Source organism: Garra rufa, chromosome 4 (assembly GCF_049309525.1).
Source record: "Garra rufa chromosome 4, GarRuf1.0, whole genome shotgun sequence".
Classification (NCBI taxonomy): domain Eukaryota; kingdom Metazoa; phylum Chordata; class Actinopteri; order Cypriniformes; family Cyprinidae; genus Garra; species Garra rufa.
Genome location: NC_133364.1, coordinates 41,227,481 through 41,299,569, shown reverse-complemented (window position 1 = coordinate 41,299,569; position 72,089 = coordinate 41,227,481). Strand labels below are relative to the sequence as shown.

The following is a 72,089-nucleotide window of genomic DNA, read 5'->3' as shown; positions in this document are numbered from 1 at the left end:
GTCTTCAATACTGAACCTTTTCACAATATTCTAATTTTCTGAGATACTGAATTGGGGTTTACATTAGTTGTCAGTTATAATCATCAAAATTGAGAAAATAAACACTTGAAATATATCAGTCTGTGTGGAATGAATCTATACATTATACAAGTTTTACTTCTTGAATGGAATTAGTGAAATAAATCAACTTTTTAAAGATATTCTAATTATATGACCAGCACCTGTATTTGTAATAAGCTTTTGTCTGACTATCTTGACAGACAAGCCTGTATATTGACACTCATTTGAGGGGTTGTTCTGGGACATTGTGCTGTATCATTCTCAGTCTCTGTAAACATAAGAGAGTCCTCCGAGTGGGGGCATTCTCTTGAGTTCCATCCTGAAGTCTCTGTGGACCATCTTTAGGGCTCTAACATCAGTTTTTACATCAGTCTCAGAGGGGTCCGACATCTGTCACCAACCACAGTCTATATTTATCATCATACAGAAATGGTACAATATGTTTACATATGATGAATTATGCAGATGCTGTTTAATTTGAGTGTTTACCGTTTAATTTAAGTAAATACATTAGATCTATGCCTAGTTCAGGATACATTCTTAGAAAATAAGGCTTAATATAGCATGTGGTTTTGCTTGTCAAGACATTTTCTTGTTTGAAGAAAGTTTTGATTGTTTGCAGTATAAGGTCACTTTAAATATCTGCCTATGTTCACGTCAGAATCCATCCAGCATACCGCAGTATGTGCTCATAATATAGTTGACTGCATGTGCAATGAGGACATCTCTGCAAATCCCAGTAGATTGAAAAGCAATGATCAGACAGTGTTATCTGCAGAAAACACACACTCTTTCACATGTTTAGGAAGAGAAAGACAGGAAAGGACATCAGTGTGCAGGAATGCTCTGGCTATGATTTCCTCCTGTCGCTCCTCTTAATTCCTAATCTGAGGGGAAAGCTGTCTATCTAGGGGATTTGTACAGCTGTCAATTAAAATCCCTTGACACAACCCTCCCCCCTCCCTCTCGCTTTCTCTTTTATTCACTGTTTTTCTCTCTTTCGGTTTCTTCTCGTCACTGGGGGTTGTGCAGTCTTTAATGGTAACGTTAAATGGTGTTCGCAATCCATGCTACTTTTGTAAGGTGACTAGTTTCTGAAGAAACAAGATATTCAGTGAGGGAAAAACATAGGGTGGCGTGTTTTATCTATGAATCATTTTTTATCTAATACAGTGCCTTGCAAAATTATTCATACCCCTTCATTTTTTTCACATTTTGTTATGTTAGTGCCTTATGTTAAACTACTTTAAATTACTTTTTTCCCCACATCAATCTACACTCCATACTCCATAATGGCAAAGCAAAAAATAGGTTTTTGACATTTTTGCAAATTTATTAAAAATAAAAAACTGAAAAGACCCCGTTGCATAAGTATTCATACCCTTTTCTGGGACACTCCAAATTTAGCTCAGGAGCATTCATATTGCTTCTAGATGTTACTACACTTCAAGTGGAGTTAAACTGTGGCAAATTAATTTGAATGATCATGATTTAGAAAGGCACACACCTCTCAGACAGACTTGTGTTAAGGCAATGATCTTTGGAAGAGTTCAGAAAAAAATAATGGAAGACGACTGGAACAACTAGGACTCTAGAAAATGTGTTCCAGCCCCCATCCAAGCTGACAGAGCTTGAGAGGTGAAAAGGTGAGGCAAAGAATGGCAGATAATTGCCAAATGCAGATGTGCAAAGCTTGTCACATCATACCCAAAAAGACTTGAGGCTGTAAAGGTGCTTCAACTATGTGAATACTTATGCAATGTACTTATTTCAGTGTTTTATTTTTAATAAATTTGTAAAATTTGCAAATCTGGTTTTTGCTTTGTCATCATTATGGTGTATGGAGTGTAAATTGATGTGGGGAAAAACTAATTTAAAGCGGTTTAACATAATGCTGCAACAAAACAAAATGTGAAAAAAATGAAGGGGTATGAATACTTTTGCAAGGCACTGTAACTTGTACAATCTAAACTGTAAATGCTGGAAAATATGCAAAACATTTTAATTCTTCATAACATGCATTGACGAATCATTCATAAAAAAAACAGGAATTCTACAATAATTTTCCAATCAGTGTTCTTCTGTACAGTAAAGAAACTACTTGTTTTTTAATCCAGTTTCAAGTACTATCAACTATTGAGAAGTTAACAATTTAACAACAAATTCCACAAATATCTATGTTAATGAATCTTATTTAAGTGGTGTAAAAGTTTTCACTTAATTACAAAGCCTATTGACTTTTCATGCAAAAAATAAAATGAAATACTGATTTAAAAAAAACTCACTGTCCATAAAATGTAAGTGTCAGGGGTGCGTGCAGGAGTAGACGAGACGATAGACAATATTTACAAAGTACAATATATTTAATATAAATCTCCGAGTGGAACAAGGCAGGAACATTCACACACAGCTATTTTGCAAAAGGACCGACAGGGAACTGAAATCAAAGACAGACTTTTAAAGACAGACTAATTAACAAACACAGGTGACACAGATGACTAATAATTACAAGGACAGGTGCAGGGAATCACAATAACGAAGGGCTAAACCAAATGACAGATCAATGGGGGGGAAGACAAATGGGAAAAACCAAAGACAAGACAGACAGAACTGTGACAGTAAGACAGTCAATATTGGAAATATCCGATTTGTTTATTTCAAAATCAATCACAATCTGCGATTTTATTGGGTTGTAAATGTCATACTTGGTTTCTATTGGTTCACTTTCCCCCCCTCCCACTCAGTCCTCATATCATATCATCAGAAAAGGAATGTCTTTTTTCAGAGGTGGAGCATTTTCATAAAAGATTGAAATAACTTGCACTAATGAATACCTTTTGATCATTAATGTGTGTTTATTTGTTTATTTGTTTCATGTTGGATGTAAAGGGCATTTCAGCAGGTAGACACCTGCAGAGACATGCTGTGCATGAGTGGCCACTTTATTTACTGCTACAAGAGGTGCTGCAGACAGTCTTGTTTTGAGCAAGATAAAGACATTTCCCTTCCCCTGACATGATGAAGGGATGACTCAAACGTCTGTGATGCACAGAAGGGTTTAACCCGTTCATGAGTGGCAGGAACAGGCAGGATGCCCAGTGATGACAGCAGCTGCCGTCTGACTCTTCAAAAGAACTCCTATTATTGATGCTTTATGTAATGCTCACATGAGACATAGCATAAACCCCCTTGCCATCAAACCGGAATAGATGAAAACATAGCATAAATCAACATATTATATTTACAATATATTAAAAATGAATGGTAATAATCCTTATATATTAGAGTGTAAAAACATGTCTTCTCAAGGTTTGTTTTACATTTTTAGGCAGCATTACTGGGCGTTCTATATTAGATTTTGGCAAAAAGTGTGTGAACAGTTAAGAATTTTTTTTAAGGTGATACTATAGAGATACTTTATAATTAGAAATGATTTTTGAACAAATTTTTGCATTGTGAATATTAAAAATGATGCTGTGTTTTGTTGGTATATGCCCTTACATCAAATCGGATCTGCTGTCAGGACGCTTTACCTTCACAGCAGTGCACTCAAACCAGCCTTCACCGGCCAGCTCTCTCTCTCTCTCAGTGCACAGATGCCACAGGCTCTCGCTGTTTGCTCTGCTCTGAGTGCATGATGGTCAGTGTTAGTCATCCGCTGTTCTGTTCCCTGCAGGTACTTCAAGATTTTTTTTCCAACTTCTGTCTTGACTCATTGCACTGAAAGGGCTTCAGATTATAGTGTTTCAAAGGATTCATGCCATGAGGAAACTCATTTCCGTTGGACTTTTGAGATAAAAGACTTTGTACTAATAATACATAATGTAACTTTCAGAGGTCAATCAATTTAATGAATCAAAATTGACTAAATGCGCATATTCAGCATACACGATATTGAGTCATTTTGATTCCTAAGCAATGCATGAATTGATGAAATCACACCTTTAATACAATGTAAGTTTCTTTGGAAAAAAACAGTCTTCCAAGACCGCATTAAACATAACTGTCCACAACTGCAGTGCATCTGAAAAGTATTCACAGTGCTTCACTTTTGAAGCATAATGGATTAAATTCATTATCTTCCTCAAAATTCTACAAACAATACCCCATAACGATGTAAAAGAAGAATGTTTGAAATCTTTGCAAATTTATGAATAACTAAATAAATAAATCACATGTATATAAGTAGTCACCGCCTTTGCTCAATACTTTGTTGAAGCACCTTTGGCACCAATTACAGCCTCAAGTCTTTTTGAGTATAATGCTACAAGCTTGGCACACCTATTTTTTGGCAGTTTCTTCCATTCTTCTTTGCAGTACCTCTCAAGCTCCATCAGGCTGGATGGGTATGGGGTTATTTTTGTGTCTTTATTATTTAAACAAACATACTGTGTTTGAGAGTAAAACTAATTATTTTGTAATTAAAAAATAAAATTTTGCAAAAAAAAAGTCTTCTTAAATCTCAAAAATAAAGAAACTGATAACAAAATTATTTGCAGTGCGTGTAAATTTTTATTACAATCTTTATTTTTCTTTGTGCACTTCAAACGCTTTTCATCGCGAAACCACAAAAGTTGCCCTCTTTTCTGCTGTCTTTTTTTGCGGGTCTAAATTTTTTGTTTGCGAGTTGAAAAGTTTTGCTTGCGAGTAAAGATGAATCTCAGTGGGCGGTCTCTACCTACCAGGATGAAAGGCCTTTTTCTATTGGTCACTCTCGATTGAAGTGACCACGCCCACTACGTTTCCCCGCTGCTGCCGCAGTCAGTCTGACTGAGGAACGAGTGAGTGAGGTTCTATCAGCCATGGCGAACAAAAGGGTGTTTACTGAGGAAGATAACTAATTTAACGTCTTAAACTGAGTGACAAGTGAATTTATGTAGTCTCTCTTCTCATGCTCACCCATTTAAATACGTGACATTAGCTAAGCTCGCCTGTAGTTCGGTGATACCGTTGAATAGGTTTAATTAGCCAGTGTAGCTAACGTTAGCTGCCAGAGCCCCCAATAGTAAAGCATCAGGCCATTATTTTAATATTTTTAGATTAGTTTAGATTAGCGAGCAAGGTCCTGGCAAATCGCTAGGTTGGGTCCTCACAGATGAAAAAAGAAAAGGGTGTTTTGGAGCGTCTGATGCCCATATGTACATAAACACCACTGATCCTGACAAACTTATTCAAAACACGTGAGCATTCATTATAAAACACTCACTGAATATAACTTCGTGAATATACTGAACTGTGTTCAAGCAGAAATATGATGTATTGTGAGTAGTGCATATACAGTGCGTTTGCTTATCAGTAATAACGGACACTTGTACGGCGTGCGTTACTTCATGTTACGACTCAGAGCCAGTATTAACATTAAGTGACATGGCATCTGACGCACTGGAGCCTCAGTGCCAGTGACACTTGTGACATGTGCCGATGGACTGTGTCACGGTCACTGCTGCCGCAGCTTCCGTGCGTCAGATGCCATGTCACTTAATGTTGATACCGCTACTGTACGACTCCTGCTGGTGGTCATGGTGGTCTTTACCTTGATTACAATCATCATCTATCAAAACTCTACTAACGTGACTCATATTTTAGTTTAAGTTACCCCCCCAGAAAATAATGGCCTGATGCTTTACTATTGGGGACTCTGGCAGCTAACGTTAGCTACACTGGCTAATAATCCTATTCAACGGTATCACCGAACTACAGACGAGTTTAGCTAATGTTACGTATTTAAATGGGTGAGCATGAGAAGAGAGACTACATAAATTCACTTGTCACTCAGTTTAAGACGTTAAATTAGTTATCTTCCTCTGTAAACACCCTTTTGTTCGCCATGGCTGATAGAACCTCACTCACTCGTTCCTCAGTCAGACCAAAGACTATAGAATACATTTCACTCGTGTAGTTTTGAATGGGGAAAAATGCAACGCTCATTATGGCCGCGAAGCCCTGCCTTCTTAGTGAAAGAGCCTATCACTGCAGCTGCCGTTAGAAGTCCCGGTTGCTATAGAAACAATTGGCACTCTAGACGTGCGCTCAGTACTGCGCATGCGCACTGGTGTCACGGTTCACGCATCTGCCGTGTTCTCAGGTCTTGTGATCATGTGTCTGTCAGTGTTGTTTATTATGCCATGTGCTCTGTCTCGTGATCATGTGTCTGTCTGTGTTGTTCGTCATGCTCATTCAGTGCAGCTGCTAATCAGTCCGGCACCAGGTGTTCTTCATTACAGACTGCTATATATACTCACGCCATTCTCTTCTCCCCTGTCCGATAGTTTGTCTGGATGTCTCTTTGTCTTGGTTCGTGTCTTGTTGGATTGTGTATTCGTCGTTGGATCGTCACCGCACTTCACGGGAGTTTCACGACACGTTTGCACTCTGCCATCCAGTCCTTGTGTCATCAGCCGGGAGATCTCACCACCACTAAAGCACCGGTTCACCACGTCTGGATTATCTGTTCTACCCATCATTGCATCTTTCTCAATAAACTACCATAACCTGCACTTGCTTCCCTTTGTTTATTGCTACACGTTACAGAACTATCGGACCAATCATGGAAGCAGCAGGAGGCACCCCAAACACGGCGGAGGAAGCACTGGTGAGTTGTATCTCCCGGCTGAACGCTCAGGAGAAGAGCGTGGGCGCTTTGGTGGCGCAAGTGTCTGACCTGACCCAGCGGTTACATCAGGTGACACTGTCCCCTGCGCCACCCACACCGCCCGCTCCTATCGCTCCGGCCGCCCATTTTGAACCAGCTGGAGCGGCACACCAACCGGAGCCCCGCCTTCCCCCACCCGAGCTGTACAGCGGTGAGCCGAGCTTCTGCCGAGCTTTCCTCACTAGGTGCTCCATGCATTTCGCGCTGCAACCGCGCACGTTTCCTAGTGAGGAGAGCAAGGTGGCGTTCGCGCTCACCCTGTTAACGGGGAGGGCGGCCTTGTGGGGCACGGCGGTGTGGGAGAACCAGGATCCATGTTGTGCCTCGTTCTCGACACTGTCCGCTGAAATGAGGAGGGTGTTTGACCGCGCGGCCACCGGAAGAGAGGCCGCGCGGCAATTGACGGATCTCCGACAGGGGGGGAGATCCGTTTCTGATTACTCTATTGCTTTTCGCACCCCAGCGGCTGAGTGTCAGTGGAACGAGGCGGCGCAGGCGGATATGTTCCTGCATGGGCTGGCTGACCGCATTCAACAGGAGATCTACGCCCTGGAACTACCCGCAGATCTCAACGGCATCATTGATCTGGCACTGCGGGTAGATTCTCGACTCTCCCGAGCCGAGCGGCGGTGGATGCCCGCTCGGCTTCCCCCTGGGGAGGGACTTCCATCTCGAGCCAGCGGCAATAACGCGGTCGCCCCCTTCAACGATCCCGAGCCCATGCAGGTGGGTCGGGCCAGACTTAGCTGGGAGGAGAAGGAGAGGCGGAGATCTCATGGCCTTTGCCTTTACTGCGGGGCGGCTGGCCACTACGCCTTTAGCTGCCCGGTAAAAGGGCCAGCCCGGCAGTAAGTATGAGGCTACTGTCGGGTGGGATCTCCGCTGCAAAGTCCTCATCCACCTCCACCTCAACGCTCCTCCCAGTTAGACTAGGATGGCAGCATCACGACCTGCACTGCACCGCACTGCTGGATTCGGGAGCTGAGGGTAATTTTATGGATTCTTCTTTCGCACTTCTACATCACATACCTGTCCGATCCCTCACCGAGACCATCGCCGTCCACGCACTCAATGGCCAGACCCTCCCTCCCATCACCTCCATCACGGAACCCATCACTCTCACGGTGTCTGGCAACCACCGTGAGAGCACCCCCTTTTACATCCTGGACTCCCCTCATGCACCCATTGTTTTAGGACACCCCTGGCTCACCAAACATAACCCCCGGATTGATTGGCAGCTCAAGTCTGTGTCTGAGTGGAGCATTAAGTGTTATGAGTCTTGTCTTGTGTCTGCTTGTTCATCTGTTTCTAGATCTGTGTTTCAGGAGAAGACGGCGGATCTGTGTAACGTGCCCGCGGAGTACCTCGACCTGAAGGAAGTGTTCAGTAAGTCTAGGGCTGCTTCTCTTCCTCCTCATCGTCCCTATGACTGTGCTATAGACTTACTGCCAGGTACGTCTCCGCCTAAGGGCAAACTTTATTCACTCTCAGTTCCTGAGAGAGAGGCTATGGAGAAATACATTTCTGATTCTCTAGCAGCGGGGTTCATACGACCTTCCTCTTCTCCAGCGGGGGCGGGATTCTTTTTTGTGGGGAAGAAGGACGGATCTCTGCGACCTTGCATTGATTACCGAGGGCTGAATAATATTACGGTAAAGAATACTTATCCTTTGCCGCTAATATCTTCAGCCTTCGAGAGGTTGCAGGGAGCGTCCATCTTCACGAAATTGGATTTAAGAAACGCTTATCATTTGGTCCGCATCAGGGGGGGAGATGAATGGAAGACTGCCTTCAACACCCCCAGGGGGCACTTTGAATACTTGGTCATGCCCTTCGGCTTGTCCAACTCCCCAGGGGTCTTTCAGGCACTCGTCAATGACGTGCTGAGAGACATGGTCGATCAGTTTCTATATGTCTACCTGGACGACATATTGATTTTTTCTTCGTCTCTCCAGGAACATGTTCAGCACGTCAGACGAGTGCTCCAGCGGCTGCTAGAGAATGGGCTTTTTGTCAAGGCGGAGAAATGCGATTTTCATGCACAGTCTGTTCCTTTCCTAGGGTACATCGTGTCGGCCGAGGGTATGCGCATGGATCCCGAGAAGGTGAGGGCTGTGGTGGATTGGCCAAGTCCAGATTCCCGTAAGGCCCTACAGAGGTTTCTGGGTTTCGCCAATTTTTACCGACGTTTTATTCGTAATTACAGCCAACTAGCCGCACCTCTGACAGCCTTGACCTCCCCCCGAATGGCGTTCAGGTGGTCAAACGCTGCGGAAGCAGCGTTTGCTAAACTCAAAAGCCGCTTTGTTTCGGCACCTATTCTCATTACCCCTGAACCATCACGTCAGTTCGTGGTGGAGGTCGACGCATCAGAGGTGGGGGTAGGTGCGGTGCTTTCCCAGCGCTCATCCTCGGACGACAAGATGCATCCCTGCGCGTTTTATTCTCATCGTATGTCGCAAGCTGAGTCAAATTATGATATTGGTAACAGAGAGCTGTTGGCGGTCAAACTGGCATTGGAAGAATGGCGTCACTGGTTGGAAGGGTCAGGGGTACCTTTCATAGTTTGGACCGATCATAAGAATCTGGAATATATCAGAACAGCTAAAAGACTGAACTCTAGGCAGGCTAGGTGGGCACTTTTTTTCGGACGTTTTGACTTCACTATTTCGTACCGCCCGGGTTCCAAAAACGTTAAACCCGATTCTTTGTCACGTATTTTTGACCGTTCCGATCGCCCGTCCACTCCCGAGGGTATTTTTCCCGAGACACTTATTGTCTCTGCCCTCAATTGGGAGGTCGAATCGAAGGTTAAGACAGCCTTACTTGGGGTAACGCCTCCGGCCGGTTGCCCACCTAACCGTTTGTTTGTGCCAGAAGGTCTACGGTCCGAAGTTATCCAGTGGGGACATGGTTCCAATGTGGCGTGTCATCCAGGGGTAAGTCGAACCTTACATTTGGTAAAACAAAGATTTTGGTGGCCACTTATGGCTCGTGATGTTCGCAGTTTTGTTTTGGCTTGTTCAGTTTGTGCCATTGGTAAGACTTCTAACAGACCTCCTGATGGGCTCCTACAACCGCTGCCAATCCCTTCGAGACCCTGGTCCCACATCGCTCTAGATTTTGTTACCGCCCTCCCACCCTCCCAGGGTAACACGGTAGTTTTGACCGTGGTGGACCGATTCTCGAAGGCGGTTCATTTCATTCCCTTGCCCAAATTACCTTCAGCCAAGGAGACAGCGTTGGCAGTCGTGGACCACGTCTTCCGGTTACATGGCCTCCCGACAGACGTGGTCTCCGACAGAGGACCCCAGTTTGTGTCCAAATTTTGGCGAGAGTTTTGTAAATTACTGGGGGCCACTGTTAGTCTCTCTTCGGGGTTCCATCCTCAAAGCAATGGGCAAACTGAGAGAGCCAACCAAGACTTGGAGAGAGCGTTACGATGTATGGTCACTAGAAATCCTTCCTCCTGGAGCCAACAGCTGTCGATGGTGGAGTACGCCCACAATTCGTTACCAGTATCATCCACGGGCCTATCCCCATTTGAATGTAGTATAGGTTACCAGCCACCAATTTTTCCCAGTCTGGAATCCGAAGTCGCGGTCTCCTCCGCTCACGCCTTCGTCCAGAGGTGCCGTCGCACCTGGACTAGAGCCCGTGAGACTCTAGTCCGGGTGGGAGCGCGCACCAAGGCCAAAGCCGATCGCCACCGGTCTAAGCCTCCCGTATACGTCGTCGGTTCCAAAGTGTGGCTTTCTACTAAGGACATTCCTCTCCGATCCGTTTCGAATAAACTTGCTCCCAAATTTATTGGCCCGTTTTCTGTCACCAAGATCATTAGTCCGGTGACAGTCCGCCTCAACCTCCCTCCAGTGTACAGGAGGATTCATCCCGTGTTCCATGTTTCCAAAATTAAACCCGTTTTTTTTGCACGTATTAATCCGCCAGTCCCGGTTCCCCCACCGCCGCGACTCGTAGATGGGGAACCTACCTATTCGGTCAATCGCATTCTGGACTCTAGGCGGAGGGGACGCGGATTTCAGTACTTGGTGGACTGGGAAGGTTACGGTCCGGAGGAGAGAAGTTGGGTACCTGCCAGGGACATACTGGATCACTCCCTTATTGATGATTTCAATCAACAGGTACAGGAGTCTGGGAACGTCAGGGGACGTTCCTAGGGGAGGGGGTACTGTCACGGTTCACGCATCTGCCGTGTTCTCAGGTCTTGTGATCATGTGTCTGTCAGTGTTGTTTATTATGCCATGTGCTCTGTCTCGTGATCATGTGTCTGTCTGTGTTGTTCGTCATGCTCATTCAGTGCAGCTGCTAATCAGTCCGGCACCAGGTGTTCTTCATTACAGACTGCTACAGTATATATACTCACGCCATTCTCTTCTCCCCTGTCCGATAGTTTGTCTGGATGTCTCTTTGTCTTGGTTCGTGTCTTGTTGGATTGTGTATTCGTCGTTGGATCGTCACCGCACTTCACGGGAGTTTCACGACACGTTTGCACTCTGCCATCCAGTCCTTGTGTCATCAGCCGGGAGATCTCACCACCACTAAAGCACCGGTTCACCACGTCTGGATTATCTGTTCTACCCATCATTGCATCTTTCTCAATAAACTACCATAACCTGCACTTGCTTCCCTTTGTTTATTGCTACACGTTACAACTGGCTCATCTAGCCGGAAAAATAAGCGTTTTTTCACGCTATTGGAGCACAAGGAACCATATTTATGAGGCAGTTCTTGTTGGAATTCTTTGAAGATTTAAAATATGAAATTTAATCGTAAGCTTGGTGAACAGTTTTGGAGAATTTGATGTTTCCCCATTCAAACAGATAGGAGCTGCACTTGTATGCCCGAGAGGCGTTTCAAAGATGGCCGCCGAGTGACATGACTTGCCTTAAAAGGGACTTTGGTCAGACTGACTGCGGCAGCAGCGGGGAAACGTAGTGGGCGTGGTCACTTCAATCGAGAGTGACCAATAGAAAAAGGCCTTTCATCCTGGTAGGTAGAGACCGCCCACTGAGATTCATCTTTACTCGCAAGCAAAACTTTTCAACTCGCAAACAAAAAATTTAGACCCGCAAAAAAAAAAGACAGCAGAAAAGAGAGCAACTTTTGTGGTTTCGCGGTGAAAAGCGTTTGAAGTGCACAAAGAAAAATAAAGATTGTAAAAAAAATTACACGCACTGCAAGTAATTTTGTTATCAATTTCTTTATTTTTGAGATTTAAGAAGACTTTTTTTTGCAAACTTTTATTTTTTAATTACAAAATAATTCGTTTTACTCTCAAACACAGTATGTCTGTTTGAATAATAAAGACACAAAAATAACCCCATAGATGGAAGCCTCAGTGCACAGCCATTTTCAGATCTCTCCAGTGATGTTCAATCGGATTCAAGTCTGGGCTCTGGCTGGACCAGTTGTCTCGGCTGTGTGCTTAAGGTCATTGAACCGTCGCCCAAGTCTGAGGTCCAGAGCACTCTGGAGCAGGTTTTCATCAAGGATGTCTCTGTACATTGCTGCATTTATCTTTCCCTTGTTCCTGACTGGTCTCCCAGTTCCTGCCACTGAAAAACATCCCCACAGCATGATGCTGCGACCACCATACTTAACTGTAGGGACAATATTTGCCAGGTGATGAGTGGTGCCTGGTTTCCTCCAGACATGACGCTTGGCATTCAGGCCAAAGTGTTCAATATTTGTTTCATCACACCAGAGAATTTTGTTTCTAATGGACTGAGAGTCCTTTATCCTTTAGTGGCTGCCCACTGCTCCGGTGTGTGTTCACAGTGTGTGTGTGTGTGTGTGTGTGTGTGTGTGTGTGTGTGTGTGTGTGTGTGTGTGTGTGTGTGTGTGTGTGTGTGCGTGTGCGTGTGTGTTCACTTCTCACTGCTGTGTTTGTGCACTTGGATGGGTTAAATGCAGAGGACCAATTTCGAGTATGGGTCACCATACTTGGCAATACGTCACTACGACTTTCTTTACACTATAATAATGACAAAGCAAATACCAAATTTGCAAATTTTACAAATTTATTAAAAATAAAACACTGAAATAAGTACATTGCATAAGCATTCATACCCTTAATTTAATACATAGTTGAATGATGCACCTAGGTCTTTTTGGGTGTGATGTGACAAGCTTTGCACATCTGCATTTGGCAATAATCTGCCATCACCTTTGCACCATTCAAGCTCTGTCAGCTTGGATGGGGGCTGACAGACATTTTCTAGAGTCCTAGTTGTTCCAATCGTCTTCCATTATGGATAATGGAGGCTACATGCTTCTGTGAACCTTCAATGCAGCAGATTTTTTTCTGAACTCTTCCCTAGATCATTGCCTTAACACAAGTCTGTCTGAGAGGTGTGTGCCTTTCTAAATCATACTCATTCAAATGAATTTGCCACAGTTTAACTCCACTCGAAGTGTAGTAAGATCTAGAAGCAATATGAATGCTCCTGAGCTAAATTTCGAGTGTCCCAGACGAGGATCTTATCAGTTTTTTATTTTTAATAAATTTGCACAAATGTTAAAAACCTATTTTTTGCTTTGCCATTATGGAGTAGGGAGTGTAGATTGATGTGGGAAAAAAAGTAATTTAAAGTAGTTTAACATAAGGCAGCAACATAACAAAATGTGAAAAAAATGAAGGGGTACAAATACTTTGGCAAGGCACTGTACTTTTACAGATCTTCTCAAACTTATAAATAGTTAAACGTTGTCTTTCAATAAGATTTAAAGTATAATTTATTCTATATGAAGTAAATCCACACTGTTTCAAATCAGCTTTATAGAAGCTCATGTTGTTAATGGTTAACATCTTGATGCCTGGGTGATAATATAATTCACATTTATGCAGATTACAATTGTTTACGATATAAGCAAGGAAGCAGTTAAGACAGGTTATATAGTAGTTCATATATCGCCCTACCCAAGTATAATGAATGTATGTGGATAAAAGTTGGACATAATTTATAAAGAGCTGGACTGTAGTTACATTTTGGAGAAAACAAAATCGGTCACTTGAGATGTGCTATACTTAGGTAGAGATCATATCAGAGTCAAGTTGTTATTTATTAACAAACTAATGGCAAGTAAAATTGTAGGACATGTTTGGTCTCATGTCACATGAATAGGAAGGGAGCTGTGCTCTTGCTCTCATGGATATCACCATCTCTAGCCTGCTGATCTGAACAACTGAATTCTTCCACTGCAATTAGAGGTGCTCACCAGGGTGCTCAACATGATGAACGCTGGTTGTTAGTGGTTACCTGTTGTTATGGTTACCATTTCCCTTGTTCCTCGCAACAAAATCTCCCAAGAGCTCTGTGTAAGCACCAAGACGCTGCATACTGTATGAACGTGGCATTTGTCCCTGTGCTATAAAGCAAACACAAACATGCAGCCTCACTCACTCACTCACTCACTCACTCTGTTTAACAATAAATGCTATATGTTTAATAAAAAATACTTTTAATGTAATATTAATTTATATTTTAGGATTTTCTTGTACATGTAGTTTTATTTTGTAAATTCTTGTAGTTTTGCACCATGATTACATGCACTGTCTTTTTAAGTATAGTAATACTGTTTTAATAATGTAGTTATGATGTTTGGGGTTGGTGAATAAGATGCATCCGGTAAGAAAATGTTGTATCTAGTGCATGAAATTGTAATGCGGCTAGAGGCCAATTATGCTGCCACATTAGCTGCTGTTGTATGCTTTTATATTAGCACAGGCCTGCGGAAAAAACCTTCATATGAGTCAAGAACATGCAGATTCTCATATGATTAAGCTGGATAAACATACATACAACCATCACTGTCATCAAATGCACTCAAAACTTTTAAATAGGACGCACATAAATAGAAAGCAGCCATCATTCAAGATGTAGTCATCGCTCCATCATATTCAGAGCTTGCGTCTTTTTGCATTTGACTGAAGACTGGCATTATGGCTCTGGGCGCACTCTCATGACAGTTAACGCAAAGACGAGAAGAGCTGTGTCACGTGTGCAGATTAGAGTCTCTCACAAAAGCCATGCATTCAGACTTCAGCCCTCGGCATCTGCTGCACTCTCAGTTCCTGCTGAAACAAGAAAAAGAGCTTCTTTAAACCTCTGTTGACTCGCCACTCGTTCAGAATGCCTAAAGGAAGCTAAAGCAACAGAAGACTAAAGCTCTTTGCTGTGTAAATATTTATTGGACTGGCAGTGCCTCCTCAAACAAAAATCAATAGTACAAAAATAAAGCAAGAAAAATATTAGGAAATAAAAGATCAAACAGGGTGTGAATCACTAATATTTCTGTAGTATATTTGCAAACACTTTCTTTTCCATTAACATTAGTGTGCATGGTTTCTGTTCTGTTCTGTTATTTTTCGGAAACCAATTCCTAGCATTCTAGGAATGTTCTTTTCAGGTTCTATCATCTGTAACTATCCACCTTTTTTCCTGAACGCAGAAGACTAGAACGATACTTTACATTTGCAGACTCTGGTCAACTTAACATATTTTCCGAGCCGATAATATAACGTTAAACCTATGAAAATGGTGCCGTAACACAAGTTTACTGAGTAAGGAGATGACATGAAGCAACCCCGGTTACACTCTTAAAAATAAAGGTGCTTCAAAAGGTTCTTCAAGCGATGCCATAGAAGAACCATTTTTGGTTCCACAAAGAACCATTCAGTCAAAGGTTCTTTAAAGAACCATTACTTGCTTACCTTATTATAATCTGAAGAACCTTAAATGCCACAAAGAATCTTTTGTGAAACAGAAAGGTTCTTCAGATGTTAAAGGTTCTTTATGGAACAATTTAGACAAAAATGTTCTTATATGGCATCACGAAGCACCTTTATTTTTAAGAGTGTAGCTGTATTGAAAACAAGTGGGCACATATCCCACATACAGCTCTCGATCGGGGTGAAGGTCAGGGATTTTGTCCACAAAGTGATAAGAGCACACATTATTTTAACTTTTAAAATAGTATTTTAACTTAAGCCTGCAAGCCATGCTCGTTTTCTTTTGTCATTGTTTCCGCAAGGCATACAGTGTCAGACACGGAGAGATTTTCTGGTACACAAAACAAGTACTTTACAGTAATTCCTTAAATTAATTTTATGTTTACCTCATACTGACATGGATTTCTATGGAGACCAGAAGGCGAGAGCACCCAAAGGGAAGTTAGAATCCATCATGGTTCTGATAATTTGCAGTTTACACTTGGACCACAAAACCAGTGATAAGGGTCCATTTTTAGAATTAAGATTTATACATAAGATAAAATCTGAATAAATAAGTTTTCCATTGATGTATTGTTTGTTAGGACAATATTTGGACGAAATACAACTATTTAAAAATCTGAAATCTGAATATTGAGAAAATCGCCTTTAAAGTTGTCTAAATGAAGTAGCAATGCATATTACTAATCAAAAATTAAGTTTTGATATATTTATGGACATTTTCCAGATACCTTCATGGAACATGATCTTTACTTCATATCCTAATGATTTTTGGCATCAAAGAAAAATAATATAAAATAATTTTGACCAATACAATGTATTTTTTGGTTTTTGCTACAAATATACCCGTGCTACTTAAGACTGGTTTGGTGGTCCAGGGTCACATATTTTTATGTAATAATGTGTGAGAAGTTCTGTTATAGTGAATATAATCACGTCTAAACACAGATCACAGTGACTTAATTCACAATATAACAACGCCTCAAGTGTCTTATTGGTATTTACACACTCTTTACGTACTAAAAACATTAAGTGAAAACATTAAGGGTCACAATACTTAAAGGTCTGTTTTAATAAGTGATGGGAGAAACAGTGAATAAGGTGCCTTCAGTTTTATTTTTAAACTGTTTTATATAGCTCCAGAGATTATCTTAGAGCGTGAATAAAGATTGAGGTCATCTGAGTCATGTTTTATCACACAATGCAGCGATTGCCAGGAGCTGTAGGAGATCAAGCAGCACAATAAGAGAAGCAACAGTAGGTCTTCAACCACCTTATTCAGTGTTAATACTCCACCAGAATCAGTTCTCCGTCACCTGTTACCTGCTTGACCCATTCAACACTTAATCTCTCTCCTTATATCTTGCTCATTCTTAAGCATTTATAATTTCAGCAGCAGTCTTTGTGTTTTATTTCTGCACAGGCAGATTGTTCAGCATATGGAGAGGGCGAATGAGGCAGTGTTCGAGGGATAAAGCACTTCGTTAAGACATCACAGCTTCCCAGCTCAAAAAAATCTCACGATAACAGGGACGTGTCTCACCCAGCGTGACTGAGAGATTGTATACTCTGAATATTCTGGTTTTAAAGTGACATCTCAGTAACGTTGTACCTAAGATGATCAAATCATCCAAACGAAGGTACTTTGTAGACAGGATGCTATAGTAAAAGTATAAATAGAGCTGTATAAACCCATGAAGACATGTCAAGACATGCAGGGCATTTGTAAAACAGTTTTGGTGTACAGCCTACATGGTGAATTCAGGTAAATTGGGCCTATTAATAAATAAATTAATACACACACAGATAAATAAATAAATATCATACGGGCAATGAACCTCTTCTGATTTAAAAAAAACAAATAAATAAATAAAAAAATCTAAGTGGTGTAACTGTCCCACTGTCCCAAAAATAACATTTTTTATTTATAAAATATCACATGTATTGAGTATTGTGTAAGATCTAAATATGATTATTGAAGATTACTTTTTCATGTTTTGTGTCCAAATATTATTTACTTGATGAAGAAAGTCTCTGGGACACGAATCATCCATGTAATTCAGCTGTGCTCAGTTAGCTGAATGTGCACTGTCTCTTAAAATGACATCAGAAAATCACATATTCAAAAACGTAGGCTTGCTGTGGTGATGCAACTTAGTCCGAGGCAAAATGTTGTCAACTCATGTGTGAATGCATGCTAATTTAGCACAGATGTCAGAAATAAATTAAATGAATAGAGACAATTTTAAAGAAAACAATATTAACACCCTCTGCAAGTGATAAATGTTTTTAACAGCATACTTGTCTATAAAAATGTATTTTATACATTCAAATGTGTAAATAAAAAGCTTATTGAGCATGATAAAAGATTCTGCAACGTCTTTTATTATTAATGCTTTCATTATTGTGATCTTTTGTGGAGCTTGCTAAAGGTTTTACATGTCGATTTCAGTGAACTCTTAAACCAAAATCTTACAAATATGAATATTGCATGTTCGCATTTAGGCTAGATAAATAAATAACCACACTGAACAGAGAAACATGACTCTTTCTCTCCACACACAATTCATTTCAGCGAAATGGTTCGCTTAAATGATTCAGTTCATTTGTGTGAGCACTCTAGTCTTGTTTCTAGTTTCTAGTTCATTCAAAAGAGTCTGTTCAGCAGAACCGAGTCGCCTGGGAATCACTCTAGTACTTACGCTCAGAGCGCACACATGTATTTACCAGAGTGACTGGAGGATGTTTGGATTATAGTACACATCTTTATCCGCAGCAGAACAACGAGTGAGGATATAAGAGGGGCTTTTTTGTTTTGAATTCTACATGTCTTTTATTAATGAATATTTAATGGCTTGGAAATGGAGATAGCTTTGGTGAGCTTTGACAAGCGGGGTGATGGAGGCAGTGATGGAGAACCCTACCAAAACCAAAACTCCCTGGATCATCCACGCTTGGTCCACAACAAAGAACTATACTCGAGAAGTCCACAACAGAGCTCATGGAAAATGAACGACATGAATAACACAATGATGGGCTCCACTGAGAATACGGTGGATTATTACAGTCCCCATTTGTTTGATGAGGACATTCTGGACATGGATATGGACCACGAAAACAACGAACGAGTTCTTATTAATATCGCCGGATTGAGGTTCGAGACACAGTTGGGCACTCTGAACCAGTTTCCCGACACTTTGCTTGGAGATCCGGATAAGAGAATAAAGTATTTTGACCCCCTTAGGAACGAGTATTTCTTTGATCGCAACAGACCGAGTTTTGACGGAATTCTTTATTTTTATCAATCCGGAGGGAAAATCCGACGACCTGTTAACGTGTCGATAGATGTGTTTGCCGACGAAATCCGCTTTTATCAGCTGGGAGAAGAAGCAATGGACCGTTTCCGCGAGGATGAGGGCTTTATCAAAGAAGAAGAGAAACCGTTGCCACAGAATGAGTTTCAGAAACAGGTATGGCTCATCTTTGAGTACCCTGAAAGCTCTAGTCCTGCACGAGGCATAGCCATTGTCTCCGTCATCGTCATAACCATATCCATCATAACTTTCTGTTTGGAAACTTTACCAGAGTTTCGCGACGAGCGAGAGCTTCCAGTGACTAGTCGCGCAGTCAATGGTACTCAAGAGCGTCCCTCGCTCACCTTTAGCGACCCGTTCTTCATCATTGAAACCACCTGCGTGATTTGGTTTACCTTTGAGCTCTTTGTGCGCTTCTTTGCCTGCCCTAGTAAGTCTGAGTTCTCCAAAACCATCATGAACATCATTGATATCATGTCCATCATGCCTTACTTCATCACCTTGGGCACAGAGCTGGTGGAGCAGCAGGGCCAGGAGCACAATAATGGCCAGCAGGCCATGTCACTGGCCATACTGAGGGTCATTCGTCTAGTTCGTGTGTTTCGCATATTTAAGCTCTCTAGACACTCCAAGGGGCTTCAGATCTTGGGTCAGACTCTAAAAGCCAGCATGCGAGAGCTGGGCCTCTTGATCTTCTTTCTTTTCATCGGTGTCATATTATTCTCCAGTGCTGTTTTCTTCGCTGAGGCAGATGAACCCGAGTCTCACTTCTCCAGCATCCCAGATGCCTTCTGGTGGGCTGTAGTGACCATGACAACAGTTGGGTATGGTGACATGAGACCAGTGACTGTGGGGGGCAAAATTGTGGGCTCTCTGTGTGCCATCGCAGGGGTGTTGACCATTGCATTACCGGTGCCTGTCATTGTGTCTAACTTCAACTATTTCTACCACAGAGAAACTGACCAAGACCAGGCGTCTCTCAGAGAAGAGCCTAATAATGGTGGTCCTTCAAACCAATGTGATGAACTTCATGGGTTGAGGAAATCATCAACCTCCAACTCAAAAGATGGAGAACACAATGAAGAAGCAAACATTCCTGTTGAGAAATCTAATATGAAAGCGAACAGCAGGATGGATATTAAACGCTCGCTTTATACGTTTTGCTTGGACACCAGAGAAACTGATCTCTAGTTTTTCCATCACTACCCCTTTGCACTACCGGTGCCTGTCATTGTTTCCATCTTCAACTATTTCTATCTCAGGGAGACTGACAAGGAGTAGGCATCTCTCAGAGAAGAGCATGGTTGTGGGCCTTCAAGCCCATGTGATGAACTTTATGTGTTGAAGAAATCTTCAAACGCAAGAGATGGAGAACACAATGAGGAAGAAAACTAGTTTGAAAAGATCAACATGATAAACTGGAATTTAAATGTTCCCAGGAAACAGAAACGTATAGTCTGTCTATATCCACAAATGCACCCAGGTTCTGTATAATCCAAGGATCATCGCACTGTTAAAATCCTGGAAAGTTGCAGTTATTTTTTTAAAGCACATTTTAATCTGTTGATCTCTTGGGCATCAGTAGCTTTAAAGCATTACTTTTATAATTTCTTATTCGGAAACACAACATAATGATGAAAATAATTCTGTAAAATATTAAGAACAGCTGTGATGCTTTGATCACAGGCCTTAACTCTGTCATAGTTGCCCAAGTGAAAAGCCAAAATAGGTTTTCTTCTTTAAAACATACTATTTAAAAACACATGTACATATTTTTGTAAAATAATTGTTTGTTCTTTAGGGTCTCGATCAATACTACTTTTCGTAGTTCGTCTAAAATTCTGTTTATGTGTCATTTGTGGCTATCAGTATTTTAAAACTTATTTATAGCAATTTTTTTTTCCGCTCTCAAATTTAAAAATCAATGGCGTATGGAATCTAGGGAGCACTTCAAGGAAAGAGTTGTTCTGCTTCGGAATTCACAACGATAAAGCCTTGTCGACTCGAAATCACATCACTTTCCTGAAGTCTGATGAAAAATGGATGCAAGCAGAAATGACCATGTACAGATGAAGAAAACCTCAACAAACGACTGAACCGTGATGATCTACTGAAACTTGAGGAGGAGAACTTGCAGACAATCCCATGTTCCATTTTCATATAAGGTCAGTCACCTTTTTAAACCTTCACTGTTTGTTTCACTTCCTTTCAGTGTTTTTGTTTTTCCTTTTGAGAATTTGACATTGTGTTTTTTTTTATTCTAACTTGCAGTTAATGTACATTACACATTTGTCCTCATGGTCATTCATTTAACCCTAATAGACATAAAAAATCATTAAGTTTTTATACCATGTAAAAAGCTGAAGCTGAAAATACATTAGTTGAAATTGAAATAATCTATACACTGAAATACATTAGATTACACCAACCAAACCAAATTTCTAGATCTGCTATAAATTAATCTAAAGATAACCATTGCCGATTACCCCTTTTCAAGTGATTTGTCTTTATTGGATGTGAATTGCATGATCTAAAATTCATAGAATAAGTGTGTATTCGGATGTAAATTTGCCAGTAAATTTGTGAGTTAGTTTCCATTATTATCTCTGTATGCAAGTGCTAGAAGGAGAATGAGTTGATATTAGGTGCCAGGAACCGGAAAATAAGCGTGTGCATTTGTGACAGGGGCGATCACAGACAAGGTAGTGCTATGAGGAGTGACATATCCTGTTACACAGAGGATTAGATATGCCCGTTATAGGTTATATCACATAACCTTTGAGAAAGTGTGTGAGTGTGTGTACTGCATACTTGTTTTGGTTGCTTAGATACATAAGACAGCTGCAACTAGACAGTGGGTAATGTAGGTCAGCACTGACAAGAATAAATACTTTGATTGCAATAAAACATTGTAAGCACATCACAATGGCATGTTGTTAAATATGTGACTGCAAGAAGATCCTCATCTGTGAGGTTACACACATTCAGACTAAACTGAGCTCATCAGACAATAGTATTTTGGTTTATTACACAATAAAATGAAAGTCGTTGCGGTAGAGACACCATTTAGACCTCTTGGCTTTCGTTCCATACCGACAGTGTTAGCTACTTCTTCATGAACTTCCTAATTTCACTCTTAATGACATTTTTTTGATGTCGTCAAGTTGATTTAGTCTCATTAAATGATATTTTTGGTCAGTTACCTGACGTGTCACATTTAGGTTCTTTTACTAAACATTTTTGCAAGTTAGATGCAGATCAGTCACTTCAACAGGTGATTGCCTGAATATTCCAGATATTGTGAGGAATTAAAACGCTCATGTTGATCTACAGAGTATCCCAAATGCTGCTTTCAGTAATGTTCGAAATCAAACCACATTAGGTCCTCATGTGTTTGTGAGTTTTTAGTTTGCTTGTCCAACAATGTTATGATGTGGATGAGTGTTAGAAGAGATTTGGTGACATGGTAGGCTGATGAAAAGCAATAATCTTTAAGCTCTTGAAGTGCCTTGTGATGGCAAATATGTCACAACTGTCTGGTTTTTGATGTGTGCTAGCTAATCATGCTATATTTGGTTGAAAAGGACAGTCTAAGCTTGTCACATTTTTGGCATCTTCAGACCCTACTCTTGAATCAAATATAGCATGATTAGCTTGATGGTTAGACAGCAAATGGGGACAAATGTGACCAGGACCAGTAGTTGTAAAAGTGTTAGGGTTATGTTATGGATAAAAAATAGTTTATCCATATGAGTGCTGTGATGACGAATTGTGGTAGGCCAACACAAAAGTTTGCATCACCCTTGTTCCTTTACTCAAGCCATTTCATTTACTCAAGTATAAGTGTTTTCATCTGAAGTGAATGTCTCAATGTTGAAATGCTTAGGATAGTAAATGATCACCCTGGCTCAGTTTTCTGGTGTGATATCAGCATGAATGTTCAGCTCTGTGTTGATGAATGATGAATTTTTTTTTTCTTATAGTCTATTCTGTGAAACACAGCAGATAAAGTGTGATTTCAGCACCATAGACAGCTCCAAAAAAATCTAGCACAGCTTGTAAAACTACACAATTCATTTAATAAAAGGATCATTTTGAATGGTGGACAGTCATCATATGACAGATGAAAATGGCATTAGACAGGCTTTATCTAAGTCTTAACCTCTTGTCATTTTCATTCGAATCAGAAGCTCAACTGATTTGTCCAGGTGAAATACTCCTTCTGACCCACAGTACTGCGTTCAACAGTAGAGCGTCCTGCAGTTCTGTGAAATATAATTTACAACTGTAGCTCAATAGTCTGGAAAATGGAATAATGTTGATTCAACTGAGAATAGATATATTCTGGCAAAAATCCCAGTTAGAAGTCCACTTTCTAATAAAATAACATAAATAATAGATTAAATACATTGACTCACATTTCATGAGAAAAATTTGACCATGACTGTCAAGTGAGATTTTTAGTAAATAAGTAAAATTTTGTCTCACACATCTATTGACTTAAGATGTCGTTATATATTGCACAAGTCACACCCTCAACATTATTTTATTTATTTATTTTTTGTTTATTTCTGAGGATCAAGGTGAAATTACGCCACAAATGCTGTAAATAGAGATTAGCTACTGAATCCAGAACAAACTTTTAATCTTTGAGAGGTTAGCAAAATGTTTGACTCTCAAAAGAACAATGTGACTTCATTTTAGGAAATGCAGAAAAAAAAACTCTTTTATTAAATAGAACCGACAAGCTGCGTGATTCTCATCTCCCTCTCACGTCAGAATTTTCACAGGAAGTGTCACATGCAGTGTAGCTGGCATGGCAGGATAAATCAGGTTCAATCTGGCAGAATTGCACTGCTAAACTACAGCCTACATCAGCCTACAAAAACTGTGAGGACTGTTAAAAGCTGTTATAGAGTTACTGGTAAATCACTAACCCATTTGACCTGTGAAATTTAAATAGAAATTTTGTACAGTATTTAAAACATACATGGCCATGTTAAACATGAATCAGAAATAATGTATGTTGTTGTTTCTGAAATGGTTACCTTTACTTATTGCAGTTGATTTGATAGATGTAATGAATACATTACAAATTGTTTTATTTTTATATAATTTGTTAACATGTGTGATTGCATTTAGTGTAGAACTAAAGCCATTGTTTGAGTTTTTAGGGTTTGTGTTTAGACAGATTGCTTATCCTACATGACTGTGAGTGTGTTATCTTGTCTTTCTAATAGAAAAAAGGCTTGAAGCAACAGAACCATTTCGGGTCTCTTATATAAGCGGCCTTTCCTCTTTGACCGCTGCTCACAGAGAGAAAATGGCCTTTCAATTAGACAAGAAAAAAGAATGTCTCAAAAGGCAAGGAAAAGTGATATAGAAGGAAACGGATTTAACCTCATGAGCCGAGTAAAAGTGGATTAAAATATATCACTTAAAAAATATTATCTTTGACATTTTCCTTGTGGCTTTCGTTTTGTTTTAAGACAGACAAAATTCAGCGAACTGTATTCTCATTTTATTGTGTTTCTCTACAGACATAGAAAGTCCAAAATATGTCACGTTGAAAGCACCCTTTCAAAAGGTATAATATGTGTACACTAGAGGCACTAATATGGACATTGTAGGGGCAAATAAGGTACAAAGGTGTACCAATTGAATATGTATCACCCCAGTGAAATCTTGTGTACATTTTAAATCAGTGTAAGCAAAATACAATATAATTATTACTATATTAATTTAGTTTTTTTTTTTTAGGATGCTCTTAGGGTGTGTGTTTTTGATGGTTTGAAGTATCCATAATATTTTTCAAAATAAGTGATTTGTTTTTTGGACATTGGACATTATTTAAAGTCAAGACTCTGCAATTTATAAGACTACTTACATTACACTACAAATTCTGTCAGGTTAAGTTTTCTCAGCATGCTTGGAAGTTAGTTGAGAAAGATGAATTCAGAAATACCTTGCACTGTTTTGCATTTAAGCTATTATAAGAGCAGCATTAAACAATTTGTGAGACCTGTTGACCATTGACCTGTTGGTTGTTTTATGGCTCTCCATTGTTGTGTTTCTTTTGGATTACTTGAATGAATGTGTCACCTAGTGAGAAAATAAATCAACCGGTTGACTATTCAGTGCAACCCCTAACAGATGGTCTTTTTTAAACCCGATACAACAGTGGTTGTCAACCATTTTCTCTTGAAGGCCCCCATTATCCAACATAATATATTTGAAGGACCCCTGAACTAGCTATGATATTTTCTCTAATATTTATGTTGTAATCATGACAATGCTGCTTGCTTTCATGCTTTTTATTAATAGAAACCGGGAGTGTTGATATATCACAATTCATTTTTGTTATTTCAAAATATTCTTAAATAAAAAAACTATAGTAAATGAGGAGAAAAATGACCTCAGTGTACATCTTGATTTTTTTTTTATTTGTCCCATCTCTGACAGCAGCAAAACAATGGGATTAGTTCAATGCTACTGATGATTTTGAATGTTAATCTCTTTATTTGTATAGATTTTCTGTCCCTATGCACATCAGTTGCACATGGTCGTCCAAATCAGTATTATAAGGTCAAAGGTCAGAGCTGTGAGAATGAGGGTTGCAAATGGAGCTTGCAGAGGAGTTTGAGACAGACCTTCCCTCTCTCACCTGCAGGCTCCGGCACCTTCTCTCGGGACCAAGAACCTGCTCTGTGGTTTTTCTTCCCTGAGTGAAGGCCTGATGCAGATGACCTGTATCTGCTTCCTGGCCTTTCTGGCAACACAGTCAGTTCTGTTGTTGAGACATTTCAGAAAGTTTAAAAGCAAGTGGCGGTGCTCCAGAGTTTCATCTCTTGCCGAGCCCAGGTCCTGGGGGCTGCTGCCAGTGTGCAGCCCAAGCCACATACAAGTCTCTGGCACCGCCAACAGCAGAAGGAGAGCGTTGCCTCTCAAAGTCAGTCTCAAGAGATGGATTCCCTTGATAGAGTTTTTGGCGGTGTAGAAGCTTCTGCCAAATTTGTCACCATTTGTCATGCAGACTAAAGAGAGGGGGTACAAGATACAGTTTGTTTCTCGTCCACTTCACTTCAGTGGGGTGCTGTCCACAATGGTCAGCACTGAGACGGCTCAAGCTCTAAAGCAAGAAGTGTGTGTGTTCCTCTTCTTAAGAGAGACTCTACTCTTCGTAGTTCCAAAGGGGGATGGGGTTTTATCTAGTTTTAGACCTGCGTCTTCTGATCTGTACTCTTGAAGATGTACAGGTTCAAGATGCTAACGCTGAAAATGATTGTGAAACAACTCAGGTCCAAGGACTGGCTTATCACAATAGATCTAAAGGATGCATACTTTCTCAGCACACGAAGTTCCTCAGGTTAGCCTTCATGGGTGAAGCATACCAGTACAGGGTTATGTGCAGATGCCTTTGTACCCTAGTGACAGAAGAGTGTCTTGTCATTGCAAAATGCTGAGGACAGACACTTGCGAGGTCAACCCTTGTGGCATGTAAATTGCTGTAAAATGATGGGTGTACTTTTAGTGCTGAGGTATGTCCTTCCAGACCTCAGAGGCTATCATGTTCTTGTCCATTCAAAGAACAAATCAGTAGTCTCATATATAAATCACCAGTGGGCTCTGCGGTCACACCCTTATTTCAGACTGGCACACCAGATCCACCTGTGGACTCAGGGCAAGCTGATTTGTTCGAGGGCAGTTTATATCCCTAGGCTACTAAATCAGAAATCCAGCGATCACTTTGCTGCTGGGAGTCCTAGAGATGGGGTTTAGTTACTACTAGTAGCCCCATTCTGGCCGGCCTGGGTTTGTTTTAGGAGGGACCTCCTGTCACAGGCCAAGGTCCTAATTTTATCATTCCCAGTCAAAGATTTGGAGACTGTGGGTTTGGCCCCTGAGGGGGACCAACTCCTGAACTTTGGTCTCAGATGTTGTTGAGATCATTCTAAGCTCTAGGGCACCCTCCACAAGAAAACCATACATCTTAAAGTGAAAAGCTTTCAGCAGAAATTATTCTTTAATGATATTTGTGTCTACAAATCTCATGATACTTTTTTTTTGCTGGATGTGATTTTTTATTAGACTATAGTAAAAGGACAACAATTATAATTTTAATAAATTAAGAATTTAAAGGTATCATATGATGCGATTTCATGTTTTCCTTTGTCCTTGGTCTCCAACCCAAAGACATATTCTTTATAAAAGTTAAGACTCAGCCACACCTAAAACGGCTCAATTAAAAATCTACCTCACTGTGTGAGAAGATTTGCATAACACCGCCCAAATGTATATGCAAATACATTTTTATTCTCTGTAGTATTGTTGTAGCCACCGCCATGTTGTGGAGACGTTGTGTGTTTAGTTGCAAAATCAAAAGTACTTTGTTTGGCCTTCCAAAGAGTAGAAATCAGTGGTTAAACCTGAACCTGGGAGAGTAGCCTACAATGGCGGATGTGCACAAGGCTGTTTCTATAAAGTGGGGCAATTCCAACTTTGCAAGGACAGTCTGGCGCTTCTGACTCACAGTCTGTAAGTACGTTTTTATATTTAAAGAATTTGCTATTTTTGCTAGTTTTGAGCAGTGTAGAGTAGTGCTTGTTGTTTGTCGTTTCTACGATACAAATGCAGACATGGTGGCAGGGCGCAACTCAACACAGCGCATTAAAAGACAGTATGAGTAATTATAATTAGTAATTAGTATGTCCTCACTGGATGCAACAAATGCCTCATTTATAATGGGTTTTATTGTTTTTGTCTTGTCGTACCAGGACACAGCATCACAACATGGTAAGGGTTCATAACATTTCCGTCACACGCTTGAGGTATTCGGCGAATCACAACTTACTGGATAGCTGGCTAATCAGAGCACACTGTGCTTTTCAGAACGACGAGCTTGTAAAAATCAACGTGTTTCAGAAACGTAGGGCAGAGAGAAGCAACAATAATGTACAGTAAAATAATAATGTGTTTTTTGAACCTTAAACCTCATAAACGTTAAACCAGATACACAAAATAATGTTCTTTTTAGCAACATATGACCCCTTTAATGTATAGTCAGTCTTCGAACTTAGAAAAGAAGTCACACGTTTCAAAACACATGCACTGCACACCCATAAAAAACAAGCTTATGTATCATATATCCTTTCTTTCTAAAGTGAATGCAAAAGTGTTGGCATCCAGGCGTCTGGTACCTCAGGGCCTTGCAGGATCATAATCCATCCTTGACATAACAACACAAGTACCTCATGAGCCACAGACACACTTGAATTATTCAGGGAAACTGAGCTCAGCTGCTTACAGAAACAAATGAGTGTGTTTGATCAAGAAATCTGATATGCTGATCTAGATTACTTATTATGACGCTAATGTTCAAAATCAGATATAATGATTTATCATGCCTATAAGCCACTAACAAAATATGTTTATTTTCACATCAAATACATGATGTACTGGTTATATAAGTGGAAGCAGCATACAAAGGCAGAAAGACCAGTGAAGCGAGTGTTGTCTCTATCAGGTTAAATGAAGGTTTAATGATTCCCTGAGGCAGTGAGGGGGATAAGGAAAACGAAGTCTTATTAAGGTCAGTTTAATACTCAAGAGGTAACTTTTTCAGCTATTTAGGTTACTTGTTTTATCAGAAATTGTTAATTATATTAGCAATAATTATTATTTTGACTATTATACGTTTTTAAAGACCCCTGGATTCAAAGGAGTTTTGTCACTTTTATTCTATGTATGCCACTGATGAGAACCATTTTTATTCTTTTTTTTTTTAATGTCATAATCAGTCTAGTGCAACTGCTAAATAAACTTAAAACTTATTGAGACATTTCATTGCTGTGAATCAAAATCATGCACATCAGTATTATAATAATCAGTACTAATAAGAATTTTGTCAAATTCTGAGTCATATAAATTCCCACAACTGGAATATGCTTGTTTTAATCATGTTGCATGTAAACACCTTGTTTAAAAAATCAGTTGAAAGGAGTTAAATGTGCATGTTCAGTCCACAAGGAATTGTGGGTGCTAACAGATTAATCCCTTGGCTAGCTCAGAATGGCAACTCGCACTAAACAAATTATTTTCTACAGTGCCATTAAATAGAATTATTAAAAGGAATCAGTAAGATTTTTAATACAATTTTTTAAATATATTACATATTTTTACCATTAATGATCGCTCTATTCTTTCCATTCCATTGCATTGTTGTTTGGGAATTTTTGAAGGTAAGAAGTGTTAGGGTCCTAATTAAATTAATAAAAATTATAACTGAGCATACTGTACAACCAGTGGCAGCTTCTATAATATCCCTGGAAATAACAAAGGAAATGTGCCTGTGTAGACTGTCATATTTGCAACAATGTTAACAGGAATAAAAAATATGACTGCATACCATTTGTAGACCTGAAGACCCCAAATGGAGTTTGATTTCAAGCAGATTTTTAAAAGATTGCCCTAAAACCATAGAATTAGTTTAATTAGTCAGTAAGGTTAAATGAGTTAACATTGGTTAATGCATTAACTAACATAACATAGCAATCAACCATTTAACATTAATATTAATTAATAAATAAAAATGCAATGGTTTGTTATTAGTTCAAGTTAGCCCATTAGATAATATTAATCAATACAACTTTTGGATTTTAATAATGTATTTGTAAATGGTAAAATTAATAGTAACTAAGATTAATAATGCTATATTATGAGGTCGCTAGGATGTCCTGACTGGTTGTTGTGTGTGGTTTCCAAGTTGCTAGGTGGTTATTAAGGTTTTATATGTGACCCTGGACCACAAAACCAGTCATAAGGGTCATTTTTTTGGAATTGAGATTTATACATAATATAGGGTGACCATACGTCCTCTTTTACCCGGACATGTCCTCCTTTTTGGCTATAAAATTATGTCCGGGGGGATTTTGTAAAATATCATAAAATGTCCGTTTTTTTTTTACCTAATTTCACTGACCGTAATTCAGCACTTTAAATGCAGCCACTGCCCACCGGCATTATTCTGAGGTACCAGGGATGTACTGGCCATCGGGAGCCCCAGAAGTGGGCCGATCACCGAGCGAGGGAGACCTCCCCCATATTAGCCGCTATTTTAAATTATAGCGCATTCAAAACCGCAAATAGCCGAAAAGTGTGAAGCGGTGGGATCAGTCACCCGCACAGAGCTGACAAAGGCGCGCTGCACTTCTGCCACGATGTACAGCGATAAACAGTGTAAGCTGCTTGATCCATTCAGATAACACACAGAATTGTGTTATACAGTCATGTTATATGAGAACATTAAAGGTTCTGTAAGTTCTGCTGAGCTGGCTGAAAACAGCTACGACATTGGAAATTGCATGATGAAGTAAAGTCGAAAACGCCAATAAATAATTACTGTCAAAACAAAATTATTACAAATTTCATAGTTTATTATTACTATTTATTTAAAAAACCACATAACTAATGTTTTCTTGTGACCACCGTCTTACTAATACTAATATTCTAAGCAATAATTTCTTTCTTTTAAATGTTTAGTTGTAATTCGTTTTAATGTTAATTCAATAAGAGCCTAATTAAAGAATTAAATATGGGTCTTATAAAGTTCTTAAAGGGACAGTTCACCCAAAAATAAAAATTGTCATAATTTACTCAACATCATGTAATTTCAATCCTGTATGAACTTTTTTCTTCTGTGTAACATGGAAGATAATTTGAGAAATTCAAAACTTTTTTGTCTATAGAGTAGAAATCAAGGGTAACCAAATATGTTTGGTTACATTCTACAAAATATCTTTTGTGTTCTACAGAAGAAAGTAAGCCATACAGTTTTGGAATGACATGAGGGTGATGATTTTTATTACTGAATGTTTTTTATTACATAATTTATTTGCAACAAATTTCCTGCATTCTAGCTCAAAATCAATGCTTTACTGCATGCATTTCTCTGTGACAAAAATGCAATTAAGTTTGTTGCATTTGAATTCAGCAGTATTTATCATTATTTGTTTATGTCCTGTTTTATTCATTCATGTACTCTAATTAAAGACCCTATAACCCTGCTGAAATAAACAGCTAAAACCAGCCTAGGTTGGTTGGCCAGTTTAGGCTGGAAGTAGCTGGTTTTAGCTGGTCTTTTAGTTGGTGGTTTCCCAGCCTGACCAGCTAAGACCAGCCTGGCCAAGCTGGAAAAGTGGTCAAAACCCTTCTAAAACCATCCTGTTGACCAGCTAAAACCAGCCAACCAGCACAGGCTGGTTTTAGCTGGGGGAGGGGGGGGGGGGTTCACCAGGGAACCCAAGAAAACTTTCATGTGGAACTTGTGGGCCGGATGGGCTGAATTTGTCCAGGGCCGAATTTTAACCCCAGTCCAGCCCTGGGTACCTGTCTGATGAAGTGATAGACCCAATTGTCAAAACAAAACAAACGAGGAGCTGAGCTGCAAAAGCTGTGTGCCGCTAACATGCCGAAACGCAAATGTAGTTTCACAGACGAATTGCAAAAAAAAAAATTTTTTACCAGGCAATTCTTATTTAAGCATGTTATGTATTATTTATTTATGTTTGTATTAGGCCTGTAAAAAGAAAAGACTAAGAGAGATGATATTTTTACAGAGCAATAAGGTTTTGATATAAGATTCAGTTCAAACAGAAAGAGAATTTAAATAAATGTGTGATTTCTAAAAGCGCTTTGTCATTATTGAGCACTTGGGTACTTTTGCTGAATCACGGGAGGGGGGGGGGTCCTCTTTTTGGATTCTCAGAATATGGTCACCCTAACATAATAGCTAAATAAGTAAGCTTCCTATGGATGTATGGTTTGTTAGTATAGGACAATATTTGGCCAAGATACAACTTCTTCAAAGGGTTACACCCCCCCAAATTGAAAATTTTGTCATTATTTACTTACCCCCATGTTTTCAAACCCATAAAAGCTTTGTTCATCTTCAGAACACAAATTAGATATTTTTGATGCACCCTAGAAACTAGGGGTGGGACGATACAGGTAACTCACGATTCAATTCTGTGGCGATATGTGGCCCACGATATCGATAATATCGCGATTCACGATATCTACGATATTCAATATATTGGAAGAAATTTCATCAACGATATATCACGATATATGTGACTGAAAAAGAAAAAATACCCATAATAAGGAAATCTTATGCATTTATTAATGCCAACATTTCCAACACTGTGCAAAGAAATATGCATTGGCATAATAACTCACTGCCTCCTGGTCTTAAATGTAAACACTGTACAGCTAGACAGATAAAAGTGCCTGAACATTAAAAAACAACATGAACATTAACTAACATGTGTAAACCGTGATACTGAAACGTCAGTAGTAAGTTACTGTAAAGTGCTTTCTGTTAACCTGGACAGTGGTCACATCAAGGCATATTCTTCTTGAGGAACACTAACGCCTGTTTCACACATACTCCGTCTGCAGTGTGTATGCAGTCCGTGTGCGTTACGTATGCGATGCAGAAGCAGCACGGACTCGTTTTGCTTTCACACAGGACACGTTTGCAGTCCGTTCCTGATCCGCGGCTGTTTACCACAAACACACCATTTATCCGTTATTTTGATTTCAAATACAAACGTGCTTTTTTCAGCATTGTGATACTCTTTTATCACAGTACACTAATACAATTCTAGATATATTCACGTTTAAACTCAACGTATAATAAACAACGTATTATTCAATGCACTTGCACAGCAATCGCGTGCAGTGTGAACGCTCTAATCCGTTAACATGGGTGCGGAAAAAAATACACAACGCATACGCACTGCAGACGGAGTATGTGTGAAACAGGCGTAACTGATCAGTATGCTCAACTAGCGGGTGCGTCTTTGATTTGTTTTTCGTTATCTTCCGCCATTCTTCTCACTTCTCTTTTTTTCTGCGCTTCTTCTCTGATGTTGTAAGATAACTTGTGTTCTTCACTGGCCGCTGCTTCCGCCACTTTACGCCTATTTACTCGAACAGCGCCCCCCGCAAACAGAATGGTAGATATTGGGTAGTGACAGTGACACTGACGACGGGTAAATGAATCATTTGTGTTGTAATAAAATATCGATATTGGCCGTTAGTGTATCGATTATTTATTGCGACAGAGAGCACAACAATATATTGCAATATCGATTTTTTTTCCCACCCCTACTAGAAACGTAGCAAGGAGATCTGTAAAATAATCCATGTGACTTCAGAGGGTTCAACTGTAATTTTACAGAGCTATGAGAATACTTTTTGCATGCAAAGAAAACAAAAATAATGACTTTATTCCACAATTCGATATTTTAGAATGATCCACTGAACGCAAACAGCGTACGCTGTTCTGTGTCAGCTGTGTCATGCGCTGTTTACGCTTTGATTTGAATGAAAACAGGGTATCTGTGTTTTCATTCGAATTAAATATCTTAATTTGTGTTCCGAAGACGAACAAAGCTTTCACGGGTTTGGAACAACATGAATGTAAGTGATTTATGACAACATTTTGTCCAAATAAAATTCTCTATTTTAAAAGTTGTCCAAATAAATTTTTTAGCAATGCATATTACTAATCAAAATTTAAGTTTTGATATATTTACGCTAGGAAATTGACAAAATATCTTCATTGAACATGATCTTTACTTAATATAATAATGTTTTTGGCATAAAAAAAAACGAGAATTTTGACCCATATAATGTATTTTTGGCTATAGCTACAAATATACCAATGCTACTTTTGTGGTCCAGAGTTCTTCTCAGGTGTTGCTTGGTAGTTCTGGGTTTGCATGTTATCACCTCTTTGAAAAGTCCTAAAGTCTCCATGATATTCTAACAAATTGCCAGCAATATTTCTTGATTTATTGTCAAATTGTGTTGCTTGATCCTGTAGAGATCAACATCCTTTCCATTCTTCACAATACAGTTAGCTATTAATTGAACTGCACAGAAACTACACACTATGTGCGAAACTGATTTGATACAGTAAAAAGTGTTATACAAAGCTGAGACAATGCTACAAACATTGAAATGAGAACGTTCAAAGTGTGAATTACTATTACAATTACTATTATTTAATTGTTATTATCCCTTTTGGTATATTAGGTGGCCTTAACTATTATGTACTTACATCAAAAAAATAAGTACAGTGTACTTAATGTGGTCATATTGCATTGCAAAACACTTTTGCTTCTATTAAGATGGGATATGGGTAAGGTTAGGGACAGGTTTGGTGGTATGGGTTAGGGTGGAAGGGATGGGTCAACAGTCGTAATTACAGAAATTAATAACAAATGTAATTACATATAGGTTTTTTAAAACGATAAGTACGATGTAGAAACATGTATGTACACAATAAGTACATTGTACCAAATGAGTAATTTAAATGTAAGTACATATTAGTTAAGGCCACCTAATGTAAAGTGGGACACTACAATTATTGTTATTACTATTATTTAAATATGATGGATTATTCATGTCTGAAGATCAGTGAGAAGCATTTTGTCTCGGGCAGCAGGCTCTCAAGTGGCTGTAGAGGCCAATCCTGGACTTGATAGCTTTAGTGCAGATGGAGCAAGGAACGATTGGGTTGCTGCTGTTAGCTACTTGGACAGCCAGGCCTTACCTACGTTTGTGCTTTCCCTGGGCAGTTGTCAATCTGCATTCTTCAAACTCCCCAGCAGCTTTCTTTGTGATGGTCCTCCCAGATCTGCTGCTATAGTGTCTGAATTTTAGGGGTTGTCATTTTTTTTACATTTGACCATGGGGTGAAATGTGCCTTGCATGTTATAAACTTTTTTTTAAGTTTCATGAGATTTACCTGAAAATCCCTGATCATGGAATGTTAATGAAATAATTTATTATTTTAGAACACTATTGTTTTGTTTTCACATTTGTACAACATTGTGGTTGAGTAAGAGCCCAGTGTGAATAATGTCATGCTGCGATATGACACAAGCCCACTTCACTTAAGTCCACCCACATACTGTACAGCACAGCAATCGCACAAAACACTTGAACAAGCTCTTCTGACTGCATGTACCAAACACATACAATCACATACAACATCTTAAAACACATAAACAAACCTGATTTATATGACATGCCGCACAGTCACAAACCAGACCTCAGGGTCAGGCTACTCTGTATAGTCCTGACAATGTGTTATTCTCCCTTGACAGAGAACACACGTGTCATGTTACCCTTTCAGAGATTATACACAATAATGCACACCATCGTTCGTGTGTAATACACATCTCACATGAAAAAACGTCTCTCTCGCTCTCATACATACACACTCGAGGGTTAAGGGGTTAGGTTATAGTACTTATAATTACCGCAGTATAAAAGCAATACAATAGTCTACACAACAGTATGCAACAATAGAATGCCAATGCCCCATTAAGTATGTGTGTTTTGGTGAAAACTGCCAAAGGTGCAAACTGTATGTGTGTGTGTGTGTGTGTGTGTGTGTGTGTGTGTGTGTGTGTGTGTGTGTGTGTGTGTGTGTGTGTGTACACTCTTAAAAAAAAGGTTTCAAAAGGGTGTTTTTGCAGAGATGCCATAGAATAACCAGTTTTAGAATCTTTCAGTGAACAGTTCCTAAAATAACCCCTTTGAGGAAAATTTTAAAAATCTAAATAAACCTCTTTTGACTCAGAACCTTTTCTGCATTTGGAAGGTTCCATGGATGTTCAAGGTTCTTCATAGAACCACTGATGCCAATAAAGAACCTTTATTTTAAGATTACATATATAGAGAGAGATGGGTAGAATACTTACAAATTGTAATCTGTTTCTGATTCCAAATTACATGACAGAAATTTTAGTTAGTAATCGTTATGTATTCATTACAAGCGTTGCATTACATCTTTTAGGTAAAATAATCAGACTACAGAACCAATGAACATGCGAATGTGATACTTAATTATTCAAATATTTATTTTAAAATCTCAGGGGTACTTCAAGTAAATATGTGACCCTGGACCACAAAACCAGCCATAGGTAGCACGGGTATATTTGTAGCAATAGCCAACAATATATTAAATGGGTCAAAATTATAGATTTTTTTTATGCCAAAAATCACTTGAAAATTAAGTAAAGATCATGTTCCATGAAGATATTTTGTAAATTTACTACTGTAAATATATGAAAACGTAATATTTGATTAGTAATATGCATGGCTAAGAACTTAATTTGGACAACTTTAAAGGCAAAGTTCGCAAAATTTTTATTTTTTTGCATCCTCAGATACCAGATTTTCAAATAGTTGTATGGCGACCATCATGTAATCCATAAAAAGTAATTGTAGTGTGATTATGAGTAGTGTAAAATGTAATTTAATCTTACTACAAGTAATTACTTTTTGTATATAATAGATAACTGTTTGGTTGGTTATTTATTTGGTGGTTCACAGACCTATTTCTGACTCTCTTTTTTTGCATGCATATAATGATGCAACATATAAATGATTTTAGTTTATATGATAATTTCAATGAAATATGTTCATTTCTTTATAGTGAAATTCTTTGGCCAGTAGCTTATTATTTTGGAGGGCTCGTAACAATGTGAATTTGCCTGTCAGCTGCTACAGAGTGATCAGTCACACGGTATTCATAGAGCAGTTCAAAAACAAAACAAAAAAATAATTAATAATTTTAAAAAGCAAAGATGGCAGTATCCAGGTCATGTACACCAAGGACATCTGAGCAACTCTTACCAAATGAATGGGAATGCTGATAGAAAGCTTTTCAAGATATCAGAATTCTTGAGATCAGGTACTGGAAAGCCTCAGTTTGAACTCAGCATTGACGGACAAACACATGCCATGATTCCTTGGCTTTAAAAATTCATTCTAAAGACATTCAGTAGTACAGGGCATGCACATACGTTTAGACCATGTAGTGTTAAATCGTGTTTTCCCAAGGTTACGTCAGTAACTACTGACCTCAGTCGTGCATCCCAAAGAGGTGAATTTCCACCATTCCATTGGAGATTTCCCATAAAGCTGTCTTTAATCTGCTTTGCATCATTAAATGGAGGTTACATTAATGCTGCAGAGTCCAGGGAAAATAAGTCGATGTGCACGCTGCCATTTCAATCTTAATATAGATTACACAGCTCATCTGCCTTCCATAGGCGTATGTAGGCGGCAGTAGTTGACAGGCTTGGCAGAGCCAGAGCACTCTGAGTCATATTAATATCAAGTGTCTATTTTTTATTTTTTTGTCCACAGTCTTCTCAAAAGAAGTTTTGTGTCCACCACAATAACATTACATAGTCATGAAAATAGTCATGAAAATATGTAAATGAGAGGACACTATCCATTGTCCACTCACATGGACAGCATACTTCAGCTGGCAAACATGTAGTGGAGTTTGCAGTTGAAGCAGATAGAGATGGGAGCTTGTTCAGAAACAAGATTTAAAGAGTTGTATAGTGCCACCTAGTGGATATAGTCAAAACGTCAGCAGACAATGTACAGTGCACTTGAAAATTAAATGGATATTTACAATATGTGGACGATTTGTTAATGTGTGTGCATATTTCACAGCGGACATATTTACAAATCACTTTATCTTACTATTAGGAGTTCTTATAAATAGCAGCAAAAGTTCTTAGGTATGCGTTTCCTCTTAAAATCAATTTACAAAGTTGCTGAGAGCAAGTTTTACTAAGGAATAGGGAGAAATCTTAAACTCAGCAAAAGGGGGTGGTTGACCTCGTTGCTTTAGATGCAAGCTTACTAACTATGCCCACAGTGATTGGTCCTTACTTGGGGTCTTGGCCACTTGACAGCGCATGTGCGCAACAGAAGTAAATAATGCAAATGAGAGTATTTGGACAAGGCATCTGTCAGTAATTTAAACAGTGTGGAAGAGTGAAATAGTGAAACAGTGATTTAATCATTGTGAAATATTGTGGAAGGAGGTGTCATGTTGCGATACTCAAAGATTTTAAAATAAAAATGTTGCCATGTTCATTTAAAGTGTTTAAAAAAAGAAATGTTGCCACACTCTAAAAAACACTGGGTTAAAAACAACCCAAATTGGGTAGTTTTTAACCCAGGGGTTGGGTAAATATAGGACAGAACCCATATGGGGTTAAATTAACCCAAGAAGTTGGGTTATTAATTTTAACCCACCAAATGGGTTGTTTTTCTACCCAAAACTTGGTTATTTTTTACTAAAATGATGGGTTAATTTGATCTAATAAACGGGTTATATTTTCAGATAATTTATTTTTATGCCTCTAAAAATAATATTTTAAAAGGAAATATACCACATGATGAATAAAAGGGTCAACAATGTATCAGCTTTATTTTTTCATTAATATTTTTAATATATACAATAAAATACAATTAATAAACAGCATTAAAAACTATTTCTTTCATCTTTATGGTTTGTAGTTGTAAGTTAAAAAACTGCAAATGTTTTAACATTTAAAAATTTTTTGCACATTAATCCATATGCACATGAATTTAAAACTCTTAATATATCTCAAGAACAACAAAGCAGTATTTGTTACAAAGCAGTATTGTTTTTAGACTAAATTATGAACCTGTTGTTTTTAGTCTACAGTATGAACACAAAAATAAAACTTACAGCATTTTGCCAGTAAAACATTTTCACAAAAATGTAATTGATAATCACCAGCATGTTGCTATAAAAAAAAAAAAACATGTTTGCAAATAAAATTAAAACTAAAATGCAACCTCATGTACTTGAACCACTGCTTGTTCAAATAACCTCTTATCATCTACTTGCAAGAATGTAGTGCTGTAGTAAAAATTTCACTGTTGGGGATTCACTTCCCTCCAACTCATAAACATTTTGAATAAACTCCCAACAATAGAAACACTGCTTTGGTTAGTTTACATCAAAAACAAAAAATGATTTGAAGCATACATCTACTGCCCCAATGAGAGTGCTCCAAAGGTTTTCCTGCGAGGATAACAAATGCCTGGGAGTCAATGTGTCCATTTTCAAGTGACAGTACATAAGGGTAAGGTCTTGATGCATCAGCCTGCCGGAGATACTCCACCATGTTTGTTCCAACCTAGAGGACAGATAATGCAAATTAATAAATTTGAAACAGAATATTGGGGTGTGGGTATGGGTGGTGGGTTGGGGAGTTAATCCAAAATGTTTATTCAATCAAGGACCAGAGCTTTTGAATATTTGAAAATGATTATGGCCCACTTTGACAGAGTCACTGACAGGCATACAAAGCAAGTCAAAAGAGGTTTGGTAAAACATTACAATAAGTTTTTTTTTATTTTTTTTTTTTTATAAATTAACATTAATACAAATGAATAAATACTGTAACAAATGTTTTGCTCATCGTTAGTTTGTTAGTTAACACATTAATATTAACTGAAAATATACAACTGATTCTGAAAAACAACAGACAACGAATCAAAATAACATGTAATTTACTAGAGTTTCTAGTCAAAACGGCTGCAGTCTATTTATAAAATACAATATTTAACGAATTGATAAAAATAAGTTAAACAAATGGTGGAATGACTTGCTCATAAAAATTTCACTTTTGTCATTCCTGAACGAATCCACATTTTTGAATAAATCCCATTTTAAGTCTCTTGTCTCCACCTGCTGGTATATGTTGTAATTGATACAATCTTTATTAAGGTGATTTGATCTCTTCTGTAGACAGCAGTGTTTATCCGAAATATTATCTTGTATTCCAGTACTTCTGTGAAAGTTTGTAATCCAGAAATAACGATACAAAGGACTTTGTAAAGATATTTCATATAACATTACGTAAACTGCTCTCTCTAGATCAGCGCGAGTGCAGTTTTGAATGTAAATCGGAGTGTCATGATTAGGGCTTTAATAGTCCTTTAATCTTGTCATTTATGAATAAGATTGCGTGTGTGATTGAATCTAATCTCAAAGACAGTAACGTTAGGCTATAGGACAGTAAACTTACGACGCGGCAATATCTGGTTTATCTGTGTTCTTCAAGCCATCTGCATTTCATAGTAATAAAGTATAATTATAATTAATTGACTAGCAATTATTACCGTATAAAATATATTTCTGCATCTTTCTGTGATAAAAACCGCACATCAGCTCACAAATTGAGCTTCATCATGACGCGGGCCACAAGAAATGCAGACACCGGCCGCCTGTTGCGCTACCTCGGCTGTTATGATCCATAAGTGATATTTTAGATTCAGATGCACGGTTTTCAGGCACATTTTCCAGTCGGTAACGATTAAATAATATGAAGACAAATACAAACCTTTATTTCACCAGAAAAAACGCTGAAGATAGTCTGCTTGAAGTGCCGTCTAGAATTCCTCCCGCTGCGATTCAAAAATCCCCGCGACAGAGATGACCCAACACCGGGGTTGTTTTGACTCAGCAGCACTGCAGGACGGTGGGGGATGGGCAGCTTTGACTGTACGTGCACAAAAATGTATTACCAAAGATATGGTTAAGAGCTGACCAAAGGGGACGTTTAAAACATTTTTAAAAAAGTAGAAAACCGAAGAAAATCTATTTACTGTCCAGACCAGCTGGCATTAGAAACCAGTAAACCAACACGAACGAAGCTCTCAGCGCACGTAAACTTGACTGTTATCGCACAGTTGTCTTTTAGCCCTCAATATTGTTATGTGTATAAACAGGTTAAAAAAAACACGTTTTTTGTATTATTATACTGATACGAACCTTCTTTATCCAAATATTACAGAGTGTGTGTGGCCTCCACCTCCACCTCGAATTCAGTCAGCCCGCGCTGCGCTCGCTACCTAAGCCTCCGCCTGAGTTGATTTGACCCAAGGAGCTGGGTTGATGCGTTCGGGTCGGGGAGGAGGTGCATTGATTCAACTCTTAGTGAAAATGACCCAGAAAATAACCCAGCGGTTGGGTTACGTAGAACTACTCAAAAACTACCCAAAACTGAGAAAATAACCCCAAAAAATTACCCAAATGGCTTAACCCAACATTTGGGTAGAAAAAATAACCCAGGATTTTTTAGAGTGCATATTCAAATAAAGTAACTGGCCTTTAAAGAGATTGGGAGCTGAGACTGATTGGTCAAAACACACCCATGACTCATTAAAAGAATAGGTACAACCCTTTTGGATCATGAGCCTGGCACGCCGACCGTTTTTTCCATTGTTAAACAAGCAAAAAGTGCATTCGGACACTCCTAAGTGCACCTGTGCCACGCGCATGGCCTAAAGCAGAGGTCTTCAACCCTGCTCCTGGGCACCCACTCTCCTGGAAAGTTTATTTCCAAACTGCTTTAGCACACCTGCCAAGCAGTCTTGAGGAGCTTGATTGGTCACTTCAGGTGTGTTTGATTAGGGTTGTAGCTAAACTCTTCAGAATAGTGGATCCCCAGGATCAGGGTTGAAGACCTCTGGTCTAAAGCACACAGTGCAGGTGCACTTAGGGCCTGTCCGAATCCACTTTTGCTAGTTTGAGGTTGGGAAAAATGGTTGGTAGACAACAGTGGCATAACGAGAAGTACTTAAAGGAGAAGTACTTCCAGAACAATATTTACTACCCCCTTGTCAGATGTTCATAAAGAAATGTATGTTTGTTTGTTTTTTGAGGAAAACATTTCAGGATTTCTCTCCATATAGTATTTCTCTCCATATAGTGGACTTCTATGGTGCCCCTGAGTTTGAACTTCCAAAATGCAGTTTAAAAGCAGCTTCATAAGGGCTCTAAATGATCCCAGCCAAGGAGGAAGGGTCTTATCTAGCAAAATGATGGCTAATTTCTAAAACAAAATTGACACTTTATATACTTTTAACCTCAAATGCTCGTCTGGTCTAGCTTTGCGTCCACTCTGTGTATTCCGGTTCAAGACAGTCAGGGTAGGTTGAAAAACTCCCATCTCATTTTCACCGTCAACTTCAAAATCATTCTTCATCGCTGCAGAAGTACCGACCCAGGGTGCGTTTCCCGTACAACGACGTAACTCGCTGATTAATTTACATAGTACGATGCATTGTTGTGGAAACGAACTAGCTAGTCACGACTGTTTCCCGAACAAGGTCGCATCTCCGTCGTTTGAACCACATTAGTTCAATAACGTAGGGCCGTTGTTAATGACGTCACGAGTAAAAACATCTCCTATTTAACTGATTAGAGATCTCGAAAATGCAGCTATACTGAACATGGCACCTAATGACTAATTTACTATTTTTTTTCCTTGTCATTTAGCTTTATTTGATGTTTGATGCATCGCGGATTCCCTCTTACGTCATACTATAGGGTTCCCTTAGGCATTTGTGCACATGTGCACTATTCAAAAACAGTGCTTACAGAGGACGCACAAAAATACATAGATTAAAATGCATTTATATTTAGATTAAATGGAAGATATAGATTGTACTGCATGTTAGTTTGCCTATTGTGCCCAAGAGCATAATTTATTAAGCCCATATGTCTTACTAACAAGAAACTATGCTTCTAACCACAGGTCAAGAGCTGTAGTTCCAACCACATAAGTTTGCGATGCTGTTTGCGAATGTTCCTTCGAACTATGGTGTCGGGAAACATCCAATCGTTGAACTATGTTGGTAACGACGGAACTTGCGACCATAGTTGGCTAACGATGCTTTTGGGAAACGCACCCCCAGTCTTTACAAAGTGAACATGCAAAGAAGATCAAATGCCCTTTACAACAACAACAACTAAAAAGTTAAACAGAGATGTAGGGCGATTTTGAAGTTGGAGGACAAAATGATCTACTCTAACTGTCTTGAACCGGAATACAAAGAGTTTGTATTTCTTTTAGAAAATAACTGATTGTTTCACTAGATAAGACCCTTCTACCCCAGCTGGGATCATTTAGAGCCCTTTGAAACTGCATTTTGGATGTTCAAACTTGGGGGCAACATAGAACTCCACTCCACTCCCAAAAAACTGAAGAAAGAGACATAAACATTTTGGATGACAAGGGGGCGAGTAAATAATTTGTACATTTTTGTTCTGGAAGTGAACGTCTTTAAATGTAAGAACTGTATATGTAGATTAACTGTCAAAATATCAACACAATCTGTTGTTCTTCAACCTTGTACCTTGCAAACTTAACTTGTTGAAGGCAGACTGATAAAAACCTGTTACCTGTATCCTGAATGTTTTGAAGTGTCAGATTGGAGATTGTGATTTTCAGCCAGCTTATGTCATTTTTTATGTACAGTATGCAATGTTAGATGGTCATTTAATGGACTTAGGGGGGTCCCTGGTTTACTGTCTGATGCTGAGTCAGAGATATTTCACATACAACATATTTTTTGCATGTTGTTCCACCTATTACAAAAATGGAACATTCCTTAAATTCCTTGCAGACAGGAAGTGATGTCACTTAAACACTTTTTACAGCATGGCAGTAAAAAAACATAAACACACATACACAACGTATGTAAACATATACATCATCGTATTGTGCAGGGTATTTGTGAATCAGAGCAAAAAAATACTCAGAATTGAGTGGTTACATGATTATTTTTTTTCTTGTTGAGTTTATGCCACACTTTTCAATGGAAATTTAATTGGGTTAAAGGAGTAGTTCACTTTCAGAACAAAAAATCTACAGATAATGTACTCACCCCCTTTGTCATCCAAGATGTTCATGTCTTTCTTTCTTCAGTTGTAAGGAAACTATGTTTTTTGAGGAAAACATTTCAGGATTTCTCTAAATATAATGGACTTCTGTGGTGCCCCCGAGTTTGAACTTCCAAAATGCAGCTCCAAAGGGCTCTAAACGATCACAGCTGAGGAAAGAAGGGTCTTGTCTAGCAAAAGGATTGGTTATTTTCCAAAAAAAATTACAATTTACATACTTTTTAACCTCAAATGCTTGTCTTGTCTAGCTCTGTGTGTACTCTGTGTAGAGATTAAAAAGTATATAAATTGTAAATGTTTTTATAAAATAACGTTCTAGCGATTGTTTCGCTAGATAAGACCCTTCTTCCTCGGCTGGGATCATTTAGAGCCCTTTGAAGCTGCGTTTAAACTGCATTTTGGAAGTTCAAACTTGGGGGCACCATAGAAGTTCATTATATGGAGAGAAATCCTGATGTGTTTAAGTCAAAAAACATAATTTCTTTACAACTGAAGAAAGAAAGGCATGAATATCTTGGATGACAAAGGGGTGAGTATATTATCTGTACATTTTTGTTCTGAAAGTGAACTGCTCATTTAAGCTATTGTGTATTTAAATAAAAGCAAAACTTTTTCAGGCCTTTTTTACCCAATTGGTGGAAAGTGCCAGGAGCTCGGTGGATGCTGTGGGCTTTGGTGGACATGTGGCTTCTGTGCTGTCAGAGTGTTTAATGTGCATATATTCACTGAAGCAGTGTAAACTAACTAGAATACCCAGTGAAGCAGAATTTGACCACAAGAGTCTCGTGGGAGAGAGAGAGAGAGAGAGAGCGAAAGACTGTACATTTTTACCTGTGTGATGTGCATATTTTAGACCCATTCAAAATAAAACAAGAGATAATTTTTTAGAATTTAGGCTTAAATGGAATTAAAACTGACCATATCTATGCCTATGATCTGAAACTATTTTCCCAGTGATCTAGCAAAGGCCTTGTTGCTGTGTCTATTTTTGTAAGTGAGAATTCAATCATAGTTAAAGAAATCATATGTACAATAGTACAACACCTATTGTAGATTGTACACTTAAAAAAAACTCGCCTTACTCTGCTTGTGCAGTACACATGAGCAGCGCTCCACAGAGGTCCCCTCTGGCATCTGGAACAGCTGTCCTCATTCTGAAGCGAGGGATTTCTCTTTCTGTGAAGATGAATGAGATGACAGCGTGTGAGAACATTGTTTTCTTCAGACTCAGTGACCTGAGAGCAAGTGAATAAAAGAGAAACACATTAAAGTACTATTATGTGGGTCTAGGTTGCTTTCATATAAAATAATATTTTTAATAAAGGATCTGATGTAAAATAGGATAACACTCACTAAGTGCACGAAGCACAATGTGATTATAATCGCTAGAAATGATTATTAATAACTGGCATGTATATTCAGCTTTTTTCCTATATACCCGATGTTGCTTTTCACAAATTATGGGAGTAATGTCTGTTGAACTGTTAAAAACTTAGGAATTAATTAATTTCAGCAGAACATGAATAACCAAGAGTCTTTCAGCAGCAATATTACATGACCCTGGACCACAAAACCAGTCGTTAGTAGCATGGGTATATTTGTAACAATAGCCAAAAATATGTCTTTTATGTCAAAAATCATCAGGATATTAAGTAAAGATCATGTTCCATGAAGATATTTTGTAATATTACTACTGTAAATATATAAAAACTTACGTTTTGATTAGTAATATGCATTGCTAAGAACTTTATTTGGACACATTTAAAGGTGATTTTCTCAATATTTCGTTTTTTTTTATTTCGTTTTTTTTTTTTTTTTTTTTTTTTTTTTGCTAACGAACCATACATCAATGGAAAGCTTATTTATTCAATCTTCAGATGATGCATTAATCTCAATGTTATGACTGGTTTTGTGGTTCAGGGTCACATTTGTAAGTCTGTATTCTTATGTAACAAATGTGTTATGTTAATCGCAAAGCAAAGGTTCTATCCATCAACAAGAACATTGATAGATATTTCAAAGTGTAATTGTAATTATCTGTTATAAATTTTTAGTAAAAACACAAATATACTCTTATTTAGGGACCTGAGGAGACTTTGGGATTTCACAGAGTTCACTTTTTCACCAGCATCTTTATTCTGTATTAGGTCACTAGTGAAAAATGAATGTCAATCCAACAAAAACAACAACAAAAAAAAGGTTCCCTGAAATTAAGTAAATAAAAAAAAAAATAAACTGAAATGAAATAAAAGACAGTCTATTAACAAACAGTACAGAAAAAAATATTTGTAATTTGTTTTTACACTAAGTTATATTACCAAATATAACTTTAGTAACAGCAATGAATGGTTCAGTTTGACCAAAGTTTTAGCCTTTTTTTGGAAGTAAAGATTTTTACACTTTCTGCAAAAAATGTACGTAAGTGTTTTTCTTCTTTAAGAACACGCTTTCGCCACAATGCTAAAGTATCATGGATGTTGGCCATGGAGTTGCTGTGCAGTTTCTAATGTATTCTGAGTACTCATCATTGTGTTTTTGTTTGGTTACTAAATGCTTAGCTTTTTTGTTGTGGTTACTAGGGTGTTGGGAGTGGTTGCTGGGGGGTTACTTATTGTTCTATAGCAGGGGTTCCCAAACTTTTCCATTCCACGACCCACCTAGACAAGTACAATCTATTTCAAGACCCACCAAAATATTTGAGGTCAAAAAAACAATTGACTTCACTCTGGGTTAATCCTAATTAAAAGTTTAATATGGCAGAAATTAAGTATTTAAGAAAAAATAAAAAGTTTATTTTGTAGTACAACTTTAAAATTTACTACTGATATTTAAGTTTTAATGTTTTCATTAAGAGACGTTAATGAGTCTATGAAATATATCCATAAAAACTCAAAATGATCCGCACTGCGAGTGTTGTTAAAATCATCACTTTTGACTTTTAGCAAAGCATAAGATGCAAAGTAGAAACTATTTAAAACAGTTTGAAGATTAAGATAATTGTGAAATAATTGGGAAAAAAATAATAAACAGATGTGTCTCATTTTAAATTAACACTAAAAACTGAGATGACAAATTTACTTCAGTCAGAAATCTACTTTTACAATGGTTAAATAAATGTTCAGCGATATCTTTAAACGATTTTTGAACTTTGGCACAATTTTCCTCTCTATAGTGATGGAAATGTTGTACATTTTGTTGCAATGTTATGTGTTAGTGTGTGGAAATCATGTAGTGTTACAAATAACCCCGCATTTGTGCCCCACTCACCCATGTGAAATTCTTTTTACAGACCATTTCCTTATTGGTAGGTAGCCAAATGCATATGAAGAAATGAAAACAACAAAGTCTTTATATCTCCTGGAAAGATAGAGTACCGAGTTCAAACAGACAATAGAAATAAATGAACATACCTGAAACAATCTCTTCTCATTAATAATGTGGACCGAGCATTTTAATAATGCATTGTTACTCTGAGACCCTCACTGACTCACCAACTCCCGTACTTCAAAACACACAATGCATGTTTTAAATTGCACTAAGCAATATCGCAATTCGTAATTAATGTTAGTAACGTGCAGCCCTCATTGAAACGCAATTTAGGTGTAGCCAAGTGACTTTGTGCGACCCACCTTGTCCCACTTTGTGACCCACCCCTGTTCTATAGGGTTTTCCACCCATTTTGTCAGTCATCAGGTGATAACCAAAGTCTGATCTATATCTAGAACAAACACTGCAGGATAAGCTGTAAAAATGAAATGGTCAATTCTTATTGTGTAGCTTGACCATTCAAAGATGCGCAATATAGACCCATTAATATATTACAGATAAAGTAATAAATGAGAAAAAGGAATGGCCATAAATAAGACCATGAAGCATGTAGCTACATGCAGGAGAAGAAGATCAGAAGTGTATCAATGAGTGGGGTGTGCAAGTGTGTCCTCGATGGATCGGGCCCACAGGCCTTCTGCATATGCTGTGCAGGATTACACTGATCCAACTTAATACTTAAGACCAAGGCATCATTCATAACTACAGCCACCATCTGGCACCGCTGCCCACCCGAAGCAGCCCATCAGATTAACTTTGAGAAAGATTCCAAGAGCGGGTGTGTGCTGCTCTCTCTAATACTTTAGATGGGTCAGCATCACCATGCATTGCTCGGGCGGCTTCCCGACAGACCCATGACTAAGTGCTTCAGTTGCAGTAGTGTGCTTATCCATCGCAAAAGTGCACTGACAGGAGATCCGCTAGCCAGTAAGTGACTGTTGAATGGGTTAAAGATCAGAGGAGGTGCTGTTTTAAAAGTTTTATGCTGGTTTCAGACTGTATATCTTGTGGGTCATTCCTGGAATTTGGTAATATTTCAGTCCCCCAGAGTTTCTAAATAAGTTGAGTTTTACCATTTTAAAATCCATTCAGCCGTTCTCCTGTTCTGGCGATATCACTTTTAGCATAGCTTAGCATAGATCAAATGTAAAGTGTGGAAAATGTAAAGCTGCGATTTTCTAGGCCGATAAGATTAGGAACTAACTCGGCCTAGAAAATCGCAGCTTTACATTTTCCGCCGGTCTTAGTACACGATATAACCACAGAAGAGTCAAGTTTTACATAGGACAAATATCGAAACTCGTTGGTCATTTTTGAATGCGATGCTATATTGGTCTAATAGAATTCAATGATCTATGCTAGGCTATGCTAAAAGTGACATCGCCAGAACAGGAAAACGGCTGAATGGATTTCAAAGCAGTAAAACTCAACTAACTCGGGGGGAGTTGGAGAATGAGCCTATTTCCAAAAAAAGTGGAGTGTTCCTTTAAATGTCCCTGAGGCACTTCACTGAGTTTGTACTTAGAAAATTATTAACAAAATGTGCATAGTGTCTGTGATTTTTGGCAATTATGCAAGCATTTATTAGTGTTACTTTCTTGTGTAGAATATATTTCTAAAAAAAAACTATATTATATAAAAAAACAGACTTAAAATGATGTCCCTCAGTCTAAACTAAACCCAGTCACACTAATCATTCAACACCCATAATAATTTAGACTCTGCCCATATTTGACATTATTTAGTAGAAATTACATCATTCAGGTCTCTTTCATAGTGGTGCAGAAAATTGTTAATAGTACAGTTCAACAGGGCTAAAGGCGCCCGGGGTAAAAGGCGCCTTTGATATTATTTTCCTCTATGGCAGAAAAACGTGATGCAGCATTTTCCAAAACATTCGCTTTTCAAGATACACATACAAATTTGGCTGATGCTTTTCCATTTGTTGACATGACATTGTTAGATTCAGATGGTAAACATCATATATTATGTTGGGTGTCCATCTTAGAGATAATCACCATGTTTAGAAAGAAACCATCATAATTAAAAACATGTTATTAATCACATCATATAAAACAATGTCATTTGTTGTTGCAACTGTAAATCTATATTAAATTACTATGGGATGTTCTTTAATGCTCTCAGAATCTTTACATTTTAAAACGATTTTGTTTCTGTACTTTAAAATATGTTTTATAATAACATATTTTAGTGACAGTATATTTATTGCCACCTCATACACTTATAAGATTTTTAAACAAAATAAATGATATTGTATTCTTATAAGAATATTCTCATATTCTTAAGGCATATCATAGTCAGGGTGTCACACCGTGCAGGGAGAGGAACCAGGGAAAACACAGGAAACAAACTATAAACAAAAACTCTGATTTATTTTAAATAAATAAACAAAATCCAGGGGCAGACAGAAAACACGACGTAACATTATCAACGGACAATAAAACTGAGAAAACAAACGACTTAAATAGGAGTGGCACGGGGTGTAGTAAATTAACAAGACAGGTGAACCAAATCAAAGCTAATGGGAATAAACCAATAAACACAGAACTACAGGGGGAGACAAAGGGAAAAACCAACTAAAGTCCATGTGAGGGGGGAAAACACTAGGAAACACTGAACAGAACTAGGCACAATCCTGACACAGGGAGGGTACTGTCAAGCAAACAACTCAACCCCGTCACATAAAATTAAGTTGGAAAATTATTATTTTTTAACATTTTATTTTAATGCATAAGTATATACAATATACTTGTTTTATTGTTGCCATATATGGTCTACTCTCCTAACTATATAAGAAGCAGTGGCCATGTTAAATGCAAAACCTCAACCCCATAACAAATATTTGTATTTCTCATTGTCACAGGGTTGTAAACTTGTGACAGGGTTAAGTTATTTACTTTATTTATTAATAATTTTAATGAAAAACATACAATAGTCATGGTTTCAGCAAATATACTTACCATACTTACCACTGTATGGGTCAAAATTATAGTTTTTTTAATGCCAAAAATCATTAGGATTTTTTTATTTTATATATTTTTTATTGAGCATATATATTATACAATTTCAATCAACAATATAAAAGAGGCTCAAATATTTTTGTATAAGTGTACATACAAAACAAAACAGAAAAGAAAAAAAAGACAAACAGCGCGAAAGTAGAATACAATTTTGTAGTAAGAAGTACAATAAGAGTTTATATAAAAAAAATGAAAGAAAATACATGTTTATACAGATACTGATTGTAAGAAGTCTATGAAGGGTTGCCAAATATTATAAAAACCTGAGAGATTGTCCTTCAACAGATATCTAATTCTTTCTAAATGTAAAGTATTGGAGAGGTCTCGAAGCCACATTTTGTCTGTAGGTATCGCTGGTCCTTTCCATGACATCAAAAGTAACTTTTTTGCAGTAATAAGAGAGTAGGAAATGAACCGTTGCTGGGCTGAAGTAAATTTTCTAAATAACTCTGATGTGCCAAGAATAATCAACAATGGTTCAGGTGACAATGTAGTCTTAAAAATTCTTGACAGTACATTAAATACATCAGACCAATAATTGGTGACCTTCGGGCAAGAAAAAAAAGCATGGAAAAGTGTTGCATTAAGGGACTGACATTTATCACAATTCGATAAAGCGTTCGGGAAAATGTTGTGGATCTTTACTTTTGAAAAGTGAAGCCTATGTATAATTTTGAATTGTATAAGACGATGTCTCGTATTATAGGAGCAGGAGTGTATGTATTCCAGAGATTCTTCCCAGATGTCATCAGGAATATGGGTACCCATGTCCTTCTCCCAACTATCCTTATATTTATTGGATGAGGGGGAAGATATTGTTTGTAATTTGTTATATATATTAGAGATAAATTTATTTTTATATGGGGGTATAGTGAAACATTCATCAAGCATAGATTGTGGTTGTGTATCGAAACCTGGCATGAATTTTCGGATGTAATCTCTAACCTGTAGATATCTAAAGAAATTATTGTTATGTAGTTTGAACTTTGTTTGTAATTGTGCAAAGGAAGCAAATTTACCCTCAGTATACAGGTCACGGATACAACATAATCCTAATTTCCTCCAATTAGTAAACGTCAGATCTAAATTAGAAGGGGCAAAGGATGGATTTTTAGCAATTGGTAAAGAAAGAGGTAACGTTTTGTAGGTAAAGTGTGATTTAATTTGTTTCCATATACGAAACAAATTATATATGATCGGATTTTGAACGTCCTTTGCTTTGTCAAATGGCAATGGTGAAAGTACTAGGGCTGCAGGTAAATATGGATCACAGTCTTCCACTTCAATAGCTAACCAAGTGGGGAGTGTGTTAGAAGTGATGTTGAAGGAGTTAATATTCTTAAAAGCACACGCCCAATAATACATCATAAAATTTGGGAGGGATAGACCTCCGTTAGTTTTGGATTTGGTTAAATGTTTTTTGTTAATTCTTGGAGTTTTATAATCCCATAGAAAGGGTTGAATAATTGAATCAATTTTCTTGAAAAAGGATTTTGTTAAGAAAACAGGAATATTTTGAAACAAGTATAGTATTTGTGGTAAAAAGATCATCTTGATGGCATTTATCCTCCCAAGTAGTGATATTGGCAAGGTTTTCCAAAACTGAATTTTATTTTTAAGTTTTTCCAATAAAGGTGGAAAATTAGATTGCATGAGAGATGAAAGTTTCTTTGTAACCTCTATACCCAAATATGTGAATTTGTCATTGGTAACCTTAAAGGGGAACCTTGCCAACGTTGTTTGAGGAATGTCATGAACTGGCATTAGTAAACTCTTTGTCCAATTTATCCGATATCCTGAAAATTTCCCAAACATTTCAATTTTTTCAAGAATGGATGGTATAGAGAGGAGAGGTTTGGTCACATATAACAAAATATCATCTGCATATAGCGAAATTTTATTTGTTGTGGTCTTTGTCTGATAACCATAGATTTGGGGGTCTAAACGTATACTTTGTGCGAGTGGTTCAATAGCAAGAGCGAAAATTAGTGCTGACAGGGGGCATCCTTGCCGTGTTCCTCTGAACAGATGAAATGAGGAAGATAAATTGCGATTTGTATGAATTTGAGCTTTAGGATTTGTATATAAAAGTCTTATCCATTTAATGAACCTCTCACCTAAATTAAGTCGTTTAAGTACTTCGAACAGATATTCCCACTCTATCTGATCAAACGCCTTCTCAGCGTCGAGAGTCAATATGGCTAGATCGTTGTGAATTTTCCTGTCAGTGTATAAAATATCAAACAGACGTCGTAAATTAGACGTTGAGGATCTATTTGATATAAAGCCAGTTTGATCGCTGTGAACTATTGTATTCATTAAAGGAGTTAGTCTATTGGCCAGGATTTTTGCATATATTTTATAATCTATGTTTAATAGAGAAATTGGACGATATGAGCCAACATTTAGCTCATCTTTACCCTTTTTATGAATAACAGTGATTGTAGCTTGAGTTAATGTTGGTGGCAGGGTGCCGTCTAGTTGGGCTTGGTTGTACATTCTATGGAGAAATGGTGTAAAAATATTACTAAATTTTTTATAAAGTTCGACCGGCATACCATCAGGGCCAGGTGATTTTCCGTTTTTAAGGGAGGCTATTGCCTTTTGTATTTCTGTGGCTTGGATATCTGTATTAAGCATTTCCGAGTCTTCATGTGAGATTCTTGATAAGTTACATTCGTCTAAAAATTTATTCATAATATTGGGGTCACTATTACATTTTGAAGTGTACAAGTCAGAGTAAAACTGTAAGAAACGCATATTTATCTCCTTTGGCTTAAGTAGTATATGTCCCCTGTCATCTCTAATTTTGTGAATAGCTCGATCGGCTTCTATTTTTTTAAGTTGACGAGCTAATAATTTGTGAGGCTTTTCTCCAAATTCAAAATGTTTTTGTTTAATGAACAAAAAAGCTGATGAAATTTTCCCAGAGAGAAGCTGGTTGAGTTGATATTTCAGATTAGTTATTTCTCTATGCAAGTCGGGAGTGGGGTTTAAAGCATTCTGTCGGTCTAATTGTTGTATCTGTTCTTCAAGATGTTTACATTGAGTTACTTCTTTTTTCTTTTTGGCAGCTTCATATGAGATTACACATCCTCTCAAATAGGCTTTGAAAGCCTCCCATAAAGTGCATGGTGTGACTTCTGGGGTATCATTCGTTTCAAAATATAGTTTTATTTGAGCTTCAATGAATTTACAAAATTCCTTGTTTGTCAGTAAATAAGGGTCTAATCTCCAAGATCTACTGGGTGGGTCCATACCTTCCAGATATAAATTGAATGTTAATGGGCTGTGGTCTGAAATTGATATGGTATGATATTTCACATTAGTTGTGAATGGGACTAGTCGAGCGTCAATTAGGAAATAATCAATTCTACTATAAGAGTTATGAACTGCCGAAAAAAAGGAATAATCTCTGCCAGATGGGTTGGTAAAACGCCATAAATCTATTAAGTTCATACTTTTAAGGAATGAATTTATAAGAACACTTGAATTATTTTTGGGTATTTTACGAGATGCTGATCTATCAAGAAATGGGTCTAAAGGTGTGTTAAAATCTCCTCCTATTATTAACATAGTCTGCGATAGATTGGGAAGTAAACTGAAGACTTTCTTAAAAAATGCAGGGTTATCCATATTAGGAGCATATACATTGACGAGGGTTAGAGATGTGTTGTATATCTCTCCCGAGACAATGATATAACGACCATCTTTATCTGCTATAGTGGAATTATGAATAAAGGGTATGCCTTTCTTTATTATAATGGCTGCTCCTCTTGCTTTTGTGGAGAAAGACGTGTGATATATCTCTTTGACCCATTTAGCTTTCAGTCTATTATGACAATTGTTTTTTAAATGTGTCTCTTGCAAAAAGGTTATGTCTGAGTGTAATGATTTTAAGTGATTCAAAACTTTACCCCTTTTCACCGGGTTGTTTGCGCCACGTATATTCCAGCTTGTAAATGTCAGTCCCTTTTTAACATTCAATGCGTTCGTCATATGTAATAAGAGGGAAAGTTGGCATATGAATGAGATGGGGAATCAAGTATCTATATGAATTATATTGAATGAAACTTGCTTCTATTGCTGCACAAGAATTGTAATTCTGCATATTCGCGAGCATAAACACAGTGAACAACAAATAAGTGAACAACATAAACTTAAATACCTTAGGCTGACCTAATGTAGCCGCAGGAAAATCGTTCGCGGGAAAGAGCTAGAAAGAAAAAAAAAAAAACCTTCCCTGTATGAGTAACCTAACTTACTAAGACTGTTACTCCTTTTGGGGAAAGCTCCCCAAGCCTAAATATAAAGTCATGGCCATTTGTAACACAGAACAAAATATTTGTAGGATCAATTTAAAAATAAAAATGAAAAAATAAGTAAAATCTGTATAGTAATCATACATTGTGAACAGTTTGTGAACTTGAGAATAAATTCTTATACATCTTATTGGATACCTTCAGAACAATGTTTAAGAAACGGTGGAGAAGCACATCAAAGAAATGAGCATATTAACTTGAGTAAACGTTCGTAGCATATTGACAGTAAAAGTCTGATATAAAAGTCTCTCTCCACTTGCATTTCTTGTCATGTTATCTTACCACATTTTGTAAGGATCCCTGCCTAAGTAGGATATCTGATGTATTATCAGTCTTTTAACTTCCAGTTGATCCCGATGGGGTTGTTGTGAGATGCGCAGCATACTCCTCGGCCTTTTGCGGATCTGTGAAGGATGACTGGGAGCCATTGTGGGTCACTAGGAGTCTCGCTGGGTAAAGTAAGCCATATCTGACGCCGGGTTGATTGCGCAATAGTTGCCTGGCTTTGTTGAATTGCGCCCTTCGCTTTGCCACTGACGGAGGGTAGTCGGGGAAGATGTTTATGGGTTTACCTTGATATTGAAGGTTTCTCATAGCGGCAGCTTTGCGGAGGATGTCTTCCAGGACGTGATAGTAATGGAGGCGTATTACGAATGGGCGCGGTGGATCAGAGGGGCTCGGGCGCTGGCGAAGGGTCCTGTGAGCTCTGTCAATAAGCGGGGCTTCGTCTAACGAGAGTACATCTTTCAGCAAGTTGGCAATAAAGTCCCTCGGCTTCGTCGCTTCCGAGCCCTCTCGTACACCTGTAATTCTGATATTGTTTCTACGGGATCTTCCTTCTAAATCTTCATTCTTTTGTTTAAGACTGACAACTTCGGCACTGAGATTAGCCACCTGTTGCTCAAGTTGGCTAATGCTATCAGAGTGTGCAGTGGCGGCTTCTTCTATGTCGGTGACTTTAGCTTGTAGCGTTTGGGATTTTGCTTCAAGATTAGTAATAGACACTTGGGCGATGTTGTTAGTCGTAACAATCTCCGCTCTCAAATCGTTATACACACGCTCAATGCGTCTTTCCAAATTCTCACAGATGTCATCTTTTATCTTAGTCATTTCACCCCTGAGTGCTGTGATGGCAGCTAGTAGAGCTCGATTAGGAGGATCCTCCTCATCACCGCTGGACTCATTGGGCTGCGTGCCAGGCAAGGTCGGAGGTTGGTCGAGGCCTAGTTGAGTCGATTTCAGTTTCTTGGGTTTTTGTTTGCTCATGTTGAGATATCCAGTCGAATTTGAAGTCTTATTGTTTTAAAAGTAAATGCGTTCTGAAAAGATAGAATTTACATAATTGTTGGTCCTTGTAAGTATTTTTTAGCGGATTTGGCTAAGGGAGCTCTTAAAGACGCGTCTTACTCCTTCATCGCTCAGTGGCGCCCCCCAAAAATCATTAGGATTTTAAATAAAGATCATGTTCGATGAAGATATTTTGTAAATGTTCTACCGCAATTGCTAAGAACTACATTTGAACAACTTTAAAGGTGATTTTCTCAATATTTAGATTTTTTGCACCCTGGGATTCCAGATTTTCAAATAGTTTCTCAGCCAAATATTGCCCTATCCTATCAAACCACACATCAATGTAAAAAAGCTTATTTATTTATGATTATTGATGTATAAATCTCAAATTCCTCCAAATTGACCCTTATGACTGGTTTTGTGGTCCATGGTCACATATTTTTGTTATAAATATATTTTTTTGATGTATGTCCTTTATGTCCCAAACATGCTACATCAGAAATTGCACCCACATTTGCAGCAGAAAGACAATGTTGGGCATGCAGATATTTTGACCCAGAAACAAGGGGACAATGTGAGAAAGAAACTAAAAAATCCCTTCAAATGTGTTACAGACTTCAACCCCATCACACCTTGTCACATGAATATTTTTAGAAAACAATAAAATTGTGGTTTTAGATAAACTTCTAAATTAAAGAGACCATAGACACAATTTGTGTATTTTTAAGTCTAGATCTAGATTTAAACTGACAGAGTGTGTCTGCCTCCAGAACAGTGTTAGGTAGATTGTTCCAGAGTTTCAGCGCTAAATATGAACATGATCTGCTGCCCGCAGTTGATTTTGATATTCTAGGTATTATCAAATTGCCAGAGTTTGGGGATGTGAGGGACTATAATATGATAAGAACTTGCTCAAGTACTGAAGAGCTAAACCATTCAGGGCTTTATAAATAATAAGCAAGATTTTAAAATCTATATGAGGTTTAATAGGGAGCCAGTGCAGTGTTGACAGAACCGGGTTAATATGGCCATACTTTCTGGTTCTAGTAAAAATATGATATGTTACACTTGTTATCATTAAATTGTTGTAAGGGACACATGAGCAGGAGGTAGATGTTTGTTTTATAACAAGGGTCTTGTAAAATCATTTTAAACCAATCCCATTTTGTCCGTTATTGGGGGTTGAGAAAAAAGGTGTCTCAATCTGAAAAAAAAGTTAAATAATAAAAGGTTGTTAAAGTGCCCCTATTATGCCATTTTTAAGGTAGTTAAAATTGTTGTATTAGTCTCTTAAAACAGTTTTACATGTATGCAAGTTCAAAAAAACACTTTAGTTTTCTCCAAAATTAGATTTAATTTTACCCCGTTTCTAAATGATTCGTAAACGACTCGTGTGAAGCAGTTCGAAGAATCAGTCTCTCTAAACCCCTCCTTTCCGTGAGCCCTCAGTGCTGTGATTGGTCAGATGGCGCAGTCCTTTTAGATTGGTCTACCGCTACAGCGCAAAAACGAAACGCCCATTGGCATAACTGAATGACAGCTGCGGAGACCTGTTAATGCATAGAAAAGATAGCCTCGATTTTACCCTATCAATTCGAGCCGGAGTCTGATGATGAAACGGTTGAAGTGCACATAGACAACAAACTGTTTCGTAAGCACGACTGAAGCAGGACGTTTCTCAGTGGGTGTCATATGTTACCTGTTAAAAGTGCTTGCAATTTGCTTTTGTAAGCGAACCAGGCACACCTCTACGTTGTGAACTTCAACATTGTATAATGCATAACACTGCGTTAAGCCATCGTTTATCATTATCATAACTTAAACTATTAAGGCAGACAGACAGTCAAGCTGCATCAATCACAATTTTTAGACTACATTGCACTCACAGCTGAACAACAGAACTACAGAAACGCAAGTTAGCCGGTTACCAAGACATGAGCGGGGTTGTTACACACCGTAACGTACACAAAGACGTATTTTGAACGATCGCTAGAAAATACAATCATCATTAATCATACTTACAGGTAGAAGTTCAGAGGAGCAAGCCGGTCCAAATAAACTGGGCACTGATCCATTTTTTAAAACCAAGCGTTTGGTGAATCCCGCGTTGTAACGTTACTCCCCAAGATTGAAAAAGCAGTCATCAGTAAAATGACGCGAACACAACACAAGATTGGAATTGTGCTGCTGAGGTGTTGTTGAAAAAATTAATGTTAACCACTCATTCTTTGTAGATTACTCTTTCGGGGGGGCATATAAAACAAAATTACTCTCACAGCGCAGGATACAGCGTCTTCTTGACATGATGTAATCCACGTGAAAATTGTACTGTTTGTGGGCGGGCAAGTTGTTCGCGACATAGAACGTGGGCGGACATTATGCAAATGTGTACAGTAGTTCGTGACGTGTGGCCGTAACAGAAAAAGATTCGAATTGCTGACGACTCGTTTAGGCGAATGTGAGCCGACTCTTTTTTTTTTGATAGACAAAAACTTCATTTGTCGTGCACTGTCGGCGTCACAACTTTGCAGATAGTTTATGTTCACATACAGCTACATGACACACTACATGAAATATCATATTTGAAAAGGCATAATAGGGGCACTTTAATGCCTGAGGTAGGAAAATGATTTTTTGAAGGTTTGACATGCCTAATTATGTAGGGTATTTAGAAAATGAATCATATGTAAAAAAGTTGAAATCCCTTTGCTATTTCCTTGCTCCTGTTTTATTTTTTAGCGATTTATTACTCTCATTTACATTTATTTATTTAGCAGATGCTTTTGTCCAAAGCGACTTACAAATGGGGAATACATCAAGTAAGAGGCAAATTAACACAGGAAGTGCTTGTAAAACCAAGTTTCAGGCATCATTCAAATTAGTGCAGGCAAGACAGGGGATTACGTAAAGAGAAGCAAATGAGTTTTCAGCTATCGCTTGAAAATTGTAAGAAATTCAGCATTCCGGATGGGGGTGGAACCAGCTCTAAGTGATATTTTGCCTCTCTGTGATGGTCCCATGAGACATCGCTCACTTGTAGATCTCAGTGTTCTAGAGGGAATGTAGATTTGTTGATGTAGAGTCAGTTGAAGTAGGCGGGTGCTGAGCCTGTGGCCATTCTACATGCAAGCATCAATGTGTTGAACTTAGCCAGTGCAAGGAGATAAAGAGAGGTGTAACGTGGGCCCTTCTGGGCTTGTTGAAGACCAGTCGTGCCACTGCATTCTGAATCATTTGTAGAGGTTAGATTGTGCATGATGGAATCAAACCCCTACAAATTATTCAGAATGCAGCAGCACAACTGGTCTATTATACTTATATTTTCACAAATAACAATAATACTTTTGTTTTGTTCACAGACCCTAGAAGAAGAGCCATAATCAAGACAACAGATTCATCAAGACTTTCTGAAAACCTCTACAGAAACCTGTGCCTTTGATCAAACCCTGTGAATCAGTCGTTTTTGAATGGGACCAGCATATGACACATTTATGGACTGAACAGGTGACGTGGTTTTGGAGCCAAGGAGTTCAACAAATCTGTGTAGAAGACAAATGGTCTAAGAGGAAATCCCACTCTGTGCAATATTAGTCTATTTTAGAGTGAAGCTCATGTCTAAACAAATTTTGAATGACTATGTTCAGTTGGTTTATTTTTGTAAGGCCTTTTCCTGATGTATATTTTTCTAAAACAATATTATTCTATTAGAGAAGAGACACTATGAACGCAGAGAAATAACATTGTTGGGCAAAGAAAATGCCTCCTTTCTTAGACAGAAAAGCCATAGTACCTCTCATCAACAACAGTGATAATGTTTAGAAAGGCATTTGCTCAAATTCTATGTCACCCTTGCATAATGTGTGCCCTGTAATTATATATATATATATATATATATATAATTAAGTATAAGTATATTTGAGTGATTCTATCATTTAATAATAAAAATGATAAGAATTGAATATTTATGTAAATCTAAAAAGGATGCACTTTCTTTTAGATTAAGTTAATAATGTAATTTTCAATTACATTCAGAAACATCACTTTACCCCCAAAGGAGAAGCACATGTTTTGATATTTGGATCCAATGTTTATTTATTTATTCATAAAAAAATATAATGATTTTGATATCATTATTACCAAGTTTCAAATCAACAGCTTCTATTTTATTTCATTTCAACAGTATGTTTGGGTTTCAAAATGAATGAAAAACAAGAAACATGCAATGTTGTACTATACTAGGAAAGTTAAATATTTAACTTTCTGCTTGTGCACAGAAGTTGAGTTTAAGGCACTAGCCATGCAAGGCCTAATGTTGAAGTTACAGGAAATAGACAAAAATGACAATTATGTTACTCAGTATATTAATCATAGACATAGGTCAGTATATATTTTGTCATTCAGTGTTGCTGAACAAAAAATAACTTTAAGCTACAAATAAAACAATGTTCAGTTGTGTCAACTGTGTTGCTAATGTCAATTATGTGACCCTTATTGTCAACTTTGTTACCGTTTACCTACAATGTTTTTCAATTACTTAAATGCTGCTTCTGACATGCTATAAAGTGCATTTTTTGTTCCCATAGGTAGGACCTTTGCATAACAGTCTTAAAAGTATGACAATTATCAATATTGTAGATTTATGATAAAACGTTTCTGTCCCTACTGACCAAAATTCATCAAAGTCTTAAAACCTTTTAACATCTGTGTCACTTGATATGTAACAAACAGAATGGAGTGTTGTCAAATGCGCTGTGAAAAGCAGTTATTTACTGCATATATTGATGTCTCTATAAGAGAAAAGTACTGAGGCTTTGAAATACATTATGAATTATTTCTGAATGCTTGGTTACTTGCAGTAGAGAACACTTGTGTTCTTTTAAGCTGATGTCTTTGTACCGGCTGGACTGGATGTGGCTACATAAGGATATGTCATCTGTTTTGACTCTAACAGCATCTATCAGAAGTTTATCTAGGATGCTTGAAGTTATTTTCTCCTCATTTTCTGATGCCCATGTTATGACACATATGTACAATATTTCCAATATTAAAACACATTGATGAAAAAATATCAACGTCATATCTAAATCTTGTTTTTTATTTTATTTTATTTTTTATTTTTGGACAGGTGCCGTTTCAGTGAAAGGCAGAGACTTGTCTTTTATATAGTGTGATATGAATAACTTGCACTGTGTGTCACTGGCAAAGAAAAACAGAACGTAAAATTCATGGAGAGTTTATTTTGGATTTTGGCTACAGTTTGACATTAACACATTAGAGGTGAATATTTATTGTTGGATAAAAAAAGCTTTTGAATACATGTGCGGGTATGAAATTTCAATGTAATTTATGGAGATGCAGGAGAAAACAAATCTAATTTATCTGAACAGATTTAGTGTTCTGCAAAATCATACAGTCATTTCTATACGAACAGTAATTTATTTGTTACTTTACTCACACTTCAAGTGTTGCTTAATTTCTGTTGAGAAGGAAATATCTCATTGAGCTATAGTTTAAAATGTGATATTTGTTACTGTCCCAAAGAATGTCAAAAATTTCACATTTTTCATCCTTACACTTGTAAGAATTTTGAAGCAGCAACTGAAGCATTTTACCCAGAAACCCTTTATTACTTTTAAAACAATATGTCTGTTTATTAAGAAGAAGGGTTTTTGGAAGTATAAGGTTCGGGTTGTAGGACCCCAGCACCCCAGAGACATTCGCAACCACACATGCACATGTAACTGACCCATTTTGAAGCAATAGCCAGAAATAGAAATCCATTTAATTTCAATGCTTTGTAAAGGCACAAACTGAAATGAGCATGCAAGCACAAGTACCAAATCCCACACAAAGTGAGGATTCCGAACAGGCTTCAGACTGCATGCACCCTTCAGAAAACTGGAGACAAGATATGATTTTTAATAGATAATTCCTCAAATAGGACATGATCTCAGTTTGAGCCTTTACAAAGCATTAAAATTTAATGGATATCTTTGAAGACTGATTTTTTGGTGGCATGTTGCTGGATTGATCCCATATTCCCCACACCGTGTAGAAAAAGCTTCCAATGCGAAACATAGATCTGTCAAACTTCCACTACAAAACATTGATCTGTCCAAATACCAGATGCTGCCCTCCAGCTGAGAGAAGAGGTCATTCCTTGGGTAAGTTTCCATCAGACTTCTCGGTAACAAGGGAAACCATGGTCCCATGGTCAGACTGGCCATCACAGTGCCATATGTAGTACCACCAATGGACTGGACACTTCTGTCTTTTTGAACCATAAGCAACAGTTAGTGCTCATCTCTGAAGCTATGTAAAAGATTAATTTGTGCTCTTCCAGATCGTTACCAGATTGCCTGCACTATCCTGAAACTAATAGATCCCTGGAAAGAGCATCCATTGTCTGGTTTCATTCTCCCAAAATATGAACCATCCTCAGTGAAGTAAGTCATGGCTGACACCATGTCAGGATCTTGTGAGTAAACTGTAAAGACCTGCAGAATGTTTGTGCTATCCTGTTAAGGTATTGTTGGACCAAACCAGAACATGGTAGCCTGTCAGGACTGGCAAGAAACACTTTAGAATATACAATAGAAGATAAAAAAGACTCTTAACCAACCAAACAGGAGATGAAGCAATGTTTTACTTCTAGAGTGAGTGTTGCACCTTTTCCTCAATTGAGAAGAAAGACCTTAGAGCCATGAACACTGCACATAGTTCCAGCAGGTTGATATGCTGTTTGAGTTGGTGTCCAGCAACCAAAAATACCCCTTTGTGTTATGTTATTGTTTTTTATATAAACAAATAACACTATTAGGCACACATTTGTTTCATTCTAAACAATAAATGGAAAAGAGATATGTCAGATACCAGATGATTTTGAACTTTTAGTAACTGTCAGCAATACATAGCACTAAGGTTTCATTTAATTTAAAATGTTGAATATCCTCAAAACACAAGTATGATGATGAAGAATATCTGAAGTGTCTCAAAATTTGGAGCTCATGCTCTGTTGTGACAGAAGCTTGTTATGAACTACAAGCTGTAGTGATTGCACAACAGTCCAAATTAGTGTGACTAGTAATTCCTTAACAAGGATTTCCTTAATGTAACAGCGCCTTGCAAAGTGTAGCACTGTAAAAAATGACCAGGAATTTACAGGATTAAAGTGTTTTATTTTACAGTAAAACACTGTATTCAGAAATGTACTGTGAAATCAATGCATGCTGGGTCGTTTCTTACAATGACTGTGAATAAACAGCAGAATTATGCTTACATCACAGTAATTTACTGCTCTTGTTTTACTGTGAATTCACATTATAGACCATTTCAAGCGCTATTCGGCGGCTTAAGGAAGTGACGTCGTTGGTCCCAGGAAGTTTCTGGTTAAAAGAATACAATGCATTGAAAAACAATGGCGAGAAGCGCTTTATGAACAGTGGGATTGCGGTCAAATATATATAATCCTCCTGTTTAAATGTGTTATTTAAAATTAGATTATTGTCGTTCGGTGGTTGTGTGCTTCCCTGGGCCGGAACTAACATTATGAGACGCGTTTTACGGTATATTCTGAGAAACGTACCCGAGTTGCGGCAGTGAAGGAGAAGGCTGGATAACAACAAGCAACTCTAGGATATTACAGCGCACGTTTCGATTCAGGCAAGTAAATGTCGTTTTTAATTAATCTGATTATATGTATATCTTTACGTTAACTCTTCAAGTATGATGCCGTATAATTTAAAGTAGCATTTTGTCATTGTTTACATATGCAGCTTGCATTTTGATTCGTGTGTAACGTTAGTGAAAAAAGGCAAGTTTTTTATTTGTTTTATTGCTAAGTGTTATGTGGGCTATAACTAAGTTCATATTAGTCGTGTAGTTATCTTGTCAGTTGACAAATGCAGTGAGTAACATGAAAGTAAACTTGAACGTGGTATTGTGTAACAGTTATCAGCAGTAGTTAACAAAAGGTAATGTTAATGGTGAATATTTTTTCCATCACATAAGCTTTGGTAATGTTAATTCCAACATATACTGACGAATTAAGCAATAATAGCATTATTTTTTTTAAATATTGTGCATTATATTAAATAATTGTTTTTCTACTTTTATCCTTAGGAGAGCCATCATCTGTAGACACCCAAGGACAGCTGATCATCCTGCAGTGACAAACTACATCTGACCATATGAACACCCAGATGTGTTTGAGAACTTGAGTGTAGTATTCACTAATTCAGTGCAGTACTTAAAGCTACTGATGACCAGGCCAGATACAGACTGCTGCTTTTGACATTTGTTCCCCCTTTGTACTCCATTTCAGTTCAAATGTTGTTTCAGTTGTTGTTGTTTCATTTGTTGAAGCATTTATGTTCATACAAATATTTGCATATCAATACATGTGTTGGAAATAAAAACAGTTGAAAGTGAGAGAATGTTCTTTGTTTATATACAGTACTGCTCAAAAGTTTGGACAAAGTATTTCTTTGTTTTTGAAAAAAGTATTTTATGTTCATTAACATGATTTATTATTTAAAAGATTTTTTGTTATAAAAAATGTGTTATGCAAAGCTGAATTGGCATCAGCTTTTACATTACACCAGTATTCAGTTTCATATATATATATATATATATATATATATAAATAAATATATAATGTGTGGGTGTGTACAGTAAATACGTGCATAAAAACATTTATGAATGCTGTATGTAGTGTGTTTGTGCGGGCATTTATTAATCTGCAGATATACAGGTTAATGCAAAACACGGTAGCCTGCATTGAATTGCGTTCGTCTTGTTTATTTGTGATCACATGATGACTCGGAGCATTCATACCCTCTTCTTGCACTGTTCCACAGCAACAAACATGACCAAACCAAACACATTTTGAAATGAATTCAATACGTAATAACAGCATCGAGCGGTTATTTTAATAGCATACATTTAGTGTTGTATTGAAACAATATGTATTGTGAAAAGTAATATTCTAATGAAAACAAATATTTAAACAGAAATACAGACTGACCACGCAATGCAAGTGAATTAATCACGAACAACCTCTCTGGATATCTTAGGAACAAAACATGAAGTAAGTTGCACTGTCTTTCTTCAGACTGATGGCATCCATTGTACGAATAAATGTTCGCCACATTTCCGTTCTCATCCATGTGATATGCTTTTAGCAATCTCACATGTACACGCACGCAGCATCGATTAGATAATGAGCAGCTTTTTAACTTAACTGTAGCATTTTCGCTAGATTTTAAAAGAATGTGCTCGCATTGTCAGATCGGAGAAATAGCGCTACCGGAAATGCTTCAGGACCGGACATGCGCAGTAGGGCTCCAACGCGCTTATTATTGTTTACGTCCTTGAAATGGTCTATAAAATTGTCTTTAACTGTGCCACTGTGAGAAATGTAGTTGTTTAATGAGATGAGATTCAACTTTATTGTCCTTACACATGTACAAGTACAAGGCAACAAAATGGTAAGGAAAATAAGGAATAAGACACATTTGGAAAAGAGAGGTAAAGCACATAGGCACATAGTCACAGACATAACATTGCAACAGGGGAGGGGAACAGGGGATGAGGAAATAGTCCAATGTAGGTAACAGCCATCCGGTCCTGCAACCATTACAGCGCTGTTCACAGACCTGCCTACCCACACCTGGGGTGAGAAGCACGAAGGCGTGGAATGCACAGGGGATGGTTGTCTATCTGTAGTCATGAACATGTGTGTGTGTGTGTGTGTGTGTGTGTGTGTGTGTGTGTGTGTGTGTGTGTGTGCAAGCCTGTGGAGTCTGAGCCCAGACCGCAACAGGTGTCCTTGGAACAGGGATAAGGAATAATCGTTATCTTGTTCTCCGGGGGAGTTGTTTGTCTCCAGCACCGGCCTTGGCCAAAGCCGTCTGGAATAATCGGGGAGCCGAAAGAGAAAAGGTTTCTTTTTTGGGTCAATATCTGCCAATTTCACAGATATCTAATGTCCATCACTGGTCTCCTGGTCTGTCCAAATCTCGTTGCATAGCTGCAAGTTTCTCCATGATGTTTTCCAGTTTGCGTTCCATACCACAGTCTGAATACTAACAGCTCTGCCCACCGTTGTCACAAATCAGGTCCGTGGCTTTCCGTCCACTCACCACCAGATGTCGCACTGTCATTATATTGACTCACACATGTCTCAGCTGATCATCTAGAGTCATGTCACGTCCCAGCTGATCATCCCGAGTCGCGTCACAGTTGCTCATCCAGTGTCTCTTCAAATCTCGTCTGATCTCCCAGAGACTTGCCACGTCTCGTCTGTTCGTCCTGAGCCAAGTCACGTCTCAGCTGACCGTCCCACCACATCCTGTTTTTTGCACCACGTTTCTCAAAGACTGTTCTGCAGTATCCCAGACTGTCATCCAGATTGGAGAACCCAACGCTGGTGTCAGCACATGCAGCTGGCATCCCTAAACCAGCACTCTCAAGTCGTTCTGGTCCTGGGAGTGTATCTGGGCCAAACCACCACTGCAGTTTCCCTGGAGGTGGCGGCTAATGCTGCGGAGCCTCATAAAACGGTAGGTAGCATGGTGGTAGCACCCAGCGATACACTCCTAATTAGTGAGGCCATCTGCAAACTCTCACCTGGTCCTGAACCAGTCACAGGGGCCTTTTATAAACTCTCACCCTGTCCTGAACTGGCCATAGAGGCTGTGTATGAACTCTCACCCTGTCCTGAACCAGCCACGGAGGCCGTGTGTGAACCCTCTGCCCGTCCTGCCACGGCCATTGAAGCCATCTATGAACCTTCTATCCATCCTGTCACGGCTAAGGAGGCCGTCAATGCACTCCCTGTCTGTCCTGTCACAGCTAAGGAAGCCGTGTATGAACCCCTTAGCCCTGCCTGTCTTGCCCAAGGACACTGTTAGGCTCACTGTTTTGACCCACTGTTTTGGGCCACAGAGTCTCTGTGTGTTGTCTTCTGCTCCATCGTGGAGGTCGTCTGCTCTGTTGTGGAGGTCTTCTGCTCCCTCTGCTCTGCCCTGGTGGGCTCTTGCACCGTCTGCTCCGCCCTGCTCTGCCCCTCTATCCCTCCCCCTGTTCTGCCTCTGCTCCACCTCCCTCCTGGATTGTTTAGTGTTTGAAAGCTGCTCCTTTGGTGGGAGGGGGGACTCTCACACTGCACAGACTGTTGCATGTCACCCCGGACTTCATTTCCCATAATCCATTGCACTGACTACACACACACAGATGCAACCAATTAAACACTACATAAGCCTTGGACTTCATCATTCAGTTTGCCGAGTATTGTCTGCGTTTAACGCTCTCCCAGTGTTAGCACATTACGGAGCCATTTCCTAGTTTCATAGTTTCCAAGTCTAGTAGTTTAGTTTAGTTTAGTCTAGTCATCCGTGTCTTGATTCCCTGCCTGGTTTTCTTTCATCCTGTCTGTTTCGCTGCCTGCCATGTAACTCTCGACTGTGTATTGGATTACCCTTTTGCCTAGCCACCTGGATTACATTCGCCACTGATCACCCCTCGCCTGTTATTCTGATTACTCTTGTGTCTTGCCCTAAATATACCTGTTTTCGACCCCACCTGTTTTGTCCATGTTTACGAATAAAGTTTTGCATATGGATTCGCCCGCTTCACTCTTGTGTCACTCCGTAACAATAATGGTAATCCCATTTGTTTGTACTCTTTGACCTTGAATATTCATATTCAAATATCTCATCTAGTCATGTAAGATGTTTGACAAATGAAAGCATTTGTTAAAATGAAAACAAACCAGAATATAAAATGAATTAACTGCCTGATTTAAGTTAGTTGGACTATTCTTAGCATGAACATGAAGATTTTATTTTAGGCTAACTGTGGTTCGTAATGTATTGTGAGATATATTGTGTTTCCCACATTAGAGAAGAACACTGTCATCCATAATAGTGAATGGCAATACTTTTATGTATTTTTACAGTTTAGTACACTGTTTCTAAGGGACTGAATATTTCACACCTGACATGATTTTAATTTTTTTTTTACATGTGAAAATTATGTAACTATGTAACATATACTTTAAGAGCCAAGTGTTCTTGAATGTACAAGTCACTTCCAGTATTGCAGACACTGACAGTTCACGTGTAATTTAATCTCTCTCTTTTTTTTTTCTGTCCCAGGTGTACTCAGTGATGGTGAGATCAGATTTTTGTGTGGACCATGCAATTTGTTCTATGACTCCTTGTGATTAAAAAAACTTACTGGATTATTACAAATAATGGCAAAAAGAATGTTGGGAAAGGATATCTCTTGTTTGCATTCTAAGGGTAAAACAGAAAATAACATTTTAAAGCATTTTTTGGTGAATAATCTCAAAGTTTTTTATTTGTTGTTTTTTTTGCACAACACAGTATATATTATGTAAAATAAGCACTCACCTGAGAAAAAAAAAAACAACAGAATCAGCTTGCAAGTACACAAAAACTCAAAAAAGACTCAATCTTCCTGATTCACCATAAGAACAGATTCCAGCAGTTACCTGACAAAATGAATGGCCCCCACACCTACCTTTATGCAACGCCTTTTATGCAAAACTTCTAGGAAGCAAATTGTTTGTTGACACTGTAAGTGATTTCCATGTGGACTTTGTTTGCTCTTCATTCAAAGTTCTTAGTGCTCAGTAAATCATGTATGTCCCAAGGACATGCTGCTGTGACATAACTTTTTTTTGTGTCCCACAGAGGGAAAAATAGCCATAAGAGATGGGGAAAAAGAGGTGAATAGTATATAACAGATTGAATAATGCCTTAAAGAATTAATTAAACTTAAAAGAGTCATACATAAGTGTAACTCGTGACCTAGTCTAAACATGTTATATTGTCATTAAACCTATATGGATTATACTTTTATCCAAATGTTTCAAATGACTAGAAATATCATGTCTGAGTTTGAACAAAATGAGACAGTCTATAAGCAACTTGACACAGCTGTGAAAGTGACAAATATATCTTTTTAAATTATTGTCAGAAAGTTCAGTTCGGTTTAATCATGCTATAAAACATTTTGCTACATGGTTTTGGTCAAATTTAGGCTGGCACAGACACAGTGTTTTATGTACCGGTATGTATTTATTCTCTTTCAGCCCATATTTTATGTATTAGTTATTAGTAATTTTTAAGCATGTTTGCATATTTGATTTTTTAATTAAAATGAAATGGGGTGGATATAGGGGGTGGGCTTGAGAGCAGTTAGTTAAAAAAAAAAAGTCTGATAGTGGTTGGTTGTTTCAACAGATAAACAGTAAACCATCATACTGGCCAATCAAATTTTGTAAGCTTCCCAACTGGGCCCAAATGGTTTGTCCCATAATAAACCTACCCATACACACAGCGAGCCCAGAGAGGTCTTTGCTGTGAACCTTCAGTTCAGGGGTGTCCAAACCTGCTTCTGAAGAGCCAATGTCCTGCAGAGTTTAGTTCCAACATGCCCCAATACACCTAAATGGAAATTTCTACTAAGCCTTAAGACATTTATTATCTGGTTCAGGTGCATTTAGAGATTAGGTAAATTTTATATTAATTAGCTACATTTTGCAAAACAGTGGCCCTCCAGGAACAGGTTTGGATTTATATGAACTGAAGGTGTTAAGGGGTGCTTAACTGCTCGTGCCATTCCAGAAAATAAGAAAACACAGCAAACATGTCTAACCGGGTCCACAGTCTGTATACATGGTTTAGAAAATTTTTATATAAAAAAACAAAACAAAACAAAACAAGAAAACACTTGAGAGGAGGGGGGGGGGGGGGTCAACCAATATTAATATATGCTACCCTAGACCACAAAACCAGTCATAAGTAGGACAGGAATATTTGTAGCAATAGCCAACAATACATTGAATGGGTCAAAATGATTAGGATATTAAAAAATCATTAGGATATTAAATAAAGATCATGTTCCATGAGGATATTTTGTAAATTTCCTACCATAAATATATCCACAAAGTTGTTTTCACCATGCTCTTCCGTAGTTTGATCTTTTGTTTTGGTGCGTCAGTCCATTGAATCGCTTTTATACAAAACCATGACTCGCACTCACATAAAACAGACTTCTCTTTTCGTTTTATTATTCATTTATCACCAATAGGACAAGGACACAAACATTTCGGCTCAAAGGCCTATCTTCAGCTACACAAATCCTCAACCCACGTTTTAAATAACTAATTTGACGTCATCGTTCATTCGCCAATGTTCATTCACTAAAAGCTTACTTCTTCCATTTCAATATTAAACATTAAACAACTTAAGTACCACAAACATTATCACACCCACTACTGCTACCAAAAATATATCAAAACATAATTTCTAGTACAATTAGTCATATGCATTGCTAAGAACGTCCTTCTCAGGTTCCTTCAGTAAGGCAAGGCAGGCAAGGCAGGCAAGGCAAGTTTACATAGCACATTTCATACACAATGGTAATTCAAAGTGCTGTACAAAAAAGGAAATAAAATCATAATATCATAAAAATAATAAAAAATAATAATCACAACAATAAAAACAGAGAATTTAAGAACATTTAAGATGATTTAAAAAATGTATTTAAAATTAATTAACACAGTAAAAATGATTATACATAAAATAATGCAATCTGTTTGGACGTAGCACAGTGCTCATTCAATAAATGCACAACTAAACAGATGAGTTTTGAGTCTGCATTTAAATGTGGCTAATGTATTAGCACATCTGATCTCTTCTGGAGCTGATTCCAACTGCAGGCGGCATAATAGCTAAAAGCGGATTCCCCTTGTTTTGTGTGAACCCTTGATAATACTGACTCGATCCTAGTGATCTGAGTTGTCTGTTAGGTTTATATTCAGTGAGCATATCTGCAATTTATGTAGGTCCTAGGCCATTGAGTGCTTTATAAATGAGTAAAAGTACTTTAAAATCTATCCTAAACATAACTGGAAGCCAGTGTAAGGACCTGAGGACCGGTGTGATATGCTCTAATTTTCTGGTTCTAGTCAGAATCCTGGCAGCAGCGTTCTGTATACGTAAATCTGGGTATCATCTGCATAGCTGTGATATGCAATTTGGTTCTTTCTCATTATTTGACTTAAGTAGCAGGCTGATTTGAGGTGCTGTACGATTTCTTCCAAAATGTTGCTATCAATTGCTTCAACAGCAGACATAGTGACTTCTTTTTGAAATTGCGGTCGAATCTGTCTGACCTCTGCATAACTTGAGGGTGTGCTAATCATCTTTCTGATATTATTGATCTAAGAAGGAAGCAAACTCATTGCACTTGCTGTCGGGGAGCATTTCACTAGGGATCTGACTAGGGGGGTTTGTTAGTCTCTTAACGGTAGCAAAAAGGGTGCGAGTGTTGTTTACGTTGCTGTTTATAAGGTTTGGGAACAACGTTTGTCTAGCTTTACCTAGTTCAGCATTGAAAGCATCAAGGCTGTCTTTATAGATGCTATAGTGAATTTCAAGTTTCGTCTTCCGCCACATCCGCTCAGCTTTTCTGCATTGTCTTTTCATACTCTATACTGCTGTTGATTATAATTTCTTTTGTAATTTTGATTTCTGCATTTTCTATGTGAACATTAAAATCCCCTGCAATAGTAAAACACTCAATACGAGATACTCTTGACAGTCTGATATCTCGAGTGTCTTTGGGTCTTGCTCCCTGTTTGTGCCATCGATTTGTGTGTCGATCAGTTTTGGCTTGTTCCTCTACACTTATAAACTGTCGATATTGACTAGATTCACAGGACTCACCGGCTGTATGCTGAGGGGGTCCGTGATGATGATCTTCTGTGTGTTCCGCCTGTTTTGGAAGTCCAGCAAGTAACTTTGTTTCTAAAACCACAATCCTTTGTAGAAGTCTGTGGCAGTTTGTGCAGCAAGTAGATTCCAGAAGAGGCATTTTCTTTCTTGTCTGTTGAAAGTAGGCAGCTGTGTTTTCCCATCTCTGTCTCTGTCTGTTTTCTGCTGGCAGTGGGAGGCAAAACGTCTCCTTTTTCGTAATGTTTCTATCAAAAATGTGTTGAAGTTAAAATCTTTTTGCTCAGATTCCAAATTTACCATACCATACATCAATGGAAAGCTTATTTATTCATCTTTCAATTGATGTATAAATCTTAATTTAAAAAAATAACCTTTACGAATGGTTTTGCACTCAGGGTCACATATAGTATTCATTACAAATGCATTGTCGGGCAGTCGTGGCCTAATGGTTAGTGAGGCGGACTTGTAACCTGAAGTTTGTGGTACAAACTTGTGTGGTATAAAAAAGCTAACATGAAGTACAAAATCTGCTGATGTTTTAGCGAATTTATCTCTTTCTTTGGTTACACAGTTTTTCCTACAATTGTCCCTTTAAAAATGGGGATTTTGTTTCCTTTCACAAAGGTTAACACTTAATCAACATGTACAACAGAAGCATGAATTTCAAGAGCATGTTGTACTGTTTCAAAACTCTTTAAAGCCCCTTTCAAGAGCTTGAATTTAGTTGTGGGTAACTAAAGACTGATGGAGATTACACAGACATCAATATTTGCTTGTTGGACACTTAAGTTTTGTTTGGATGTTCCTGAAAGAGAAAGGGAAGAGAGTGGAGGACTTCAGTTAAGTGAGCTTCCTGTGACTATTTACTGTGTGTTCTTCCTTCCTTGTTTATGTTGGATTTCTACTGTTGGACTCGATGACCATCTTTTGAGTCAGATTCCTGCAACAGATACC

At 38.1% G+C, this 72,089-nt stretch overlaps 1 protein-coding gene across 1 annotated transcript; it reads left to right on the top strand.

Moving 5' to 3' along the window:
* The first annotated feature begins 18,210 nt into the window (after positions 1–18,210).
* LOC141334037 (potassium voltage-gated channel subfamily A member 5) lies at positions 18,211–59,224 on the top strand. Its single transcript, XM_073839191.1, has 2 exons — positions 18,211–20,943; positions 58,725–59,224. Exon 1 carries the CDS (start codon positions 18,326–18,328, stop codon positions 19,967–19,969), a length of 1,644 nt encoding a protein of 547 aa, XP_073695292.1. The 5' UTR covers positions 18,211–18,325; the 3' UTR covers positions 19,970–20,943; positions 58,725–59,224.
* Positions 59,225–72,089: the final 12,865 nt, after the last annotated feature.

Coding starts and splice junctions, on each gene's coding strand:
- LOC141334037 (XM_073839191.1), top strand. CDS start 18,326: ATGGAGATAGCTTTGGTGAGCTTTGACAAGCGGGGTGATGGAGGCAGT.